The sequence below is a fragment of the Gymnoscopelus microlampas genome, assembly GCF_963454915.1.
Source record: "Gymnoscopelus microlampas genome assembly, chromosome: 10".
Taxonomy (NCBI): Eukaryota; Metazoa; Chordata; class Actinopteri; order Myctophiformes; family Myctophidae; genus Gymnoscopelus; species Gymnoscopelus microlampas.
Genome location: NC_139947.1, coordinates 21,640,791 through 21,712,879, shown reverse-complemented (window position 1 = coordinate 21,712,879; position 72,089 = coordinate 21,640,791). Strand labels below are relative to the sequence as shown.

Genomic DNA, 72,089 nt, shown 5'->3' with positions numbered 1-72,089 from the left:
TTGCTGAAAGGGTGGGATAGGAAACAGCATCCAAAAGCTGATAAGTGTTCACTGTGGCTGGGAAATGTGTCTAGTATACTAGCCAGTTGACTGGTGTTTGGGTGAAATGTTCTAAAATGTTTGTTGTCTCTGTACAACAACAACAACAACAACAACAACAACAACAACAACAACAACAACAACATTGTTTTGCAGTCAATCGTGGCAGCAACACACATACTCTGGAAGCTTAGATGTGTCTCTCTACTCCACATTGTGTCTGTCCTGTGTTTCATATTGCAGTGCTGCTATGACAACGTAATTTCCCTCGCAGGATCAATAAAGGTCTATCTATCCATCTACATTAGAGTTTGACAGACAAAAAATATCATTGCCTACGTTTTAGGCCAGGTTGCCAGACAAGATGTATTGCTCCTGTTGTGGGGGAAAAAGTAATTTTATTGGTTAAAGAGCACTGCAACCCATTCAAATCATTCTTTTCTTTTTTATGTTAAAAAGCAAGAATATCAATACATTCAGCATACATGTTGAAGTGTCCCTGAACAAGACACTTAACCCCTAACTGCTCCCCTATGAGCGCATCTGAGCAGCCATCAGCTAGGTAAAGCTTGGCACAAAGCAAGACCTGCAGCATGTTCTTGACAGTTAGCCACTTTCAATCTGGCATCCCTATTTTCAGCATGTCAGTATCTATTATAAGGGGAAAAGTTACAAAAACATACTCAAAATATCAAAACAATTACAAAGATGTTTAAATGGTGAAAATAGCAGATCTACAAGCTCACAAGTGTCCAATTTTTATGTGTTGTGAGCTTGTAGATCGGCTACTTTCGCCATTCTTCCTATGATGAGGTAAATCAAGGACTGTACATCCTAAATGGGCCATCCTTTCACGCAGGTAAGGCAAATCTAGGAAAGTTAAACTTCTCTGTTTTTTTTTTATCATCTCCTTGCAAGGCAGGTGACCATGGCAGTCTTGTGTAAATACATCAAATAGTGTAACCTCACAGGGCTCTGCTGTTAGCATAAGAACTTGTCCTGTCATCTCTGACTGGCTGGGCTGCCATAGAAACTGGCAATGGAATATGGTATGAGTCAGCGGGGGACTGTAGATTAACCTGGCCACCCTATGAGAGGGAACAACAAAGTGACAATAGTGATAATAGTAAATAAAAAATAACTAGAAACAAAAAACTGTAGTACACTTAAGTTGTGAGGTGCCTTTATTAGGAGCTAGATATAAATTCATGGAAATGCATTCATCATTAGCACTGCAGTAAGGATGGAAACAAAGACACAGGCAAGGGTAGAGAACAAGTACATAGAAGTAGTAACACTAGTAACAAAAAGAGCTGTGTGTGTGTGACTGTGTGTGTGTGTGTGTGTGTGTGTGTGTGTGTGTGTGTGTGTGTGTGTGTGTGTGTGTGTGTGTGTGTGTGTGTGTGTGTGTGTGTGTGTGTGTGTGCGCGCGCGCGCGCGCGTCTGTATACTTCTTTGTCTGAATTTTGAAACACATGTTTATCAACAAATCCTATTTTTGGGGAGGGACAGGAGAAAGAAAACATAGCCTAGAGCAGACCAATAATTGACTGACCATCATCCGGGGTTCAGATCTGACTGCAGTACGTGCTCTAAAACAATTCCATCGGTTTGAGTAGAAAGGTGGTAACAAATCTAAAACACTGTCTGACTTTCCACAAACCTCCAAAGCACCATCATGGCATATGATTTTAAATTGCAGACAGGGATAATCAAATCGCTGCCGCCAGCAATGCTGCGATCCGCCTGCCGTCATCTGAGAAATTACCCATAATACCCATCTGTGCAGATCATGGAGTATACTGAAGGCCTGATGTACATCCAGGATGTGGTATGTGAAAGGGTCCACAAAACAAAGGTAATTGGCTTTTGGAATGTGATCATTAGGACATGTTGGAAGGATAAATACATGGCAGCCCACACAGCACAGTAGTGTGGCCATTTAGTTATTTAACATGGCGTCATAACAACGACGATTTGTGTGGCTATATTTTGCCTAATAACGCTCACTTTCACAGGCGCCTTTTTAGTTCGTCCATGAGTGTCCTGAATTTGCCATTGTCTAAATGCCCAGGACTGGGCCAGTCAGTGCCGTGGGAAGAAGACTAAACGTGCCCATTGGGCTACAGCCTTTAATTCAACCCAATCATTCCTGGTGACTGATTTGCCTCCAAATTGTAAAGCTGAGAACCGTTTGTAGAGCTAGACTGACATACTTTATCTATGGGTTTTCTCTGCACTTACAATGTTCAAAGCAGCAGCCTTCATTCGAGGAATCTCTGCAAGATGCATCCCTCTTTGTTCCCTTCCACAAGCTGATCTTATTATCTCTCAGCATGTATTTTACACTTGTGGAGGCTCTATTTATCAGTGCGCTGCTAACAAACAATTATTAGCAGTCTTCTTGAACCAAAAGTGACACTAATATAGTGAAGGGTGTTATTACACAATGCCCCATTTCCCTTTTTGTTGGAGGAAGAAAAATGAACTTAACCACTTAAGATCATTTATAAAATATTATTTTTTAAACCCCTTCTTTTATTAATTTTTAATCAATTTAATTTGTGCTTATAATCACATGGCCAAAATAGGGATGGCAGGTTGAAAGTTGTTAAATACTAGAAACACAATTGGTTTGCTGTGGTGAGTGCCACGGCTGTTTGTGTTGTATTTACTGTAGCATCTCCTATTCATTTTGCTTTGTTTTGTGAAATATCTTATTTAGAGAAAGGACCTGGGTATAGCCTTCCCTGAAGGCAAATTACGGTGTTTTTCCACCACTGTGAACCAGAACCACATCTAATCAAAAAACCCTCCTGGCAAGCTGAGAAGACAGATCTTTGTTGGACAAGATGTGAAGACGCGTACACTTCAGCAAGAGTCCTTGGTTTACATTGTCCTTGAAGGGCGAATGAACCTTGAATGCACAGAACAGATGAGGGTTAAGGCAATTATTGTGCCGCAGAAGGACAGCTCCAGCAATCATTATCCCAAAGACAGCTTGGAATTGACCCATCTATTGTATACTCAGTCAAACGGGGTTAGATCTCAGCTGGATCTCAATCTATTTTTTCTGGGCTTTTTAATCAGATTGTGAATCCCAGGGAGGTGACACATTGTCTGAGGAACAGAATGACCTTTCCTAAGAGTGCAATACACTGGGATTTATAGCTCTTTCATCAGTCTTACTGTGTTTTCCTTTCTCTCAGCGTACAGGTCTCTCAAATCAGACTATCTATTCATATTTATCTATCTATCTGCCTGCCCTTGTGGTTCAATCAGCTTCCATGTGTACCTCAGTTAATCATGATGTACCGGGTTTGTCAGTGCCCACTCTGCCCTCTGTTTCTCTCTGTTTTTGATCTAATATCTAATGATCTACTAAAGCAGAAATACAAACAATGCCAATATTCGCAAGCCTATTTTAGATCATTCATTTGTTCTAGTTTTGTTCAAGTTTTTGTGACCTTTTCAGGTACACACTGTATGATTATGTTCTCTATAAAAAATATTAAAAAGGCCCTCAGATGTCTATAATGAGTTAACTTCCATGACAGCAGTTTCTTTATCGCACTAGCAGTCTCATTCCTTAGATGACTCTTATCTGACAGTGGAAAGAATGTAAAGAAAAAGCTGAAATTCAACAGAAAAGTTTTACTTTTAAGCAGCCTAAAAAGTAGCATATGCCTTGTTTTTTTCATAAATAAAGCACAGGCATTAACTTGGCACTAAATAACTAATGTGGGAAAGGACTTGAGAGCATTAAAACAAGAATCTCAGAGGAGTGATATCAGAACCAAATACTTTAGGAACCCAGGGGGCATTGAACAGGTCAAATTGCCCCCTAGAGGAGGTGACATTAACACACTACTTCTCAAGAGAGAGGCATTTGAAGCCCTCGATATCAGACCATTCTTGTAACCTGTCATTTTTGCTGTCTATTAATGGTTCCCCTTTTGCCTGTGTTTCAGATAGTCTCCACCTGCTTTTGTGACCGTATCACAGCCCAACATCCCAACATGTGGGTCATGGTTTTAGCCTACCTGAATTGACCACCATTTATGGTTCTAATTGCTCACTGTCTTATAATCTTCGTATTGATCTTTTGTATATCAAAATGCTTTTTGCATACAAATGTTGGTTTTGTATTTTGTACTTTGCTGATTTATGTTTCTTGATATTATAATATTGTAATCCTGTGATAGTTTGGTCCTAATATGGGCTGTTTTTTAATTGCACATTGATTGCACTTGTGTGATCATCTCAGCCCAGCACTGATTGGGGTGTTGCCACATAAGGAGTGTTGTGATTATCCTGTTCCTCATTCTGAAGAAGGCCTTGTGTCGAAACGTTAATAAAGCCTTGACTGGGAGCTTCTTTTAAATCTACACACATCTACTGTGCGGACTTCATTATTTCTCATTACCTTGGCGCTACCTGGATTCAGCTCGATTCAGACAATCATGGCCACTGAAACTTCTAGACATTTGCAGTCATTTTATGATTTCCCCAACACGCAGCTCGGCCTCGGTGGCACGAAAAGCCTGTTTATTTGGCTTGACCACAGCCCTGAAATTATTTGGCCATTATTACTTTTACGGCTCCTTTGAAAAGTTACACCAGTCTAGGTAAAACGGACGTTGTAGAAGCTACCTTATCCATTTTAATAGGTGTTTTCCCATCAGTACATACTACTGTATATAATGCAGACTACTCAGTAGATATAGTGGTACTACTGTATACCCCAGTGCACTTCCATGCAACAGGTCTTCTGACTCAGGAGTGCAACAGACAGAACCAGCATGACAACAACGAGACCAATGAATAATGATTTGACGGCCAACAACCCCCCGCTGACTGAAACTAAAGCAGCAGAAGAGCATGCTGTGGGGAGTCATTGGAGGTCGCCTGCAGAGGCAGCGCTCGGATCAAATGCACAGAGTGTGGACAGACTATGATAAACAGAATAACATCGACCTGGGTGTGTGGGAATGACTGCTGGGAATGGTTCACTACTTTGTTTATGCGTCTTCTCACAGTGTTAGTTCATGCTTAATTCTCACATCAGCCTGACATGATGAAGTGACAGTTCATCACGGTTAAACAACTGGTAAACAACCCCCTTCTCTTTTACGCTCGTTGTCTGGAACAACGATATCATTTGGCTTTCAACAAAGCAACACAATGGTGGGAATAGAAAGCCACGCCAGGTGCTACAAGCCACTCCAGACGAGAAACAAGATATTGTAACAGAGAAGGTTTGTATTTATTGGCACATAAAGTCTGATTTATACTTCGTTGTACGATGGTGCCGCGTGTCCCGTAAAATGGCAGATCTAAAAGCTCAAAGCGCATCACGGATGCCACACGTTGTGAGCTTGTAGAGCTGCTATTTTTTTACACTTGACACTATCGTAAAATGAATGATAAATAAGGCATTACCCTGAATGTGTAGGATCAAGGGACTGGGAGCAAACTATTTCTCTCTCTCCCTCTTTGTCTCTCCATACTGTATCTCTCTCTCTTCTCTAAATATCTCTATCTCACTCTCTCTTCCTGTCTCTATCCTCTCGATGCATCTATATGTTTGCATTTTGAGTGTCCTTCTCTCACTCTCTCAAAGAACAAATAACGCACATCCTCTGTTTTTTGGTGCTCAGCCAGACTGCAAAAACATAATCATGAAAAACAAGAGGTGGGCTCCTAACTCACTTTTGAATGCTCCAATTTTATTCACAGCAGCAAATACGACGTTTCGACCTTGCAGTCTTTTTCAAGTTCTCTCCCTTTACACACATCTAACAACACAAACAAGCATGTTTTACGTCAAACAACCCAAACACACATACACAAGAAATAAAGAGAACACACACAGACACAAGATACACATTTATCTGCCATTGAAAGAATCGTCTCCTTGCTGCTAAACACAAGACACTAGTCCAATATATGGATTAGTTTGAATGTTCCAACCTCCCACGAAATCATTGTTTCTTATGTCCAGAATGAAACACAAACAGGCATACAGATGCGCAAATGCTCGCACGTGAACATACACATACAAAACAATATGTACACAGAGACAGAAAATGCACACAGTGATTCAATCTCAGCTTGCCCTTCAGCCATAGTTATAATATATCTAGAGGGCGGACGGCCCCGCCCCCACTTAGTAATTTCAATGAAAGTTGCTCACAAGCGCATGAAGCACCGGGAAGTACCTCTACTTCCTGGATTGGCTCCAATTTTGGAGCCAGTAGAGCAGGCGCACTAGCGTTTCAGACGATAGAAGTATGTGCAGTAGTGTCCCAAATGCGGAAGTCCTGCAATACCAGATTTAGCCACCAGGCTTCAACCATTCTCCGCGGTTCTAGTGGCTTGCCTTCAGCATGATAAACCAAAATCACAGTTCTCTCACACACACACACACACACACACACACACACACACACACACACACACACACACACACACACACACACACACACACACACACACACACATGCACACGAATGCACACACACACACACACACACACAAGGAGGTCAGGTGTCGTGGATGATACCGCAGTTGGCAAGAAGTGGGGAAAACTTACCGACATTGATGACGTTGGACGACAGGAAGTGACAGCACGGGAGGCTGGCCGTGCTCACAAAGGAGTCGCCGTCCGTCGTCACGGTAACCCTTGACCTCAGCGACGGGTTAGGAGAGTCAGTAGCCATGGCAATCCTACTTGCCGCTGATTCCATATCCAGATGTGTGGCGCAACGGATAAAGCGTGATGGATGGGTGTGTCTAGGTGTGAAGTTTAAAGTTTAAGTAGAAGTCTTCTTGAGGACTTGCAGCTGCAGACCTCCACAATCCTTACAATCCAATGCAATTAATCAAAAGAAGAGAAAAACTGAGAAAAAAGACAGAAAATGTAGGCTTTCATTCAAAAGCATTTTCAGACAGTTCCCAAAAAAAACATTTCCTAGATGCTCTTCTGAGAACAGCACTGAACACAGATATCCAAATTCGAAATTGATAGTGGAAAAGTTCCTGGACTTAATGTCGAAAAGTGGTATTTAGCTGGAGGGCTCATGGGACTGGTCCTCTTGTCGTTGCTTCTGCTTAACTGATTAGGATGAATGACGTCTGTCTGGTGCCGTCACCCCATGCATGAGGCCAGTGGATCGCTAAGTGGCTCTGGGTCGCGTTCCAAGGAAAAGGATAAACATAAACATAAGGCAGGCAAGGAGCCAAGAGTGAAGGGGAGTCACAGCTGCAGTACAATCTCAACCTGTCACCTGGAGATAGATAGAAAGACAGGGGGACAGACAGAGAGACAGACAGACAGAGAGAGAGGGGGAGGGACAAGGGCAAAGCAATTTGGTCACATGTAAAGATAAACCATAAACCCTCACATGGTCAGTTAGTTTACCATCCTGTGGGAACTAATTATACAATACACATCATGCATGTTATAGTGGATCTTCAGATGAAAGCGGTTTGATAAAGTGCATAAATAACTTCCATATTCAGTCAAGTCGCTACTGTCTCACAACACGCCTACATAGATATCAAAGAGTGTTATATTTTTAATGCCCAGATCGTAGCTTTTTTGCATGATGAACCCGCTGAGCTTGTTTCAATCCGTTAACACTTGCCAAACTGAAATCATGTGCCACACCATAACCTAATTTAAATTCACGTTCTGCAACTGCCTGCCTGTCAACCCTTTCTAGATTCGAGAAATATCATGTGAGGAGACCACAAGGGCTGTAGACAGATGGAGTCATTCATTTTGATTTAACCACATTAACCCTGGTGTCCATATTTTGGGCAAACATCATAAATGTTCCTTTTTTCAATAATGAAAGTAGCAGATCTATATTGTAATGTGACATTGTTAGCTTCTGGATGGACTATTTTCATTATTTGTTGTAAGACAAAATATACAGGGCTTGGGTTAGCGGAACAAGGTTTCATAGTCTGATTAAGACCTGACTGTGAGGCACATTATGAAAGGAGACACATGCTTGTGCACAACCCCAGCCCTAAACCACAAATAAATATGCACATAAATGCATACATCATACATTATAAATGCAGCTGTGTATAATGTGCCTGTGTACACAAATATACTGTATCACACGCACGCGCACGCGCACGCACACGCACACACACACACACACACACACACACACACACACACACACACACACACACACACACACACACACACACACACACACACACACACACAGTGCCCCCAGAGTGCTCCATTGTGTGGGGCCTGAGGTTGTGTGCAAATCCCAAACCCATTGCTATGTTTGTGAATAACATTTATTGTTTTCTATTACAATGTAATCATTTAAACTGAAAAGTAGATTACAGTGATGTAAGAGATAAGAGAAATAAGATATCCCAACTCACCCCAACCCCAAAAGCCCTTATACCAAAAAGAGAAGAACAGAATCACACAAAACGACAAGGGTTACAGAGAGAGCGCGAGAGAGAGAGAGAGAGACAGACAGACAGACAGACAGACAGACAGACAGACAGACAGACAGACATTAAGCTGAATCATAACTAGGCACATTTACCTACTGAAATAATTGCATAAAGCCCTTTCATTAATCAAAGCTAAAATAGCCTAGGTATAAGAAAAAACTGCACTGAGAGAAAAATGACTTCAAAAATAATGTTTGCTTTGGTAAGAGAGAATAATTAACACATTTATGAAAACAAAAACAAGATAAGAAAGTAGGCAATATAACTCGGCCCACATTTATCAGTTAAATGAAATGATTAATTAATGTATTTATTTATTTATCCCAGCAATGTGGAAAAACATTGCCGGTTACAGCCAAAAGTAAATATACAAATATGCAAAACATTTCTGTGAAAATAAAAAAAATAAGATTATAGCAAACCATCTGAATAAATTAAACCTAACTGAAGTTGGAATATAAATAATATGACTCATTCTGGTTCAGATCCACAGAGTGTTTCAATTCACCACACTGACTAAATCATGAGAGAGAGGAGAGAGCAAAACAAATCTCATCTCTAAACACTCTGCGGTACAATAACTTTATTTTACGTCACAGAAGATTAAAAGTAGGTTCATTTTAAATCTTAGCAAGAGATGTGTTGAGGATGAGTGAGCTCCAGTATATGGCTTAAGGGCAGAGAGAGAGAAAGACATCTAAGATATCTAGCCACAATCAAATCGGGTTTACTGCAATTTTGTGGTTGACACACTTGACTAGATGGTAAGCAACCAGAAAAGTCAAAATCTTAAAGGCTCAATTCATAAGTCCTGTGGACATTTTCAAGTATTCAAATAGCATAGAATTTCACCCCTACGCTGGCAGACAATGCTAGCCTCTCTATTGGTCACGCCTCACGCTACTGAAATGCACAGCTCGCAACATTACTAGTGAGCAGAGTTTCGGTTTCACATAAACATAGAATGACGTTGATTTGCACTTGTGCATTGGGCCTTTAATCAGATATGGTCCGATAAGTGACCACATCAAAAGTGAGACTCTCAAAAAGTAACAGTTACTCAAAACGTATGCCAGCATAATCTCACAATTGTCTGTGTGGTTCAGAAACTACAGAAACTCCTGCTCTCTACAGTAACCTGTTCAGGAAGGCAACGTCAGAGAGAGGAAAGGAATGGAATGTGTGTGTGTGTGCATGCGTGTGTTGTGACCCTTAGGGCAGTGGTTTTCAAACTGGGGTCCAGGGGTCCTTAAAGCGATAGTTCACCCCAAAACTTTTTTTCCCCTATGGATTAGTCACCCCATGGAGACTTGAATTTTTTGTTTTTGTCGCATTCCTAAGACAATAATTTCATGACCGGCAGCGGTTCTGGTAGGAGACACAAAAGAGTCTCCTTTGTGTCTCCTACTGGAACCGCTGCCTACCGGTCCGCTGGTCATCAAATTATTGGCTTAGGAATGCGACAGAAACAAAAGAATATCCATGAAAAGTCATTTTGGGGGTGAACTATCCCTTTAAGGAACTTTCATACTCGATCATAAATGTAAATATGTCTGTTGTATTCCAATGTTTACAAAAATTAACTAGAGAATAAAAACATGCTATCTAGCCACTGCATATTTCTTTATTTTTGCTGTTGGGGCTACTCATTTCTTTGTATTACAGATTAAGGCCTTTAATTACTAAAGACCTAAAAGACTAATGAGAAATACTTCAGTAAGAAACACAAAACTTTGTCACTAGATTCTGCTATATTTTAGACAGAAATCTAGAATGAAAACATCTTGAAGTGCAGCCACTGTAACCATAAATAATCACATCCCTCAATATCAATATAAACTCTTTCACATAAACAGCAATTGTTTACATACCTTGCCACATTCCTCAGAGCAATCTAATCGTTGCAACATGTAGACTTTAGCTGTGTAGGGCTCTCAACTAGGCGGCGACCCCAACTCACCTTTTACAGTTGAGGACTTTTATGGTTGCGTGCATCATACAGTATATCCATATAGATTGTATCGCATATCCCCTACCTCTCTCTCCCTCTCTCCTCCTTCCCCAGATACTTTTCTGAACGCCTCAGAAATCTACCTTAACAAAAGGTTGTTTGAGATGTGCCGCCCTTCTACAAGGAGTGAACAATGAGCATGTTAGGAGGGGTGGGTGGGTGGGGGTGATGGGAGGTAAACCTCGGCTGGATGGTGGGCTGGGTTGTTGGACGTGTCGAGATCTGTTTCTGAAACACGGGCAGTCAGAGAGATTGCCTGCGCAGCAGGCCCAGACATGCACGTGAGGCCACATTCATACATACACTCCTGCAGGATAGTTGGAAAGGTGTGTTACCTCATTGAGAGACATAATAAAGCAGCCACCTCACCTCTTTCCAATAACTAGAATATGACTCAGTGTTCCTCTGGCTGTCAGCCTGAACCACCCCCAGATATATGTATTTTATTGTACTGTAGTCTGTGTGCCTCACACAACAGTTTATCACCCATACAGCCAACTGTATGAAAGCTCTCACAAGTCAACAATTGATTACAATAAAACCTAAACAGGGTGCAATAGAGGCACAATGCAGGCTCCAACATATTGTATTCTAACAAATCACTGAAGAAAATTGTTGAACAATGCTGAGAAACATCTGTTAGGCTGCATAAGAAATTGGACACCTTTAGCAATGAATGGATTGCTGCAATAAAAGTAAATCTCATGAATAAATTATATTGTAGCTATCTCAAGGTCTTTGTGAACAAACTTTCTGATGGTTGAGTAAAAGGAATTATGAAAAGCTGCACTTTTCGGATGAATACACTTCCCTAACGTGTAACCATTTGTCTTTAAACAGACGCCTGTACAAGTCTGCTTTTCCTTTATGGGTTTTTCTTCATTATCGATCCTACAAGCTTCGATCTGTATGGTGCACTGGGTGCTTTTGCTAACAACAACTGCGAGATGTTGAAAGGGCCGATGATCAAGTGTAATTATGTTGAAATAACGAAAAGATACCTGAAGGCACTCAAAGTTTAGGCTAACTTGTGTAATGTTGACGCCCACTTAGAGAGCTCAAGCACGATCATGTTCCTTACCTCTGTTTCACGTCATGTGACGCGTTCCTCAACTAAACTGTGAATGAGACCGGATAGGCAAGGTTTGCATTCATTAATTGCATCATGAATGAAATGAATGAAAAAAGGGTGTATACAGACAGGGTCACAGAAGTTTACCAAGCTGCTGTTAAACTGTCATTCTGTATGCTGAACACAGTACAGCACACTGTTACAGAGAAACGAACTGCAGCCAGGATGACAGCTGGGTTATGGATGATCAACGGTGAGGTCATTGTTAGGGCTCCGGGGTAAAGGTGCTGTATTTTAGATGGTGGTTTGCACTGGTGTGTGTTGTTGTGACTAGGTGGTGAACGAACACATGACCCATTGTGCACGCACCTGCCAGGGGTGCTAACCTGTGTGAGTGCTGGTACTACTATAGATTGTGGGATCCAAGTGTCCCCACAGGAATAGTAGAATCAGGTCCCTGACCAACCTTCTAGGGACTCAATTGTATGAGGGAAAAGATCCTTTGTATGGTTAAGAAACTTTTTGAGGTTGAAGAGTTGAGGTTCCTAATAGGAAAACATTTGGGGGGTTATGGTTAGATTGAATTAGGCATTTAGGAATTAGGGTTAAGAATGCAGAGGTTAAGGCTCGGGTTAGGCTGGGTCAGCAGGTAATTGCAATTTCTATGGAAAATTTGGTTTTGACATCATCACATGTACAACATAGTGATACTGTACGTGAGTGTGTGTGTGTGTGTGTGTGTGTGTGTGTGTGTGTGTGTGTGTGTGTGTGTGTGTGTGTGTGTGTGTGTGTGTGTGTGTGTGTGTGTGTGTGTGTGTCTAAGATAGACATACAGAAAGTCTTGTTTGTTCTCTTAGGTGATAGTGCTCTCATGTGCTTGTTCTTATGTACATGTTTGTTTAAGTTGTTATGAGCACGGATCTTGTTGCCCAGATGTTACAGGCCAACGCTCAAAGAACACCAAGACAATTGGTCCTTTCTTCCTGCCATCTCCACCTTCAATATGACGGTTCCCCTGACACACCACACACAATGGGCCTCATATAACACACACAGGCTTTTCACAAATGAATACACTGCATCCTGAAGAACCGCTGCTATTTAGGCAGATTTAACTGATTCAAAACCAAAAATATCAGATCTACAAGCTATACCGCGTCAAGACGTGACGCACTGTGAGCTTGTAGATCGGCTATTTTCGGCAAGTGACAAAGGCGCACAACTAAATTGTGCATTACAAGCTTCCACAAATCAACTAAATAAACAATAGCCTAAATATACATACATACCTTCTTCCTACTCCTTTTTGGACATGTTTATTTTGTTTATTCTGTGATTCCTGTTAAATTATTAGTTTTGTTGGGATGTTTAGTTTTCTAAATGCATTATCAGGTGTAGAATATGGTGTTGCCAGCATTTGACTTATTATTGAACCAAGTGTGATGACATACCGTTCAGTTGCGACCAGAAGAGCTTTTATTTCTATCACATTGTAATTTCAGTCAATTACATAAGGTATAATTACGCAACGACAACGGATATGGGGAGCTGTCTTTTTTTTAATCCCTCACGGTCTCACACCTTATCATAACCCCATAAAGGCTATGGATAACCAGTTTATCTAGCTTGCCATTTGACAACAGCCAGCTCAGTGACACATGCACTAGTGCATTACGTCCTTATCAACCATTGACTGTACACAAAACAAGCACTGAATCACAGTTTCCTGGCATCTACTCAGGAGGTATGCCTGGAGGCTGTTATCCCCGACTAAATACATGGCTTTGGATTTGATTTACAGCTTTTCGAGGGCCACCATAGCCAGCGGCACTAGAGCAGATAATGTGGAGCTAGCCACACATGCTAGCAGTTAACGCTACATGATACTAGCTATTATAGTGGACAACAATAACAGGGAGGAGAACTGTGTGTATACATGAGGAGAAAGCACTTCTCTACAGCTAAACACACAGGGTCTATATTATAGTAGTTGTTTACTCATTTTAAAGAATGTTTTGGAGAGAAATGGAAGCCTACTGTAACTCTTTAAACAGGGATTGGAAAAATTGCATTGCCTGGATTTCTTTGCTCAAACAAGGACACGTGCACACACAAACTGCGACTCTATGCGTTGTGAGTACCATATGCTTCCTAACATCCGCCTAACCCTTGAACCTCTCCGACACACAGCTTGGTCCTCGCAAGAATAGAAGCTCAAGAGCAGTCTGGCCCACTTTCACAGTGGGGTTAGCTTGTTTTCAATCTCACTGGTCCTTTTCCCAGGTATGGTGCTGGGTTTCACTGCACGAAAATCCCCCTTGACAGCGCTCTCAAAGAGGCTGAAAGCCTATACCTGCTCCACAAAAGCAAGGTTTCCCTATCAAACCAGGCTCCCATTCACTGCTGCAATGGCCAAGAGATACAGCTGGCCCGGCAGCAGTTTAGCGTTTGAAAGGCATCTTTGCCATAGTGGTATCATAAAGCCACAGTCTCATACACGATCACATGCACGCACGGTACGCACCCAAACACACGCCATAAACGTGTGTGTTTATGGCACACACCGCACACACCCACAGAAGTTGTACCAATAAGTGAAGTTTGTCTACAGCTAAGATCAAAACAGGATGAGGCATCATGAGATAACTGAGAATGAGTGAAGCTATCCTGCTGTTGTTCTAATGACATAAACATGGGGCAAGGAGATAAGACATATTAGCTCATTAGAAGGACAAAGATTGAGAGAGAGAGCGAGAGAGAGAGAGAGGGGGGGGGGGGGGGGGAGACAGAGACTTTTGACTAGTTTGAATCCATCCATAAACACCTAACTCCCATCACCTCCCCACAGCTTCACATCACATCACAAAAACCCTCACCTTGGCTTTGTAGACACTGCGCACAAGTTCATTTGAAAGAGCTTCCTCCAACCGTGGGTTTTTCCTGACAAGCATGTCGTCAATGAAAACACAGGACATGTGAGAGCAAAGCCCAAGGTAGGTCTGAGGAGACTGCATGGGGAGGGAGTGAGACTGTACCTGGAAGGGTGGGGTAGACTGGGCGCTGAGCCACTGTTGTGCAAGGCCGGCTTAGCTAAGGATGAATAAACTGCCTGCCAGAGAGTTGGGGGGCCATGCGTTTAATGTGGACAACACCATAAACTCCTGAGTGTACAAATCAATGTATTGAGGGCTTGAGCGTTAGCATTGTCGATTTGTACCGCCCCCTGTAGAACCACGCCAGGAACTTTAGTCAGCTCATTTGTTTTTATGGAACCATTAATTTATTCCTCTTTTATGTGTCCTATACAGACGTTTTATTTGTCCCAGACAGATTGGCTTAGAGATAAGAGACAGAATAGCGCTATCAGGCATGTCGTGCCATGTCTGTTGCTTGTTCGCTAATCACATTACTTGACAAGACCTAAGAGATCAACTGGAATCTCAGCCATGGCCAAACACACACAATTTGACAGTCAAAGGGGAAGTTTTCTTGGTGCTAATTTCCAAGTCAGATTGCATGCATCTTTCTACAGTATAGGTGAAAGAACCCATCTAGCAGATGGAATGGTCAACATAGCCCATCTGAAAAGGTCACACACACTCAGAAGCGGATGCACATAGAATATATATAATTGTTTGGAGAAAAAGAGAACATGAACTGCAACATTGGAAAGGTCAGGAAGCATATTCCAAAGTTATAAAGGCACTGAGTTTGGTATTTCTTTTTAGTTTTGCATAGGTTAATGATATTCCCTTGATGACATATTAAAATACTGACTAAATGGGGTCACCAGGTGGCTCCAGCAGCGAGTGTGCTTACTACAAACCTAACCAAGATGTTACCGATTGAAATTCAGCTCATGAACTGAGCCGAAATAGAAAAGAAAAGGCTTTAACATCATCTTCAAAGAGAGGGCATTATGTGGGCTCAAATGTTTTGGCATGTTCAAGCATGCCATTAATTTCATTCACATTATGAGAAGATATTGTAATATGTAATTATGCACCTCAATGGCTTTAATAATTGTTATTCTCCCTATTCATGACTTGGGTTACGTCATGGATGAGGAGTTGCACCTCTGCCAACTCATGTGGACACACATGAATACATACAGTATGTGTGTGTGTGTGTGTGTGTGTGTGTGTGTGTGTGTGTGTGTGTGTGTGTGTGTGTGTGTGTGTGTGTGTGTGTGTGTGTGTGTGTGTGTGTGTGTGTGTGTGTGTGTGTGTGTGTGTGTTTTCTGTCTGTGGCTAATCTCACATGCTACTATAGGCCGATCAACATCATATTTCTTGTGCACTCTACCAGCAGGCCAAGGCCCTCTGGCTCAATTCTCGAATATCTTTCAAATCATTCAACAACAACTATGTAATTTTGTCTAATGAAAATCACAAAGCAATTGCCCTTCCAGGCTATGGGATAAGCATCCTGATACTATCTAGCCAATTACAGTGCACCAGCATCTGTCCCTCGAGCTTATGAGATGTACTGGAATCTCACATGTACAAGTAGGCTGGAGCAATCCAATGCTAGATTAACACCAAAATATAACTTAATCATGGCGACAAAAAACTCCAAAACACCCAAATTATGAGTCTAATCCTTAATGTCTGCACACATTCAATTCAGTTCCTTTCCCAGAGTTTAGAGTGCCGATGATCGGCAAAGCAGAGAGAAAGATGGAGAGAGGTAGACAATTAATGTCTATGAGAGAGAGAGGGAGGAAGACAGTAGAGAGTGAAACTGTACAACTGGTAATCACTTGTTGCTCTAGGGAGACATTTATATGTATAATGAATTCAAGTCTCCATGGGGTGACTTAATCGATAGAAAATAAGTCATTTTGGTGGTGAACTATCCCTTTAACTTTTGTGCTTAATTCCTAACCATACCTACGTAAGCCTAGCCTGGTTCCAGACAAATCTGCCATTGCAAAACAAAATTGCCCTCGGCAGATTAGGTCTGGCCCCTCTCAATAGAGATTTTATTTATCTCCCTCCGAAGTTGTGAGGGACCAATCAGAGCCCAGTATGCAAATATTTGGCGGGTTTGCCCCTTTCCGAGGGGCACATTTTTGAATTTGCCCCTCGGAAATGCAGGTTCCACACAGAGATTCCAGACTAATATCTACACAGTGATATTAGTCTGACGTAAGCCCTATTTAAAAAATACAGAACACAGCTGATGCAACACTGATCTGCTATTGAGGACACACACACACACACACACACACACACACACACACACACACACACACACACACACACACACACACACACACACACACACACACACACACACACACACACACACACACACACACACACACACACACGATTGTACCGTCTCGTTATCATAGAAACCTAGCTTTTACCTAAGTAGGAATGACCACTTGGCTTCTAACCTGCACGTACACAGTCAAGCTGTGTGCACAGTTCTATCAGCCCCACACTGATGTTTGTTTTGCATGGTGGCGTCATAAAAAAGTCATACGACTGTAAGACCATGGTCTCTCTTAAAACGGTGGAACTTTGTACCTGACAGCAGGAAACATGTGGATTAGCACAGCCAATGCCATATATCTCTGCAGTGAATCCTTTTTGCAACAGAATTAGAGCAGTGGTTCTCAAAGTGGGGTCCAGGGACCCCCAGGGTTCCTTGAGGGGGTTCCAAATGGACACTTACAGCCGGTCTGCAACTCTGCGAGTGCACAAATGGAAGCACATTGATTGCTTGATTGAATACTTTATTAACACTTCGAAAAAAGTACAGAGGTACATTTATACAATAATGCTGAAAGGATAACACATAAAGCCCTGAGGGCTTGTTTCCATTGTGGTCCTATGTATTCAATTCATCAAGTTTGGTTCCATTTGTATACTCTCAGAGTTATAGGGATCCTTCAAATTAAAAAAGTTTGAGAACCACTGTGTTAGAGAAGTATCGAGAGAAAGGAGGGTAGTTTGGGGGGTGGGGGGGGGGTCTGTAAACACAAATGTGCCGGGGGGAGCTGAGTTTTTAGATCGAGTCCCAGACAGCGTCCTTCTGTTTCATGCTGTGAGTCACATCCTAAACAGAAGGTCATTATGGAAAACAACTCGCTGCTATCTCTTTAGCAGGTGTCCTACGGCTCCTACGCTTCCTTCCACAAGTGTGTGTGTGTGTGTGTGTGTGTGTGTGTGTGTGTGTGGGTGTGTGTGTGTGTGTGTGTGTGTGTGTGTGTGTGTGTGTGTGTGTGTGTGTGCCTGACTGCCTGTGGAGTGCTTTAAACTAAGGATGTCCCTCTACAAACATAGCCACACACCCACGTGCGGTCAACCCTTATTGGAACAAACATGTTTTCCTAGTCACATATTATGAAATATTATTAAAGTATAATTCCCACCTTAATGCTGTGCAGTAGTAGTGATATCAAAACTAACAAGTATTTCACAAAATCCAAAGTGTGTCAATTTATGTCAAATTGTGCTTTTCACACTCCCAGAGTTACATTGACTCTGAGTCTGTAATTGATTGTGTACAGGTAGAAGAGGAAGAGTTGGCTTACTTACCTCTGACACGCCCCAGCTCCCACCATCCCAGATTCTCCCCTCTGTGGTCCTTTAACCGTTCAGTCCGCTCTTAAAGGCATCACCACCACCGAGCGAGCACCAAGCCTCCAGTTCCATCTACCTTCCATCTGCAATAAGTCACAAGTAGCCTCCAAGTCAAAGAGTGGGGAAGAAAAACCCCTCCTTCTTCCAAACTGCAAACAAAGTTCACTTCCTTGTGTGTCAGTCAGCCGGCCCCTATGATTTTTTTCTCACAGGCCAAGGGTTGCTTACTTACTGCCGAGAATGAGAAAGGCACACTGAAAAGGGTGGATATCATCATTGCACTAGAGTAGAAAAGAGATGTTCATCCAAGCCGTTACAGCAGCACACCTAGCCTCAGAGATCAGCCTTGTGGGGACAAAGAAACTGGTTCTGCAACTTTTCAGGCAGACCACAGAGGCAATGAATGAATGCACTTAACCCACTTACGGAGATGGAAAGGAGCCCAGAATCGCTCTGAATCTAAGAGACACAAATTGCATACAATAATAGGATATGAAATTAATCCCTGATTGAACCCATGAACCGATACCCGCAGTCAAATTAATCCATTGTGTCAAAGTAAAACATATCCAAAAATGTGTTCATCACGACTGTGTGTGAAGACATGAGAGCTGGATAAACAGCTCCTTTATCACTGAGATGAGCTCCAGTATACATAAGTAACATCAGCGGTGTAAAGTAACTACAGTAAGTACATTTACTCAAGTACTGTACTTACGTACACTTTTTAGGTATTTTTTAGTTTACTGGAGTATTTCCAAATTTCAATACTTTTACTTCTACTCCACTACATCTCAGAGGCAAATATTGTACTTTTTACTCCACTACAATTATTTGAAAACTTGAGTTACTAGTTACTTTGCAGATTTTGATTCTTATTACAAAACATACATTAACCACTTCAGCTCTTGTATACTTCGGCTATTTGAAAATAGTGAATATATCGTAGATCGGCTATTTGAAAATAGCCGATCTACAAGCTCACAATGCGTCACGATGCGACTCATTGTGAGCTTGTAGATCTGCTATTTTCAAAAGATTGATATACATTTGAAAACTTGGGACAAATGGGACATTCTGCATAATGAGTACTTCCTACTTTTGTACTTTTGATACACTTTTGTACTTTTACTCAAGTCATTTTTGATTACTGGACTTTTTCTTGTAACATATTATGTCTACATTGCAGTATTGATACTTGAGTACTTTTTTCACCACTGAGTATACATACGTAACATGAATGTGACTCACTGTTTGGCACAGAGTTTGTCCCTTTCTAGAAGTCAAACATCAAAGTGAAGCGCTTGTAATGGCCGCATCCAGCCACGGAGTGGGGCTGTGACCCCTAAGAGTTCTGTAACCGTTCATTTTTGTTTTTCAGAGTAAGGATTGTTTTCCGGATTGCTAAAGTAGCCTAGATAGCACATGATTACCATTATCCTACTTTATTTCTTTAAGATTTAAGTTTAACACCTCTTATCCACTTGAGTCGTTCATACACTGCTTTGCACCTCATTCTTCTCTCATGCTGTCATTGTCATGCACGCTAAGGTAAGACAGCAGGAGAGCCGCTATAACGTTAGCCTGCTGCTGCAGTGATCATCATGTCTCTGGTGGATGCCAACCAGTCTCAGCTGATCAGGTCCAGCCAGAAGGATGAATACTATCAAACATATCTGAGGAACAACGCGAATGAGGCTTTTCACACCATCGCTGGCAAGTCTGCTTATGTTTAGCTTATCTTCAGAGGTTCTCTGTCTGTTTATTGTACTTAGGTACAAAAGCTGTTGCGTACACACCTGTTCCGACTTTACACAATCACCATTCACCGTCAGTTTGTGTGTGTTTTGATTACACTGGCTTGAAGCCATTGGCTTGCACTATTATTGCTCTACTTTGCGGGGATGTCTAATTTTCGATACTTTATACTATACTTTACCATCTCAGAGGCAAATATTGTATTTTTTACTCTACTCATTTGACAACTTACTTACTTGTCCCTTGTGAAATATTCGTGAACATCTTTATGCATTTTTGTATCGTCAGATGTGGACTATATATTGATACAAGACAATTAATTACTGCAGTCACGCTGGCCGCTCTTCAGAAAGAGTCAGTCGCACTAGCCGTGCTTCAAAAATGATTGCGCAGCTACGTGGCTTTTTACGGTTAGGCGAACTGATGGTGCGTTCAATGAAATCGTAAATCCCAGTTACTTCAATGTATACATGTAAAAATGTAATAAAACAATCTAAAAACATTGTTTGTGTCTAATGTTCTCGTCTGTAATTATTACCGAAATGTTTTACTGCACAAATTATTAATAATAAAATATTGAAATATTACAGAATCCAGTACAGTTCAATGTAATTTTTTGGAAAATCATAAAAAAATCTAGAAACAGAGTTATCACCCTGCAACTAAATGTTAGTCTGCCCATGTGTGTCCTTTACAATATGTGAATATTACCAATATATTTTACTGTACCGATTATTAATAATAAAATATTGAAATATTACAGAATTCCATCAAATTCAATGTAATATTTGGAAAATCATAGAAAATTGTAAAAACAGAGTTATCAACCAGCAACTAAATATTATTGTGCCCAAGTGTCTCCTTTACAATATGTAATTATTACCAATATGTTTTACTGCACCGATTATTAATAATAAAATATTTAAATATTGCAGAATCCCATCTATTTCAATGTACATTTTAGGAAATTCATTCAGAAAAACATAGTTATCACACAACGACTAAATGTTAATGTGCCCCATGGTCTCCTGCAAACCATGGATGATTATAAATATGTTTTACTGTAGCAATTATTACTAATAAAATATTGAAATATTACAGAATCCCATCCATTTCAATGTAATTTTTCAAAAAATCATTAAAAAAATCAAGAAACATAGTTATCACCTAACAACTATATATTAATGTGCCCCATGGTCTTCTGTACACCTGTGATGATTATCAATATGTTTTACAGCAGCAATTATGAATAATAAATTATTGAGATATTACAGAATCCCATCCATTTCAATGTCATTTTTCAAAAAATCATAAAAACTTCAAAGAACATAGTTATCACCCAACAACTATATATTAATGTGCCCCATGGTCTCTTGTACACCTGTGATGATTACCAATATGTTTTACAGTAGCAATTATTAATAATAAAATATTGAAATATTACAGAATCCCCATCCATTTCAATGTCATTTTTCAAAAAGACATAAAAACTTCAAAGAACATAGTTATCACCCAACAACTATATATTAATGTGCCCCATGGTCTCTTGTACACCTGTGATGATTATCAATATGTTTTACAGTAGCAATTATTAATAATAAATTATTGAAATATTACAGAATCCCATCCATTTCAATGTCATTTTTCAAAAAATCATAAAAACTTCAAAAAACATAGTTATCACCCAACAACTATATATTAATGTGCCCCATGGTCTCGTGTACACCTCTGATGATTATCAATATGTTTTACAGTAGCAATTATTAATAATACATTATTGAAATATTACAGAATCCCATCCATTTCAATATATATTTTTTTTTAAATCATAAAAACTTCAAAGAACATAGTTATCAGCCAACAACTATATATTAATGTGCCCCATGGTCTCGTGTACACCTGTGATGATTATCAATATGTTTTACAGTAGCAATTATTAATAATAAATTATTGAAATATTACAGAATCCCATCCATTTCAATGTCATTTTTCAAAAAACCATAAAAACTTCAAAGAACATAGTTATCACCCAACAACTATATATTAATGTGCCCCATGGTCTCGTGTACACCTGTGATGATTATCAATATGTTTTACAGTAGCAATTATTAATAATAAATTATTGAAATATTACAGAATCCCATCCATTTCAATGTCATTTTTCAAAAAATCATAAAAACTTCAAAGAACATAGTTATCACCCAACAACTATATATTAATGTTCCCCATGGTCTCTTGTACACCTGTGATGATTATCAATATGTTTTACAGCAGCAATTATTAATAATACATTATTGAAATATTACAGAATCCCATCTGTTTCAATGTAATCTTTAGAAAAATCATAACAAATCCAAAAAACATAGTTATCACCCAACAACTATATATTAATGTGCCCCTAGGTCTCTTGTACACCTGTGATGATTCTCAATATGTTTTACAGCAGCAATTATTAATAATAAATTATTGAAATATTACAGAATCCCATCCGTTTCAATGTAATCTTTAGAAAAATCATAACAAATCCAAAAAACATAGTTATCACCCAACAACTATATATTAATGTGCCCCTAGGTCTCTTGTACACCTGTGATGATTATCAATATGTTTTACAGCAGCAATTATTAATAATAAATTATTGAAATATTACAGAATCCCATCCGTTTCAATGTAATCTTTAGAAAAATCATAAGAAATCCAAAAAACATAGTTATCACCCAACAACTATATATTAATGTGCCCCATGGTCTCGTGTACACCTCTGATGATTATCAATATGTTTTACAGTAGCAATTATTAATAATAAATTATTGAAATATTACAGAATCCCATCCATTTCAATATAATTTTTCCAAAAAATCATAAAAACTTCAAAGAACAGTTATCACCCAACAACTATATATTAATGTGCCCCATGGTCTCGTGTACACCTGTGATGATTATCAATATGTTTTACAGTAGCAATTATTAATAATAAATTATTGAAATATTACAGAATCCCATCCATTTCAATGTAATCTTTAGAAAAGTCGGGGAAAAAATCCAAAAACATAGTTATCACCCAACAACTATATATTAATGTTCCCCATGGTCTCTTGTACACCTGTGATGATTATCAATATGTTTTACAGCAGCAATTATTAATAATAAATTATTGAAATATTACAGAATCCCATCCGTTTCAATGTAATCTTTAGAAAAATCATAAGAAATCCAAAAAACATAGTTATCACCCAACAACTATATATTAATGTTCCCCATGGTCTCTTGTACACCTGTGATGATTATCAATATGTTTTACAGCAGCAATTATTAATAATACATTATTGAAATATTACAGAATCCCATCCGTTTCAATGTAATCTTTAGAAAAATCATAACAAATCCAAAAAACATAGTTATCACCCAACAACTATATATTAATGTGCCCCATGGTCTCGTGTACACCTCTGATGATTATCAATATGTTTTACAGTAGCAATTATTAATAATAAATTATTGAAATATTACAGAATCCCATCCATTTCAATATAATTTTTCAAAAAAATCATAAAAACTTCAAAGAACATAGTTATCAGCCAACAACTATATATTAATGTGCCCCATGGTCTCGTGTACACCTGTGATGATTATCAATATGTTTTACAGTAGCAATTATTAATAATAAATTATTGAAATATTACAGAATCCCATCCATTTCAATGTCATTTTTAAAAAAAACATAAAAACTTCAAAGAACAGTTATCACCCAACAACTATATATTAATGTGCCCCATGGTCTCGTGTACACCTGTGATGATTATCAATATGTTTTACAGTAGCAATTATTAATAATAAATTATTGAAATATTACAGAATCCCATCCATTTCAATGTAATCTTTAGAAAAATTATAAGAAATCCAAAAAACATAGTTATCACCCAACAACTATATATTAATGTGTCCCTAGGTCTCTTGTACATCTATGATGATTATCAATATGTTTTACAGCAGCAATTATTAATAATAAATTATTGAAATATTACAGAATCCCATCCGTTTCAATGTAATCTTTAGAAAAATCATAAGAAATCAAAAAAAACATAGTTATCACCCAACAACTATATATTAATGTGTCCCTAGGTCTCTTGTACATCTATGATGATTATCAATATGTTTTACAGCAGCAATTATTAATAATACATTATTGAAATATTACAGAATCCCATCTGTTTCAATGTAATCTTTAGAAAAATCATAACAAATCCAAAAAACATAGTTATCACCCAACAACTATATATTAATGTGCCCCTAGGTCTCTTGTACACCTGTGATGATTATCAATATGTTTTACAGCAGCAATTATTAATAATAAATTATTGAAATATTACAGAATCCCATCCGTTTCAATGTAATCTTTAGAAAAATCATAACAAATCCAAAAAACATAGTTATCACCCAACAACTATATATTAATGTGCCCCTAGGTCTCTTGTAAACCTGTGATGATTATCAATATGTTTTACAGCAGCAATTATTAATAATAAATTATTGAAATATTACAGAATCCCATCCGTTTCAATGTAATCTTTAGAAAAATCATAAGAAATCCAAAAAACATAGTTATCACCCAACAACTATATATTAATGTGCCCCATGGTCTCGTGTACACCTCTGATGATTATCAATATGTTTTACAGTAGCAATTATTAATAATAAATTATTGAAATATTACAGAATCCCATCCATTTCAATATAATTTTTCAAAAAAATCATAAAAACTTCAAAGAACAGTTATCACCCAACAACTATATATTAATGTGCCCCATGGTCTCGTGTACACCTGTGATGATTATCAATATGTTTTACAGTAGCAATTATTAATAATAAATTATTGAAATATTACAGAATCCCATCCATTTCAATGTAATCTTTAGAAAAGTCGGGGAAAAAAATCCAAAAAACATAGTTATCACCCAACAACTATATATTAATGTTCCCCATGGTCTCTTGTACACCTGTGATGATTATCAATATGTTTTACAGCAGCAATTATTAATAATAAATTATTGAAATATTACAGAATCCCATCCGTTTCAATGTAATCTTTAGAAAAATCATAAGAAATCCAAAAAACATAGTTATCACCCAACAACTATATATTAATGTTCCCCATGGTCTCTTGTACACCTGTGATGATTATCAATATGTTTTACAGCAGCAATTATTAATAATACATTATTGAAATATTACAGAATCCCATCCGTTTCAATGTAATCTTTAGAAAAATAATAACAAATCCAAAAAACATAGTTATCACCCAACAACTATATATTAATGTGCCCCATGGTCTCGTGTACACCTCTGATGATTATCAATATGTTTTACAGTAGCAATTATTAATAATAAATTATTGAAATATTACAGAATCCCATCCATTTCAATATCATTTTTCAAAAAAAATCATAAAAACTTCAAAGAACATAGTTATCAGCCAACAACTATATATTAATGTGCCCCATGGTCTCGTGTACACCTGTGATGATTATCAATATGTTTTACAGTAGCAATTATTAATAATAAATTATTGAAATATTACAGAATCCCATCCATTTCAATGTCATTTTTCAAAAAAACATAAAAACGTCAAAGAACAGTTATCACCCAACAACTATATATTAATGTGCCCCATGGTCTCGTGTACACCTGTGATGATTATCAATATGTTTTACAGTAGCAATTATTAATAATAAATTATTGAAATATTACAGAATCCCATCCATTTCAATGTAATCTTTAGAAAAGTCGGGGGAAAAATCCAAAAAACATAGTTATCACCCAACAACTATATATTAATGTGTCCCTAGGTCTCTTGTACATCTATGATGATTATCAATATGTTTTACAGCAGCAATTATTAATAATAAATTATTGAAATATTACAGAATCCCATCCGTTTCAATGTAATCTTTAGAAAAATCATAAGAAATCAAAAAAACATAGTTATCACCCAACAACTATATATCAATGTTCCCCATGGTCTCTTGTACATCTATGATGATTATCAATATGTTTTACAGCAGCAATTATTAATAATACATTATTGAAATATTACAGAATCCCATCCGTTTCAATGTAATCTTTAGAAAAATCATAAGAAATCCAAAAAACATAGTTATCACCCAACAACTATATATTAATGTGCCCCTAGGTCTCTTGTACACCTGTGATGATTATCAATATGTTTTACAGCAGCAATTATTAATAATAAATTATTGAAATATTACAGAATCCCATCCATTTCAATGTAATCTTTAGAAAAATCATAAAAAATCCAAAAAACATAGCTATCGCCCAACAACTATATATTAATGTGCCCCTAGGTCTCTTGTACACCTGTGATGATTATCAATATGTTTTACAGCAGCAATTATTAATAATAAATTATTGAAATATTACAGAATCCAATCCATTTCAATGTAATCTTTAGAAAAATCGGGGGAAAAAATCCAAAAAACATAGTTATCACCCAACAACTATATATTAATGTTCCCCATGGTCTCTTGTACACCTGTGATGATTATCAATATGTTTTACAGCAGTAATTATTAATAATAAATTATTGAAATATTACAGAATCCCATCCGTTTCAATGTAATCTTTAGAAAAATCATAAGAAATCAAAAAAACATAGTTATCACCCAACAACTATATATTAATGTGCCCCTAGGTCTCTTGTACATCTGTGATGATTATCAATATGTTTTACAGCAGCAATTATTAATAATAAATTATTGAAATATTACAGAATCCCATCCGTTTCAATGTAATCTTTAGAAAAATCATAACAAATCCAAAAAACATAGTTATCACCCAACAATTATATATTAATGTGCCCTTAGGTCTCTTGTACACCTGTGATGATTATCAATATGTTTTACAGCAGCAATTATTAATAATAAATTATTGAAATATTACAGAATCCCATCCATTTCAATGTAATCTTTAGAAAAATTATAAGAAATCCAAAAAACATAGTTATCACCCAACAACTATATATTAATGTGCCCCTAGGTCTCTTGTACATCTGTGATGATTATCAATATGTTTTACAGCAGCAATTATTAATAATAAATTATTGAAATATTACAGAATCCCATCCGTTTCAATGTAATCTTTAGAAAAATCATAAGAAATCCAAAAAACATAGTTATCACCCAACAACTATATATTAATGTGCCCCTAGGTCTCTTGTACATCTGTGATGATTATCAATATGTTTTACAGCAGCAATTATTAATAATAAATTATTGAAATATTACAGAATCCCATCCATTTCAATGTAATCTTTAGAAAAATCGGGGAAAAAAATCCAAAAAACATAGTTATCACCCAACAACTATATATTAATGTTCCCCATGGTCTCTTGTACACCTGTGATGATTATCAATATGTTTTACAGCAGCAATTATTAATAATAAATTATTGAAATATTACAGAATCCCATCCATTTCAATGTAATTTTTAGAAAAATCATAACAAAAGCAAGAAACATAGTTATCACCCAACAACTATATATTAATGTGCCCCTAGGTCTCTTGTACACCTGTGATGATTATCAATATGTTTTACAGCAGCAATTATTAATAATAAATTATTGAAATATTACAGAATCCCATCCGTTTCAATGTAATCTTTAGAAAAATCATAAGAAATCCAAAAAACATAGTTATCACCCAACAACTATATATTAATGTGCCCCTAGGTCTCTTGTACACCTGTGATGATTATCAATATGTTTTACAGCAGCAATTATTAATAATAAATTATTGAAATATTACAGAATCCCATCCATTTCAATGTAATCTTTAGAAAAATCGGGGAAAAAAATCCAAAAAACATAGTTATCACCCAACAACTATATATTAATGTTCCCCATGGTCTCTTGTACACCTGTGATGATTATCAATATGTTTTACAGCAGCAATTATTAATAATCAATTATTGAAATATTACAGAATCCCATACGTTTCAATGTAATCTTTAGAAAAATCATAACAAATCCAAAAAACATAGTTATCACCCAACAACTATATATTAATGTGCCCTTAGGTCTCTTGTACACCTGTGATGATTATCAATATGTTTTACAGCAGCAATTATTAATAATAAATTATTGAAATATTACAGAATCCCATCCATTTCAATGTAATTTTTAGAAAAATCATAACAAATCCAAAAAACATAGTTATCACCCAACAACTATATATTAATGTGCCCCTAGGTCTCTTGTACACCTGTGATGATTATCAATATGTTTTACAGCAGCAATTATTAATAATAAATTATTGAAATATTACAGAATCCCATCCATTTCAATGTAATCTTTAGAAAAATCATAAAAAATCCAAAAAACATAGTTATCGCCCAACAACTATATATTAATGTGCCCCTAGGTCTCTTGTACACCTGTGATGATTATCAATATGTTTTACAGCAGCAATTATTAATAATAAATTATTGAAATATTACAGAATCCCATCCATTTCAATGTAATCTTTAGAAAAATCGGGGGAAAAATCCAAAAAACATAGTTATCACCCAACAACTATATATTAATGTTCCCCATGGTCTCTTGTACACCTGTGATGATTATCAATATGTTTTACAGCAGCAATTATTAATAATAAATGATTGAAATATTACAGAATCCCATCCGTTTCAATGTAATCTTTAGAAAAATCATAACAAATCCAAAAAACATAGTTATCACCCAACAACTATATATTAATGTGTCCCTAGGTCTCTTGTACATCTGTGATGATTATCAATATGTTTTACAGCAGCAATTATTAATAATCAATTATTGAAATATTACAGAATCCCATCCATTTCAATGTAATCTTTAGAAAAATCGAAAAAAATCCCCAAAACATAGTTATCGCCCAACAACTATATATTAATGTTCCCCATGGTCTCTCGTACACCTGTGATGATTATCAATATGTTTTACAGCAGCAATTATTAATAATAAATTATTGAAATATTACAGAATCCCATCCGTTTCAATGTAATCTTTAGAAAAATCGAAGAAAATCCAAAAAACATAGTTATCACCCAACAACTATATATTAATGTTCCCCATGGTCTCTTGTACACCTGTGATGATTATCAATATGTTTTACAGCAGCAATTATTAATAATAAATTATTGAAATATTACAGAATCCCATCCGTTTCAATGTCATTTTTAGAAAAATCATAACAAATCCAAAAAACATAGTTATCACCCAACAACTATATATTAATGTGCCCCTAGGTCTCTTGTACACCTGTGATGATTATCAATATGTTTTACAGCAGCAATTATTAATAATAAATTATTGAAATATTACAGAATCCCATCCGTTTCAATGTAATCTTTAGAAAAATTGAAAAAAATCCCCAAAACATAGTTATCGCCCAACAACTATATATTAATGTTCCCCATGGTCTCTCGTACACCTGTGATGATTATCAATATGTTTTACAGCAGCAATTATTAATAATAAATTATTGAAATATTACAGAATCCCATCCGTTTCAATGTAATCTTTAGAAAAATCGAAGAAAATCCAAAAAACATAGTTATCACCCAACAACTATATATTAATGTTCCCCATGGTCTCTTGTACACCTGTGATGATTATCAATATGTTTTACAGCAGCAATTATTAATAATAAATTATTGAAATATTACAGAATCCCATCCGTTTCAATGTAATCTTTAGAAAGATCATGACAAATCCAAAAAACATAGTTATCACCCAACAACTATATATTAATGTTCCCCATGGTCTCTTGTACACCTGTGATGATTATCAATATGTTTTACAGCAGCAATTATTAATAATAAATTATTGAAATATTACAGAATCCCATCCGTTTCAATGTCATTTTTAGAAAAATCATAACAAATCCAAAAAACATAGTTATCACCCAACAACTATATATTAATGTGCCCCTAGGTCTCTTGTACACCTGTGATGATTATCAATATGTTTTACAGCAGCAATTATTAATAATAAATTATTGAAATATTACAGAATCCCATCCGTTTCAATGTAATCTTTAGAAAAATCGGGGAAAAAAATCCAAAAAACATAGTTATCACCCAACAACTATATATTAATGTTCCCCATGGTCTCTTGTACACCTGTGATGATTATCAATATGTTTTACAGCAGCAATTATTAATAATAAATTATTGAAATATTACAGAATCCCATCCATTTCAATGTAATTTTTAGAAAAATCATAACAAATCCAAGAAACATAGTTATCACCCAACAACTATATATTAATGTGCCCCTAGGTCTCTTGTACACCTGTGATGATTATCAATATGTTTTACAGCAGCAATTATTAATAATAAATGATTGAAATATTACAGAATCCCATCCGTTTCAATGTAATCTTTAGAAAAATCATAAGAAATCCAAAAAACATAGTTATCACCCAACAACTATATATTAATGTGCCCCTAGGTCTCTTGTACATCTGTGATGATTATCAATATGTTTTACAGCAGCAATTATTAATAATAAATTATTGAAATATTACAGAATCCCATCCATTTCAATGTAATCTTTAGAAAAATCGGGGAAAAAAATCCAAAAAACATAGTTATCACCCAACAACTATATATTAATGTTCCCCATGGTCTCTTGTACACCTGTGATGATTATCAATATGTTTTACAGCAGCAATTATTAATAATAAATTATTGAAATATTACAGAATCCCATCCATTTCAATGTAATTTTTAGAAAAATCATAACAAATCCAAGAAACATAGTTATCACCCAACAACTATATATTAATGTGCCCCTAGGTCTCTTGTACACCTGTGATGATTATCAATATGTTTTACAGCAGCAATTATTAATAATAAATTATTGAAATATTACAGAATCCCATCCGTTTCAATGTAATCTTTAGAAAAATCATAAGAAATCCAAAAAACATAGTTATCACCCAACAACTATATATTAATGTGCCCCTAGGTCTCTTGTACACCTGTGATGATTATCAATATGTTTTACAGCAGCAATTATTAATAATAAATGATTGAAATATTACAGAATCCCATCCATTTCAATGTAATCTTTAGAAAAATCATAAAAAAATCCAAAAAACATAGTTATCACCCAACAACTATATATTAATGTGCCCCTAGGTCTCTTGTACATCTGTGATGATTATCAATATGTTTTACAGCAGCAATTATTAATAATAAATTATTGAAATATTACAGAATCCCATCCGTTTCAATGTAATCTTTAGAAAAATCATAAGAAATCCAAAAAACATAGTTATCACCCAACAACTATATATTAATGTGCCCCTAGGTCTCTTGTACATCTGTGATGATTATCAATATGTTTTACAGCAGCAATTATTAATAATAAATTATTGAAATATTACAGAATCCCATCCGTTTCAATGTAATCTTTAGAAAAATCGAAGAAAATCCAAAAAACATAGTTATCACCCAACAACTATATATTAATGTGCCCCTAGGTCTCTTGTACATCTGTGATGATTATCAATATGTTTTACAGCAGCAATTATTAATAATAAATTATTGAAATATTACAGAATCCCATCCGTTTCAATGTAATCTTTAGAAAAATCGAAGAAAATCCAAAAAACATAGTTATCACCCAACAACTATATATTAATGTTCCCCATGGTCTCTTGTACACCTGTGATGATTATCAATATGTTTTACAGCAGCAATTATTAATAATAAATTATTGAAATATTACAGAATCCCATCCGTTTCAATGTCATTTTTAGAAAAATCATAACAAATCCAAAAAACATAGTTATCACCCAACAACTATATATTAATGTGCCCCTAGGTCTCTTTTACACCTGTGATGATTATCAATATGTTTTACAGCAGCAATTATTAATAATCAATTATTGAAATATTACAGAATCCCATCCGTTTCAATGTAATCTTTAGAAAAATCATAACAAATCCAAAAAACATAGTTATCACCCAACAACTATATATTAATGTGCCCTTAGGTCTCTTGTACACCTGTGATGATTATCAATATGTTTTACAGCAGCAATTATTAATAATAAATTATTGAAATATTACAGAATCCCATCCATTTCAATGTAATTTTTAGAAAAATCATAACAAATCCAAAAAACATAGTTATCACCCAACAACTATATATTAATGTTCCCCATGGTCTCTTGTACACCTGTGATGATTATCAATATGTTTTACAGCAGCAATTATTAATAATAAATTATTGAAATATTACAGAATCCCATCCGTTTCAATGTCATTTTTAGAAAAATCATAACAAATCCAAAAAACATAGTTATCACCCAACAACTATATATTAATGTGCCCCTAGGTCTCTTTTACACCTGTGATGATTATCAATATGTTTTACAGCAGCAATTATTAATAATAAATTATTGAAATATTACAGAATCCCATCCGTTTCAATGTAATCTTTAGAAAAATCGAAAAAAATCCCCAAAACATAGTTATCGCCCAACAACTATATATTAATGTTCCCCATGGTCTCTCGTACACCTGTGATGATTATCAATATGTTTTACAGCAGCAATTATTAATAATCAATTATTGAAATATTACAGAATCCCATACGTTTCAATGTAATCTTTAGAAAAATCATAACAAATCCAAAAAACATAGTTATCACCCAACAACTATATATTAATGTGCCCTTAGGTCTCTTGTACACCTGTGATGATTATCAATATGTTTTACAGCAGCAATTATTAATAATAAATTATTGAAATATTACAGAATCCCATCCATTTCAATGTAATTTTTAGAAAAATCATAACAAATCCAAAAAACATAGTTATCACCCAACAACTATATATTAATGTGCCCCTAGGTCTCTTGTACACCTGTGATGATTATCAATATGTTTTACAGCAGCAATTATTAATAATAAATTATTGAAATATTACAGAATCCCATCCATTTCAAGGTAATCTTTAGAAAAATCATAAAAAATCCAAAAAACATAGTTATCGCCCAACAACTATATATTAATGTGCCCCTAGGTCTCTTGTACACCTGTGATGATTATCAATATGTTTTACAGCAGCAATTATTAATAATAAATTATTGAAATATTACAGAATCCCATCCATTTCAATGTAATCTTTAGAAAAATCGGGGGAAAAATCCAAAAAACATAGTTATCGCCCAACAACTATATATTAATGTTCCCCATGGTCTCTCGTACACCTGTGATGATTATCAATATGTTTTACAGCAGCAATTATTAATAATAAATTATTGAAATATTACAGAATCCCATCCGTTTCAATGTAATCTTTAGAAAAATCGAAGAAAATCCAAAAAACATAGTTATCACCCAACAACTATATATTAATGTTCCCCATGGTCTCTTGTACACCTGTGATGATTATCAATATGTTTTACAGCAGCAATTATTAATAATAAATTATTGAAATATTACAGAATCCCATCCGTTTCAATGTAATCTTTAGAAAGATCATGACAAATCCAAAAAACATAGTTATCACCCAACAACTATATATTAATGTTCCCCATGGTCTCTTGTACACCTGTGATGATTATCAATATGTTTTACAGCAGCAATTATTAATAATAAATTATTGAAATATTACAGAATCCCATCCGTTTCAATGTCATTTTTAGAAAAATCATAACAAATCCAAAAAACATAGTTATCACCCAACAACTATATATTAATGTGCCCCTAGGTCTCTTGTACACCTGTGATGATTATCAATATGTTTTACAGCAGCAATTATTAATAATAAATTATTGAAATATTACAGAATCCCATCCGTTTCAATGTAATCTTTAGAAAAATCGGGGAAAAAAATCCAAAAAACATAGTTATCACCCAACAACTATATATTAATGTTCCCCATGGTCTCTTGTACACCTGTGATGATTATCAATATGTTTTACAGCAGCAATTATTAATAATAAATTATTGAAATATTACAGAATCCCATCCATTTCAATGTAATTTTTAGAAAAATCATAACAAATCCAAGAAACATAGTTATCACCCAACAACTATATATTAATGTGCCCCTAGGTCTCTTGTACACCTGTGATGATTATCAATATGTTTTACAGCAGCAATTATTAATAATAAATTATTGAAATATTACAGAATCCCATCCGTTTCAATGTAATCTTTAGAAAAATCATAAGAAATCCAAAAAACATAGTTATCACCCAACAACTATATATTAATGTGCCCCTAGGTCTCTTGTACACCTGTGATGATTATCAATATGTTTTACAGCAGCAATTATTAATAATAAATTATTGAAATATTACAGAATCCCATCCATTTCAATGTAATCTTTAGAAAAATCGGGGAAAAAAATCCAAAAAACATAGTTATCACCCAACAACTATATATTAATGTTCCCCATGGTCTCTTGTACACCTGTGATGATTATCAATATGTTTTACAGCAGCAATTATTAATAATAAATTATTGAAATATTACAGAATCCCATCCATTTCAATGTAATTTTTAGAAAAATCATAACAAATCCAAGAAACATAGTTATCACCCAACAACTATATATTAATGTGCCCCTAGGTCTCTTGTACACCTGTGATGATTATCAATATGTTTTACAGCAGCAATTATTAATAATAAATTATTGAAATATTACAGAATCCCATCCGTTTCAATGTAATCTTTAGAAAAATCATAAGAAATCCAAAAAACATAGTTATCACCCAACAACTATATATTAATGTGCCCCTAGGTCTCTTGTACACCTGTGATGATTATCAATATGTTTTACAGCAGCAATTATTAATAATAAATGATTGAAATATTACAGAATCCCATCCATTTCAATGTAATCTTTAGAAAAATCATAAAAAATCCAAAAAACATAGTTATCACCCAACAACTATATATTAATGTGCCCCTAGGTCTCTTGTACATCTGTGATGATTATCAATATGTTTTACAGCAGCAATTATTAATAATAAATTATTGAAATATTACAGAATCCCATCCGTTTCAATGTAATCTTTAGAAAAATCATAAGAAATCCAAAAAACATAGTTATCACCCAACAACTATATATTAATGTGCCCCTAGGTCTCTTGTACATCTGTGATGATTATCAATATGTTTTACAGCAGCAATTATTAATAATAAATTATTGAAATATTACAGAATCCCATCCGTTTCAATGTAATCTTTAGAAAAATCATAACAAATCCAAAAAACATAGTTATCACCCAACAACTATATATTAATGTGCCCCTAGGTCTCTTGTACACCTGTGATGATTATCAATATGTTTTACAGCAGCAATTATTAATAATAAATTATTGAAATATTACAGAATCCCATCCATTTCAATGTAATCTTTAGAAAAATCGAAAAAAATCCAAAAAACATAGTTATCGCCCAACAACTATATATTAATGTTCCCCATGGTCTCTCGTACACCTGTGATGATTATCAATATGTTTTACAGCAGCAATTATTAATAATAAATTATTGAGATATTACAGAATCCCATCCATTTCAATGTAATCTTTAGAAAAATCATAACAAATCCAAAAAATATAGTTATCACCCAACAACTATATATTAATGTGCCCCATGGTCTCTTGTACACCTGTGATGATTACCAATATGTTTTACAGTAGCAAGTATTAATAATAATTATTGAAATATTACAGAATCCCATCCATTTCAATGTAATTTTTCAAAAAAATCATAAAAGATTAAAAAAACATAGTTATTATAGCGTAGCTTTAAGCAACTGCTTACTATGGGACACATACACGTCCCCCAGGGGAGCCCCCAGTTGTGACAACCCTTACCCACACGCTTGCCCAAGGCCTCAGGACCTGCCCCCGGCAGGACCCTGACCTACAGGCACCCCAGACCCATCGGGTCGGGACGCGCAGGACTGAAAAGGCAAAACCTTGACGGACATAAATCCTGTCCGTCACCAATACAGGATAAAACCTAGATTATCCAACCAGTGACAGAGAAACCAAGGCCTCCTCCTCCCTGGACCATGCTTAGCCGGTCCCAGGAGGGCAAGGAAGGCCAGCCAGGTAGGAAGAGAAGCATGCCCCCGGGCACCCCTCGCATTCCCTACCATGAAACTGGCCACTGCAAACTTACAGGGAGAAGAAACATGCCCCAAGGCAAGTTTACACTCCCCCACCAGTAAGAAAGGTGCAAAAAGGTTGAGAAACGACCAATTAAACCGTGACGGGGAGAGAGAGAGCACGCCTCGCAGACCCCGTCGGAACCCGGCTGCTGCACTCACACAAGGAGAAAAGACATGCCCTAAGGCATGTCCAGACTCTTCTACCCGGAGTCAGCTCCCACACCCAAGACTGTACGCGCCATCGTAGATGCCGCCACGTCAAGGCTGTAAGAAGATGCAAAGGTCGAGGGAGATGACCAGTCAGCCGCGGAGCAGATCACCTGCATCGACACCCCTTTGTAAAGGGCCCAAGATGCAGCTACGCTCCGAGCAGAGAGGGCCCTCAGTCCCAGTGGACCCCTCTACTCTCGTACGCCAACCGAATCCTCCTCGCCTCCACAATCCATCTGGACAGGGTCGGTTTAGCCATCGCCTACCTCTGACCTCGGCCAAAGGCGACGAAAGGCTGAGACGACCTACGGCCCATAGCTGTCCTCTAACAGTAGAGCTTCAGAGCCCTCACTGGACAGAGACAAAGTAACCGTTCATCCTTTGCCGAAAAGAACGGCGGAGGATGAAAAGCCCCCAGTCCCCGCAACTGCGCCGGTGTGGGACACAAAGGCCAAGTTGGGTTTCAACAAAACCCTCCTGCCGTCGTCCGAAAGCAACATGCAGCCCCACTCACCGAGAGCGCCTGCATGTCACAGACGCGTCATGCCGTAAAAAGGGCCACCAGGAGCACCGTTTTGAGGCTTCAAGGTGGAGAAGGCCAAGTCGTGGTCCAGCCTGCCCAGCAGGTAGATCAGAACGCTTCTCCCGGGTGCCTGAAAAGCAATCACCGGAGGTGACTACTCCAGGCACCATGTTTCGAACATATTCCACCAGATATCGTACCGACCTCCGGTGGATTCTGCTCTCGCCCCCTGAAAGGTGGCCACCACGTCAGGGGGGCAGCCCTTGCGGGCCCAGACTCGACTCTTCACGGGGTAAACCCACAGGTCTAGTCCATGGGGGTCCTCGTGGAACACCTCGTCCCCACCCTGTCTCAGGAGGTTCCTGAACCGGGGGAGAGGCCATGGCTCATCACAGAGGAGGGGAGTGATCTCCGACCTCCAAGAGCCCCACGCTGGTACCACCAGCAGGACCACTCCGCCCTGGATCCTGATCCTTTCCAGTGTTGGACGAATCAGGTCTAGGGGTGGAGACACATTTTGCAGAGTAGCATGCCCGGCCAACCCGTGTGCCAAGGCGTCTACTCCCAAGGTGATCGATCGAGAATAACCGCGAGCACCGGCCGAACCGGGCCCAGATCAGGCCCAACGTCCTCGGGCATAGTGGCCAGTCCCCGTACCGGAGCCCTGGTTTTGGACAACCGGTCTGCACCGCTGTCTCAGGAGGCCCGGTACATGAGTGGCGCGTAGTGAAGCCGAATGTTGTACGCTCCAAGGCGTCAGCACGCGCGCTAATCTGACCAAAACAAGAGACCCCAAGCCTCCTTGTTTGTAGGCAGAACATATCGTTGTGACATTCTCCGTTCTGACCAGGACATGGCACCCCACGATGTGGCTCTTGAAACCCTCGAGAGCGAGGAAGACTCCCAGCAACTCCAGGTATCCTCACCTGAGAAGCTGGCGTCCATGGTAATCACCTTCCAGGACACTACTGTGCCTACCCGTATCCTGACCCCTCTGCATAGGAAGGCCGTGTGTGTTCATGGTTCGAGTGACGACACAAACTGTGATGTCACTACCACTTTCCGTGAGCCCATGGTCTGCGGTATCCTCAGAGACCGCATCCATTGCTGGAAAGGTCTCTCGTGGAATCTGCCCAACCGGGTCAGGCGTATGGCCGAAGCCATGAGACCCGCGGCTTGCATGCATGTCCTGCACATGACCCGGCGCAGGGAGCGCACACATGTCAAAGAGCTCGCCGTCCTGTCCTGAGACAGGCGCGCAACCATCGTGGTGGAATCCAAAATTCCCACGAAGGTGGCTAGCTGGGAAGAATCAGAGCGCACTCCTGAGCGTCGATTGTGAAGCCCAGGGACTGCAGGTGCGTAATGGCCACCTCCGTGTGCCGTGCCACCTCCACCCTGGAGTCCGCTGCCAGCAGCCAGTTGTCTACATATGTCGCCAGACGCAGACCCTGCTGCCGCAGCGGGGCTATCGCCGCCTCCGTGCACAGTCACGAAAAAAACCCTGTGGCTTAGTGACATGCCGGACGGGAGTACCGCATGCTCGCACGTCTCGCCTTCGTAACCGAAGCGCAGGGACTTTGCGGTGCGGCGGTTAGATTGGGACGTAAAGATAGGTATCCTTGATATCTATACCCGTCCACCAATTGCTTTTTCATATCGTCTTCAACAGCGTCGCTGTTGTGAGCATACGAAGTTTAATATAAAAAGCTTCAGAATTCTGTTCAAACCCTTCAGGTTCAGAATAGGTCTTACGCCCCCCCCCCCCCCCCCCCCTCTTCTTTTCACCAGGAAAAACTCCGAATAATAACCCAGTCGGTTCTGATCCGGAGATAAATCACTGATTGCACCCTTGCTCAGGAGAGCTGAAACCTCTTCCCTCAGCGTTATGGCCGCTTGGCCCGACGCGTGGGAGAACACTATCTTAACCGATAGTGGAGGTTTGCTCGAAAATTGCAACCTGTATCCTGTTAACATGGTGCGCAGCACCCAAGGATTCGGTTTGCATGCTTTCCATTCGGAAAAGCATCGAGCGAGAGGGTTCGTGGGGATGGTGGGGGCTGCTGACGTCACCTGCCACGTCGGGCTCTGACCGATCGACGGTGGGGAAAGCCCGTGACGTAGACGGGGAATCCCACACACCGTAGACATCCACCCTGTAGCATTGCTCGGTAGCGCTAGCTGGGCTAATGTCGGTCTCGTCACAGAGCGCGCGCCCGTTCCCATGGGGATACGAGACGCTGTCGGCTCTCCAGACGTAGTCTCGGAACCTTGCCCCGGTGTAGTACTTACCCAGCTTTCTTGTCGTCCTTACGCCTTACGTCCTGGAAACCAAGAGAGCTATCGGGTCGCTCCCAGGAACTAGCTCTGGTGGAGGACGCCCTGGATGTACCACGCTGACGTCCAGAGGTGCGTCTGCCGCCTGCAGCCCCTTGCTGTTGAGGCCTGGCCACAGCGGGGGTTACGGGGGTTGAGAGGAGGCCTGTGGTTGTCTCCTCGAGCTGCTTCTCCGCCGCCTTGGTCTTGATGATCCAGTCGGCAGCGGTGTCGAAGAGGTTGTCCGGTTTGAGCGAGAGGCTTTTCAGACCCGAGGTCAAGATGGCCTTGCAACCAGAGGCGAGCTCGAGCCACTGTAGTCTCTCTAAGTCGGCTGTGAGAGCCATGTTGGGCCTATATCCTCCTCCTCGTCCACCACCACGATGAATTCCTCATCCTCGCCGTCTGAGTCGCTGCATTCCGTGGCAGTGTCTCCCCATGCGGATATGGAGGTGGTGGGGGAGAAGGATGGGAGGCCCGACAGCCTCGGCAGCGACCTCTCGGTCGGGGGATGAGGGAGCGGCCCTCGAGGCCTGCTCATCCCGGACCTTGCTGATGGCTCCACTGGCGCGTGGGGCCGAGTGGAGCGGAGGGCCCAAGGCCCCCGGGCTAGTGCAAGCTTCCTCGGTGCCTTTGCTGGGGGAGCTTCTGGGGGAGGCATGCGTTAATCCGACAGACCTTTTCTCCGACTATGTGGCATCCGCGTGCGGTTAGGGTTAGGGTGCGGGTTTGGTTCAGGTTTAGTATTGGAAACGTCGGAGCGCTGCGCTGTCAGAGGAATGCGCTGTCGGACTAACGTACTGCACCCCTTCGGGGCTAGCACCGCCGCTTGTCGAGGCCGCTAGGTCCATAACCCTTTGCAGGCGCCGGTCTAGCTGGGCCTCGGAGAACATCCCACATGGCCCGCAGCCGCCTTTGTCCTGACCCCGCTCGCAAGCGAGCCAGTCATGGCTCGGGCCAAGGCAGGAGATGCAGAGGCAGTGGTCGTCGTCCGCAGCGACCAGGAAACCGCATCCTCGGAACGCGCAGTGACGAGGTGCCTCCATCTTTTCCCTCTTCCGTCGAGACACGAGACGAACAAAAGGCTAGGCTGCTAGCCTTCGTTGGCTCTGTGTGCTTCGCGTAGGCAGAGTGGTAGAAGAGCTCATGTGACACAGTGGTATTTATACCACTACCGGTTTCCGGTTTGCGTCATACGGCCCTTATCCAATGGACATTGGAGTTCAGTGAGTCCTGTTGTTGCTCTGTGCGATCGCCAGGGGGCGATGATATCCCATAGTAAGCAGTGCTTAAAGCTACGCTATAATTTTTTTTAAATGACATTGAAATGGATGGGATTCTGTAATGTTTCAATAATTTATTATTAATAATTGCTGCTGTAAAACATATTGATAATCATCACAGGTGTTCAGGAGACCATGGGGCACATTAATATATAGTTGTTGGGTGATAACTATGTTTTTTGAAATGTTTATGATTTTTCTAAAGATTACATTGAAATGGAAGGGATTCTGTAATATTTCAATAATTTATTATTAATAATTGCTGCTGTAAAACATATTGATAATCATCACAGGTGTACGAGAGACCATGGGGAACATTAATATATAGTTGTTGGGCGATAACTATGTTTTTTGGATTTTTTTGGATTTTTCTAAAGATTACATTGAAATGGATGGGATTCTGTAATATTTCAATAATTTATTATTAATAATTGCAGCTGTAAAACATATTGATAATCATCACATGTGTACAAGAGACCATGGGGCACATTAATATATAGTTGTTGGGTTATAACTATGTTCTTTGAAGTTTTTATGATTTTTTTGAAAAATTACATTGAAATGGATGGGATTCTGTAATATTTCAATAATTTATTATTAATAATTGCTACTGTAAAACATATTGATAATCATCACAGGTGTACAAGAGACCATGGGGCACATTAATATATAGTTGTTGGGCGATAACTATGTTTTTTGGATTTTTTTCGATTTTTCTAAAGATTACATTGAAATGGATGGGATTCTGTAATATTTCAATAATTTATTATTAATAATTACTGCTGTAAAACATATTGATAATCATCACAGATGTACGAGAGACCATGGGGAACATTAATATATAGTTGTTGGGCGATAACTATGTTTTTTGGATTTTTTATGATTTTTCTAAAGATTACATTGAAATGGATGGGATTCTGTAATATTTCAATAATTTATTATTAATAATTGCTGCTGTAAAACATATTGATAATCATCACAGGTGTACAAGACACCTAGGGGCACATTAATATATAGTTGTTGGGTGATAACTATGTTTTTTGGATTTGTTATGATTTTTCTAAAGATTACATTGAAACGGATGGGATTCTGTAATATTTCAATAATTTATTATTAATAATTGCTGCTGTAAAACATATTGATAATCATCACAGGTGTACAAGAGACCATGGGGAACATTAATATATAGTTGTTGGGTGATAACTATGTTTTTTGGATTTTTCCCCCCGATTTTTCTAAAGATTACATTGAAATGGATGGGATTCTGTAATATTTCAATAATTTATTATTAATAATTGCTGCTGTAAAACATATTGATAATCATCACAGATGTACAAGAGACCTAGGGGCACATTAATATATAGTTGTTGGGTGATAACTATGTTTTTTGGATTTCTTATGAGTTTTCTAAAGATTACATTGAAACGGATGGGATTCTGTAATATTTCAATAATTTATTATTAATAATTGCTGCTGTAAAACATATTGATAATCATCACAGATGTACAAGAGACCTAGGGGCACATTAATATATAGTTGTTGGGTGATAACTATGTTTTTTGGATTTTTTATGATTTTTCTAAAGATTACATTGAAATGGATGGGATTCTGTAATATTTCAATCATTTATTATTAATAATTGCTGCTGTAAAACATATTGATAATCATCACAGGTGTACAAGAGACCTAGGGGCACATTAATATATAGTTGTTGGGTGATAACTATGTTTTTTGGATTTCTTATGATTTTTCTAAAGATTACATTGAAACGGATGGGATTCTGTAATATTTCAATAATTTATTATTAATAATTGCTGCTGTAAAACATATTGATAATCATCACAGGTGTACAAGAGACCTAGGGGCACATTAATATATAGTTGTTGGGTGATAACTATGTTTTTTGGATTTGTTATGATTTTTCTAAAGATTACATTGAAACGGATGGGATTCTGTAATATTTCAATAATTTATTATTAATAATTGCTGCTGTAAAATATATTGATAATCATCACAGGTGTACAAGAGACCATGGGGAACATTAATATATAGTTGTTGGGTGATAACTATGTTTTTTGGATTTTTTCCCCCGATTTTTCTAAAGATTACATTGAAATGGATGGGATTCTGTAATATTTCAATAATTTATTATTAATAATTGCTGCTGTAAAACATATTGATAATCATCACAGATGTACAAGAGACCTAGGGGCACATTAATATATAGTTGTTGGGTGATAACTATGTTTTTTGGATTTCTTATGATTTTTCTAAAGATTACATTGAAACGGATGGGATTCTGTAATATTTCAATAATTTATTATTAATAATTGCTGCTTTAAAACATATTGATAATCATCACAGATGTACAAGAGACCTAGGGGCACATTAATATATAGTTGTTGGGTGATAACTATGTTTTTTGGATTTCTTATAATTTTTCTAAAGATTACATTGAAATGGATGGGATTCTGTAATATTTCAATAATTTATTATTAATAATTGCTGCTGTAAAACATATTGATAATCATCACAGGTGTACAAGAGACCATGGGGAACATTAATATATAGTTGTTGGGTGATAACTATGTTTTTTGGATTTCTTATGATTTTTCTAAAGATTACATTGAAACGGATGGGATTCTGTAATATTTCAATAATTTATTATTAATAATTGCTGCTGTAAAACATATTGATAATCATCACAGGTGTACAAGAGACCATGGGGAACATTAATATATAGTTGTTGGGTGATAACTATGTTTTTTGGATTTCTTATGATTTTTCTAAAGATTACATTGAAACGGATGGGATTCTGTAATATTTCAATAATTTATTATTAATAATTGCTGCTGTAAAACATATTGATAATCATCACAGGTGTACAAGAGACCTAGGGGCACATTAATATATAGTTGTTGGGTGATAACTATGTTTTTTGGATTTGTTATGATTTTTCTAAAGATTACATTGAAACGGATGGGATTCTGTAATATTTCAATAATTTATTATTAATAATTGCTGCTGTAAAATATATTGATAATCATCACAGGTGTACAAGAGACCATGGGGAACATTAATATATAGTTGTTGGGTGATAACTATGTTTTTTGGATTTTTTCCCCCGATTTTTCTAAAGATTACATTGAAATGGATGGGATTCTGTAATATTTCAATAATTTATTATTAATAATTGCTGCTGTAAAACATATTGATAATCATCACAGATGTACAAGAGACCTAGGGGCACATTAATATATAGTTGTTGGGTGATAACTATGTTTTTTGGATTTCTTATGATTTTTCTAAAGATTACATTGAAACGGATGGGATTCTGTAATATTTCAATAATTTATTATTAATAATTGCTGCTGTAAAACATATTGATAATCATCACAGGTGTACAAGAGACCATGGGGAACATTAATATATAGTTGTTGGGTGATAACTATGTTTTTTGGATTTCTTATGATTTTTCTAAAGATTACATTGAAACGGATGGGATTCTGTAATATTTCAATAATTTATTATTAATAATTGCTGCTGTAAAACATATTGATAATCATCAAAGGTGTACAAGAGACCATGGGGAACATTAATATATAGTTGTTGGGTGATAACTATGTTTTTTGGATTTCTTATGATTTTTCTAAAGATTACATTGAAACGGATGGGATTCTGTAATATTTCAATAATTTATTATTAATAATTGCTGCTGTAAAACATATTGATAATCATCACAGGTGTACAAGAGACCTAGGGGCACATTAATATATAGTTGTTGGGTGATAACTATGTTTTTTGGATTTGTTATGATTTTTCTAAAGATTACATTGAAACGGATGGGATTCTGTAATATTTCAATAATTTATTATTAATAATTGCTGCTGTAAAATATATTGATAATCATCACAGGTGTACAAGAGACCATGGGGAACATTAATATATAGTTGTTGGGTGATAACTATGTTTTTTGGATTTTTTCCCCCGATTTTTCTAAAGATTACATTGAAATGGATGGGATTCTGTAATATTTCAATAATTTATTATTAATAATTGCTGCTGTAAAACATATTGATAATCATCACAGATGTACAAGAGACCTAGGGGCACATTAATATATAGTTGTTGGGTGATAACTATGTTTTTTGGATTTCTTATGATTTTTCTAAAGATTACATTGAAACGGATGGGATTCTGTAATATTTCAATAATTTATTATTAATAATTGCTGCTGTAAAACATATTGATAATCATCACAGATGTACAAGAGACCTAGGGGCACATTAATATATAGTTGTTGGGTGATAACTATGTTTTTTGGATTTCTTATAATTTTTCTAAAGATTACATTGAAACGGATGGGATTCTGTAATATTTCAATAATTTATTATTAATAATTGCTGCTGTAAAACATATTGATAATCATCACAGATGTACAAGAGACCTAGGGGCCCATTAATATATAGTTGTTGGGTGATAACTATGTTTTTTGGATTTGTTATGATTTTTCTAAAGATTACATTGAAACGGATGGGATTCTGTAATATTTCAATAATTTATTATTAATAATTGCTGCTGTAAAATATATTGATAATCATCACAGGTGTACAAGAGACCATGGGGAACATTAATATATAGTTGTTGGGTGATAACTATGTTTTTTGGATTTTTTCCCCCGATTTTTCTAAAGATTACATTGAAATGGATGGGATTCTGTAATATTTCAATAATTTATTATTAATAATTGCTGCTGTAAAACATATTGATAATCATCACAGATGTACAAGAGACCTAGGGGCACATTAATATATAGTTGTTGGGTGATAACTATGTTTTTTGGATTTCTTATGATTTTTCTAAAGATTACATTGAAACGGATGGGATTCTGTAATATTTCAATAATTTATTATTAATAATTGCTGCTGTAAAACATATTGATAATCATCACAGATGTACAAGAGACCTAGGGGCACATTAATATATAGTTGTTGGGTGATAACTATGTTTTTTGGATTTCTTATAATTTTTCTAAAGATTACATTGAAACGGATGGGATTCTGTAATATTTCAATAATTTATTATTAATAATTGCTGCTGTAAAACATATTGATAATCATCACAGGTGTACAAGAGACCTAGGGGCACATTAATATATAGTTGTTGGGTGATAACTATGTTTTTTGGATTTCTTATGATTTTTCTAAAGATTACATTGAAACGGATGGGATTCTGTAATATTTCAATAATTTATTATTAATAATTGCTGCTGTAAAACATATTGATAATCATCACAGGTGTACAAGAGACCATGGGGAACATTAATATATAGTTGTTGGGTGATAACTATGTTTGTTGGATTTTTCCCCCGATTTTTCTAAAGATTACATTGAAATGGATGGGATTCTGTAATATTTCAATAATTTATTATTAATAATTGCTGCTGTAAAACATATTGATAATCATCACAGATGTACAAGAGACCTAGGGGCCCATTAATATATAGTTGTTGGGTGATAACTATGTTTTTTGGATTTGTTATGATTTTTCTAAAGATTACATTGAAATGGATGGGATTCTGTAATATTTCAATAATTTATTATTAATAATTGCTGCTGTAAAACATATTGATAATCATCACAGGTGTACAAGAGACCTAAGGGCACATTAATATATAGTTGTTGGGTGATAACTATGTTTTTTGGATTTGTTATGATTTTTCTAAAGATTACATTGAAACGGATGGGATTCTGTAATATTTCAATAATTTATTATTAATAATTGCTGCTGTAAAACATATTGATAATCATCACAGGTGTACAAGAGACCATGGGGAACATTAATATATAGTTGTTGGGTGATAACTATGTTTTTTGGATTTCTTATGATTTTTCTAAAGATTACATTGAAACGGATGGGATTCTGTAATATTTCAATAATTTATTATTAATAATTGCTGCTGTAAAACATATTGATAATCATCACAGGTGTACAAGAGACCATGGGGAACATTAATATATAGTTGTTGGGTGATAACTATGTTTTTTGGATTTCTTATGATTTTTCTAAAGATTACATTGAAACGGATGGGATTCTGTAATATTTCAATAATTTATTATTAATAATTGCTGCTGTAAAACATATTGATAATCATCACAGGTGTACAAGAGACCTAGGGGCACATTAATATATAGTTGTTGGGCGATAACTATGTTTTTTGGATTTTTTTATGATTTTTCTAAAGATTACATTGAAATGGATGGGATTCTGTAATATTTCAATAATTTATTATTAATAATTGCTGCTGTAAAACATATTGATAATCATCACAGGTGTACAAGACACCTAGGGGCACATTAATATATAGTTGTTGGGTGATAACTATGTTTTTTGGATTTGTTATGATTTTTCTAAAGATTACATTGAAACGGATGGGATTCTGTAATATTTCAATAATTTATTATTAATAATTGCTGCTGTAAAACATATTGATAATCATCACAGGTGTACAAGAGACCATGGGGAACATTAATATATAGTTGTTGGGTGATAACTATGTTTTTTGGATTTTTTTCCCCGATTTTTCTAAAGATTACATTGAAATGGATGGGATTCTGTAATATTTCAATAATTTATTATTAATAATTGCTGCTGTAAAACATATTGATAATCATCACAGATGTACAAGAGACCTAGGGGCACATTAATATATAGTTGTTGGGTGATAACTATGTTTTTTGGATTTCTTATGATTTTTCTAAAGATTACATTGAAACGGATGGGATTCTGTAATATTTCAATAATTTATTATTAATAATTGCTGCTGTAAAACATATTGATAATCATCACAGATGTACAAGAGACCTAGGGGCACATTAATATATAGTTGTTGGGTGATAACTATGTTTTTTGGATTTCTTATAATTTTTCTAAAGATTACATTGAAATGGATGGGATTCTGTAATATTTCAATAATTTATTATTAATAATTGCTGCTGTAAAACATATTGATAATCATCACAGGTGTACAAGAGACCTAAGGGCACATTAATATATAATTGTTGGGTGATAACTATGTTTTTTGGATTTGTTATGATTTTTCTAAAGATTACATTGAAACGGATGGGATTCTGTAATATTTCAATAATTTATTATTAATAATTGCTGCTGTAAAACATATTGATAATCATCACAGGTGTACGAGAGACCATGGGGAACATTAATATATAGTTGTTGGGCGATAACTATGCTTTGGGGATTTTTTTCGATTTTTCTAAAGATTACATTGAAACGGATGGGATTCTGTAATATTTCAATAATTTATTATTAATAATTGCTGCTGTAAAACATATTGATAATCATCACAGGTGTAAAAGAGATGTAGGGGCACATTAATATATAGTTGTTGGGTGATAACTATGTTTTTTGGATTTGTTATGATTTTTCTAAAAATGACATTGAAACGGATGGGATTCTGTAATATTTCAATAATTTATTATTAATAATTGCTGCTGTAAAACATATTGATAATCATCACAGGTGTACAAGAGACCATGGGGAACATTAATATATAGTTGTTGGGTGATAACTATGTTTTTTGGATTTTCTTCGATTTTTCTAAAGATTACATTGAAACGGATGGGATTCTGTAATATTTCAATAATTTATTATTAATAATTGCTGCTGTAAAACATATTGATAATCATCACAGGTGTACGAGAGACCATGGGGAACATTAATATATAGTTGTTGGGCGATAACTATGTTTTGGGGATTTTTTTCGATTTTTCTAAAGATTACATTGAAATGGATGGGATTCTGTAATATTTCAATAATTGATTATTAATAATTGCTGCTGTAAAACATATTGATAATCATCACAGATGTACAAGAGACCTAGGGACACATTAATATATAGATGTTGGGTGATAACTATGTTTTTTGGATTTGTTATGATTTTTCTAAAGATTACATTGAAACGGATGGGATTCTGTAATATTTCAATAATTTATTATTAATAATTGCTGCTGTAAAACATATTGATAATCATCACAGGTGTACAAGAGACCATGGGGCACATTAATATATAGTTGTTGGGTGATAACTATGTTTTTTGGATTTTTTTATGATTTTTCTAAAGATTACATTGAAATGGATGGGATTCTGTAATATTTCAATCATTTATTATTAATAATTGCTGCTGTAAAACATATTGATAATCATCACAGGTGTACAAGAGACCTAGGGGCACATTAATATATAGTTGTTGGGCGATAACTATGTTTTTTGGATTTTTTATGATTTTTCTAAAGATTACATTGAAATGGATGGGATTCTGTAATATTTCAATAATTTATTATTAATAATTGCTGCTGTAAAACATATTGATAAACATCACAGGTGTACAAGAGACCATGGGGAACATTAATATATAGTTGTTGGGTGATAACTATGTTTTTTGGATTTTCTTCGATTTTTCTAAAGATTACATTGAAACGGATGGGATTCTGTAATATTTCAATAATTTATTATTAATAATTGCTGCTGTAAAACATATTGATAATCATCACAGGTGTACAAGAGACCATGGGGAACATTAATATATAGTTGTTGGGTGATAACTATGTTTTTTGGATTTTCTTCGATTTTTCTAAAGATTACATTGAAACGGATGGGATTCTGTAATATTTCAATAATTTATTATTAATAATTGCTGCTGTAAAACATATTGATAATCATCACAGATGTACAAGAGACCTAGGGGCACATTAATATATAGTTGTTGGGTGATAACTATGTTTTTTGGATTTCTTATGATTTTTCTAAAGATTACATTGAAACGGATGGGATTCTGTAATATTTCAATAATTTATTATTAATAATTGCTGCTGTAAAACATATTGATAATCATCACAGATGTACAAGAGACCTAGGGGCACATTAATATATAGTTGTTGGGTGATAACTATGTTTTTTGGATTTCTTATAATTTTTCTAAAGATTACATTGAAACGGATGGGATTCTGTAATATTTCAATAATTTATTATTAATAATTGCTGCTGTAAAACATATTGATAATCATCACAGGTGTACAAGAGACCTAGGGGCACATTAATATATAGTTGTTGGGTGATAACTATGTTTTTTGGATTTCTTATGATTTTTCTAAAGATTACATTGAAACGGATGGGATTCTGTAATATTTCAATAATTTATTATTAATAATTGCTGCTGTAAAACATATTGATAATCATCACAGGTGTACAAGAGACCATGGGGAACATTAATATATAGTTGTTGGGTGATAACTATGTTTGTTGGATTTTTCCCCCGATTTTTCTAAAGATTACATTGAAATGGATGGGATTCTGTAATATTTCAATAATTTATTATTAATAATTGCTGCTGTAAAACATATTGATAATCATCACAGATGTACAAGAGACCTAGGGGCCCATTAATATATAGTTGTTGGGTGATAACTATGTTTTTTGGATTTGTTATGATTTTTCTAAAGATTACATTGAAATGGATGGGATTCTGTAATATTTCAATAATTTATTATTAATAATTGCTGCTGTAAAACATATTGATAATCATCACAGGTGTACAAGAGACCTAAGGGCACATTAATATATAGTTGTTGGGTGATAACTATGTTTTTTGGATTTGTTATGATTTTTCTAAAGATTACATTGAAACGGATGGGATTCTGTAATATTTCAATAATTTATTATTAATAATTGCTGCTGTAAAACATATTGATAATCATCACAGGTGTACAAGAGACCATGGGGAACATTAATATATAGTTGTTGGGTGATAACTATGTTTTTTGGATTTCTTATGATTTTTCTAAAGATTACATTGAAACGGATGGGATTCTGTAATATTTCAATAATTTATTATTAATAATTGCTGCTGTAAAACATATTGATAATCATCACAGGTGTACAAGAGACCATGGGGAACATTAATATATAGTTGTTGGGTGATAACTATGTTTTTTGGATTTCTTATGATTTTTCTAAAGATTACATTGAAACGGATGGGATTCTGTAATATTTCAATAATTTATTATTAATAATTGCTGCTGTAAAACATATTGATAATCATCACAGGTGTACAAGAGACCTAGGGGCACATTAATATATAGTTGTTGGGCGATAACTATGTTTTTTGGATTTTTTTATGATTTTTCTAAAGATTACATTGAAATGGATGGGATTCTGTAATATTTCAATAATTTATTATTAATAATTGCTGCTGTAAAACATATTGATAATCATCACAGGTGTACAAGACACCTAGGGGCACATTAATATATAGTTGTTGGGTGATAACTATGTTTTTTGGATTTGTTATGATTTTTCTAAAGATTACATTGAAACGGATGGGATTCTGTAATATTTCAATAATTTATTATTAATAATTGCTGCTGTAAAACATATTGATAATCATCACAGGTGTACAAGAGACCATGGGGAACATTAATATATAGTTGTTGGGTGATAACTATGTTTTTTGGATTTTTTTCCCCGATTTTTCTAAAGATTACATTGAAATGGATGGGATTCTGTAATATTTCAATAATTTATTATTAATAATTGCTGCTGTAAAACATATTGATAATTATCACAGATGTACAAGAGACCTAGGGGCACATTAATATATAGTTGTTGGGTGATAACTATGTTTTTTGGATTTCTTATGATTTTTCTAAAGATTACATTGAAACGGATGGGATTCTGTAATATTTCAATAATTTATTATTAATAATTGCTGCTGTAAAACATATTGATAATCATCACAGATGTACAAGAGACCTAGGGGCACATTAATATATAGTTGTTGGGTGATAACTATGTTTTTTGGATTTCTTATAATTTTTCTAAAGATTACATTGAAATGGATGGGATTCTGTAATATTTCAATAATTTATTATTAATAATTGCTGCTGTAAAACATATTGATAATCATCACAGGTGTACAAGAGACCTAAGGGCACATTAATATATAATTGTTGGGTGATAACTATGTTTTTTGGATTTGTTATGATTTTTCTAAAGATTACATTGAAACGGATGGGATTCTGTAATATTTCAATAATTTATTATTAATAATTGCTGCTGTAAAACATATTGATAATCATCACAGGTGTACGAGAGACCATGGGGAACATTAATATATAGTTGTTGGGCGATAACTATGCTTTTGGGATTTTTTTCGATTTTTCTAAAGATTACATTGAAACGGATGGGATTCTGTAATATTTCAATAATTTATTATTAATAATTGCTGCTGTAAAACATATTGATAATCATCACAGGTGTAAAAGAGATGTAGGGGCACATTAATATATAGTTGTTGGGTGATAACTATGTTTTTTGGATTTGTTATGATTTTTCTAAAAATGACATTGAAACGGATGGGATTCTGTAATATTTCAATAATTTATTATTAATAATTGCTGCTGTAAAACATATTGATAATCATCACAGGTGTACAAGAGACCATGGGGAACATTAATATATAGTTGTTGGGTGATAACTATGTTTTTTGGATTTTCCTCGATTTTTCTAAAGATTACATTGAAACGGATGGGATTCTGTAATATTTCAATAATTTATTATTAATAATTGCTGCTGTAAAACATATTGATAATCATCACAGGTGTACGAGAGACCATGGGGAACATTAATATATAGTTGTTGGGCGATAACTATGTTTTGGGGATTTTTTTCGATTTTTCTAAAGATTACATTGAAATGGATGGGATTCTGTAATATTTCAATAATTGATTATTAATAATTGCTGCTGTAAAACATATTGATAATCATCACAGATGTACAAGAGACCTAGGGACACATTAATATATAGATGTTGGGTGATAACTATGTTTTTTGGATTTGTTATGATTTTTCTAAAGATTACATTGAAACGGATGGGATTCTGTAATATTTCAATAATTTATTATTAATAATTGCTGCTGTAAAACATATTGATAATCATCACAGGTGTACAAGAGACCATGGGGCACATTAATATATAGTTGTTGGGTGATAACTATGTTTTTTGGATTTTTTTATGATTTTTCTAAAGATTACATTGAAATGGATGGGATTCTGTAATATTTCAATAATTTATTATTAATAATTGCTGCTGTAAAACATATTGATAATCATCACAGGTGTACAAGAGACCATGGGGAACATTAATATATAGTTGTTGGGTGATAACTATGTTTTTTGGATTTTCTTCGATTTTTCTAAAGATTACATTGAAACGGATGGGATTCTGTAATATTTCAATAATTTATTATTAATAATTGCTGCTGTAAAACATATTGATAATCATCACAGGTGTACAAGAGACCATGGGGAACATTAATATATAGTTGTTGGGTGATAACTATGTTTTTTGGATTTTTTTCCCCGATTTTTCTAAAGATTACATTGAAATGGATGGGATTCTGTAATATTTCAATAATTTATTATTAATAATTGCTGCTGTAAAACATATTGATAATCATCACAGATGTACAAGAGACCTAGGGGCACATTAATATATAGTTGTTGGGTGATAACTATGTTTTTTGGATTTCTTATGAGTTTTCTAAAGATTACATTGAAACGGATGGGATTCTGTAATATTTCAATAATTTATTATTAATAATTGCTGCTGTAAAACATATTGATAATCATCACAGATGTACAAGAGACCTAGGGGCACATTAATATATAGTTGTTGGGTGATAACTATGTTTTTTGGATTTCTTATGATTTTTCTAAAGATTACATTGAAACGGATGGGATTCTGTAATATTTCAATAATTTATTATTAATAATTGCTGCTGTAAAACATATTGATAATCATCACAGGTGTACAAGAGACCTAAGGGCACATTAATATATAATTGTTGGGTGATAACTATGTTTTTTGGATTTGTTATGATTTTTCTAAAGATTACATTGAAACGGATGGGATTCTGTAATATTTCAATAATTTATTATTAATAATTGCTGCTGTAAAACATATTGATAATCATCACAGGTGTACAAGAGACCATGGGGAACATTAATATATAGTTGTTGGGTGATAACTATGTTTTTTGGATTTCTTATGATTTTTCTAAAGATTACATTGAAACGGATGGGATTCTGTAATATTTCAATAATTTATTATTAATAATTGCTGCTGTAAAACATATTGATAATCATCACAGGTGTACAAGAGACCTAGGGGCACATTAATATATAGTTGTTGGGTGATAACTATGTTTTTTGGATTTGTTATGATTTTTCTAAAGATTACATTGAAACGGATGGGATTCTGTAATATTTCAATAATTTATTATTAATAATTGCTGCTGTAAAATATATTGATAATCATCACAAGTGAACAAGAGACCATGGGGAACATTAATATATAGTTGTTGGGTGATAACTATGTTTTTTGGATTTTTTCCCCCCGATTTTTCTAAAGATTACATTGAAATGGATGGGATTCTGTAATATTTCAATAATTTATTATTAATAATTGCTGCTGTAAAACATATTGATAATCATCACAGATGTACAAGAGACCTAGGGGCACATTAATATATAGTTGTTGGGTGATAACTATGTTTTTTGGATTTCTTATGATTTTTCTAAAGATTACATTGAAACGGATGGGATTCTGTAATATTTCAATAATTTATTATTAATAATTGCTGCTGTAAAACATATTGATAATCATCACAGATGTACAAGAGACCTAGGGGCACATTAATATATAGTTGTTGGGTGATAACTATGTTTTTTGGATTTCTTATAATTTTTCTAAAGATTACATTGAAACGGATGGGATTCTGTAATATTTCAATAATTTATTATTAATAATTGCTGCTGTAAAACATATTGATAATCATCACAGGTGTACAAGAGACCATGGGGAACATTAATATATAGTTGTTGGGTGATAACTATGTTTTTTGGATTTTTTTCCCCGATTTTTCTAAAGATTACATTGAAATGGATGGGATTCTGTAATATTTCAATAATTTATTATTAATAATTGCTGCTGTAAAACATATTGATAATCATCACAGATGTACAAGAGACCTAGGGGCACATTAATATATAGTTGTTGGGTGATAACTATGTTTTTTGGATTTCTTATGATTTTTCTAAAGATTACATTGAAACGGATGGGATTCTGTAATATTTCAATAATTTATTATTAATAATTGCTGCTGTAAAACATATTGATAATCATCACAGATGTACAAGAGACCTAGGGGCACATTAATATATAGTTGTTGGGTGATAACTATGTTTTTTGGATTTCTTATAATTTTTCTAAAGATTACATTGAAACGGATGGGATTCTGTAATATTTCAATAATTTATTATTAATAATTGCTGCTGTAAAACATATTGATAATCATCACAGGTGTACAAGAGACCATGGGGAACATTAATATATAGTTGTTGGGTGATAACTATGTTTTTTGGATTTTTTTCCCCGATTTTTCTAAAGATTACATTGAAATGGATGGGATTCTGTAATATTTCAATAATTTATTATTAATAATTGCTGCTGTAAAACATATTGATAATCATCACAGATGTACAAGAGACCTAGGGGCACATTAATATATAGTTGTTGGGTGATAACTATGTTTTTTGGATTTCTTATGATTTTTCTAAAGATTACATTGAAACGGATGGGATTCTGTAATATTTCAATAATTTATTATTAATAATTGCTGCTGTAAAACATATTGATAATCATCACAGATGTACAAGAGACCTAGGGGCACATTAATATATAGTTGTTGGGTGATAACTATGTTTTTTGGATTTCTTATAATTTTTCTAAAGATTACATTGAAACGGATGGGATTCTGTAATATTTCAATAATTTATTATTAATAATTGCTGCTGTAAAACATATTGATAATCATCACAGGTGTACAAGAGACCATGGGGAACATTAATATATAGTTGTTGGGTGATAACTATGTTTTTTGGATTTTTTTCCCCGATTTTTCTAAAGATTACATTGAAATGGATGGGATTCTGTAATATTTCAATAATTTATTATTAATAATTGCTGCTGTAAAACATATTGATAATCATCACAGATGTACAAGAGACCTAGGGGCACATTAATATATAGTTGTTGGGTGATAACTATGTTTTTTGGATTTCTTATGAGTTTTCTAAAGATTACATTGAAACGGATGGGATTCTGTAATATTTCAATAATTTATTATTAATAATTGCTGCTGTAAAACATATTGATAATCATCACAGATGTACAAGAGACCTAGGGGCACATTAATATATAGTTGTTGGGTGATAACTATGTTTTTTGGATTTCTTATGATTTTTCTAAAGATTACATTGAAACGGATGGGATTCTGTAATATTTCAATAATTTATTATTAATAATTGCTGCTGTAAAACATATTGATAATCATCACAGGTGTACAAGAGACCTAAGGGCACATTAATATATAATTGTTGGGTGATAACTATGTTTTTTGGATTTGTTATGATTTTTCTAAAGATTACATTGAAACGGATGGGATTCTGTAATATTTCAATAATTTATTATTAATAATTGCTGCTGTAAAACATATTGATAATCATCACAGGTGTACAAGAGACCATGGGGAACATTAATATATAGTTGTTGGGTGATAACTATGTTTTTTGGATTTCTTATGATTTTTCTAAAGATTACATTGAAACGGATGGGATTCTGTAATATTTCAATAATTTATTATTAATAATTGCTGCTGTAAAACATATTGATAATCATCACAGGTGTACAAGAGACCTAGGGGCACATTAATATATAGTTGTTGGGTGATAACTATGTTTTTTGGATTTGTTATGATTTTTCTAAAGATTACATTGAAACGGATGGGATTCTGTAATATTTCAATAATTTATTATTAATAATTGCTGCTGTAAAATATATTGATAATCATCACAAGTGAACAAGAGACCATGGGGAACATTAATATATAGTTGTTGGGTGATAACTATGTTTTTTGGATTTTTTCCCCCCGATTTTTCTAAAGATTACATTGAAATGGATGGGATTCTGTAATATTTCAATATTTTATTATTAATAATTGCTGCTGTAAAACATATTGATAATCATCACAGATGTACAAGAGACCTAGGGGCACATTAATATATAGTTGTTGGGTGATAACTATGTTTTTTGGATTTCTTATGATTTTTCTAAAGATTACATTGAAACGGATGGGATTCTGTAATATTTCAATAATTTATTATTAATAATTGCTGCTGTAAAACATATTGATAATCATCACAGATGTACAAGAGACCTAGGGGCACATTAATATATAGTTGTTGGGTGATAACTATGTTTTTTGGATTTCTTATAATTTTTCTAAAGATTACATTGAAACGGATGGGATTCTGTAATATTTCAATAATTTATTATTAATAATTGCTGCTGTAAAACATATTGATAATCATCACAGGTGTACAAGAGACCTAGGGGCACATTAATATATAGTTGTTGGGTGATAACTATGTTTTTTGGATTTCTTATGATTTTTCTAAAGATTACATTGAAACGGATGGGATTCTGTAATATTTCAATAATTTATTATTAATAATTGCTGCTGTAAAACATATTGATAATCATCACAGGTGTACAAGAGACCATGGGGAACATTAATATATAGTTGTTGGGTGATAACTATGTTTGTTGGATTTTTCCCCCGATTTTTCTAAAGATTACATTGAAATGGATGGGATTCTGTAATATTTCAATAATTTATTATTAATAATTGCTGCTGTAAAACATATTGATAATCATCACAGATGTACAAGAGACCTAGGGGCCCATTAATATATAGTTGTTGGGTGATAACTATGTTTTTTGGATTTGTTATGATTTTTCTAAAGATTACATTGAAATGGATGGGATTCTGTAATATTTCAATAATTTATTATTAATAATTGCTGCTGTAAAACATATTGATAATCATCACAGGTGTACAAGAGACCTAAGGGCACATTAATATATAGTTGTTGGGTGATAACTATGTTTTTTGGATTTGTTATGATTTTTCTAAAGATTACATTGAAACGGATGGGATTCTGTAATATTTCAATAATTTATTATTAATAATTGCTGCTGTAAAACATATTGATAATCATCACAGGTGTACAAGAGACCATGGGGAACATTAATATATAGTTGTTGGGTGATAACTATGTTTTTTGGATTTCTTATGATTTTTCTAAAGATTACATTGAAACGGATGGGATTCTGTAATATTTCAATAATTTATTATTCATAATTGCTGCTGTAAAACATATTGATAATCATCACAGGTGTACAAGAGACCTAGGGGCACATTAATATATAGTTGTTGGGTGATAACTATGTTTTTTGGATTTGTTATGATTTTTCTAAAGATTACATTGAAACGGATGGGATTCTGTAATATTTCAATAATTTATTATTAATAATTGCTGCTGTAAAACATATTGATAATCATCACAGGTGTACAAGAGACCATGGGGAACATTAATATATAGTTGTTGGGTGATAACTATGTTTTTTGGATTTGTTATGATTTTTCTAAAGATTACATTGAAACGGATGGGATTCTGTAATATTTCAATAATTTATTATTAATAATTGCTGCTGTAAAACATATTGATAATCATCACAGGTGTACAAGAGACCATGGGGAACATTAATATATAGTTGTTGGGTGATAACTATGTTTTTTGGATTTTTTCCCCGATTTTTCTAAAGATTACATTGAAATGGATGGGATTCTGTAATATTTCAATAATGTATTATTAATAATTGCTGCTGTAAAACATATTGATAATCATCACAGGTGTACAAGAGACCTAGGGGCACATTAATATATAGTTGTTGGTTGATAACTATATTTTTTGGATTTGTTATGATTTTTCTAAAGATTACATTGAAACGGATGGGATTCTGTAATATTTCAATAATTTATTATTAATAATTGCTGCTGTAAAACATATTGATAATCATCACAGGTGTACAAGAGACCATGGGGAACATTAATATATAGTTGTTGGGTGATAACTATGTTTTTTGGATTTGTTATGATTTTTCTAAAGGTTACATTGAAACCGATGGGATTCTGTAATATTTCAATAATGTATTATTAATACTTGCTGCTGTAAAACATATTGATAATCATCACAGCTTTACAAGAGACCATGGGGCACATTAATATATAGTTGTTGGGTGATAACTATGTTTTTTGAATTTTTTATGATTTTTTGAAAGATTACATTGAAATCGATGGGGATTCTGTAATATTTCAATATTTTATTATTAATAATTGCTACTGTAAAACATATTGGTAATGATCACAGGTGTACAAGAGACCATGGGGCACATTAATATATAGTTGTTGGGTGATAACTATGTTTTTTGGATTTTTTATGATTTTTCTAAAGATTACATTGAAATGGATGGGATTCTGTAATATTTCAATCATTTATTATTCATAATTGCTGCTGTAAAACATATTGATAATCATCACAGGTGTACAAGAGACCATGGGGAACATTAATATATAGTTGTTGGGTGATAACTATGTTTTTTGGATTTGTTATGATTTTTCTAAAGATTACATTGAAACGGATGGGATTCTGTAATATTTCAATAATTTATTATTAATAATTGCTGCTGTAAAACATATTGATAATCATCACAGGTGTACAAGAGACCATGGGGAACATTAATATATAGTTGTTGGGTGATAACTATGTTTTTTGGATTTGTTATGATTTTTCTAAAGATTACATTGAAACGGATGGGATTCTGTAATATTTCAATAATTTATTATTAATAATTGCTGCTGTAAAACATATTGATAATCATCACAGGTGTACAAGAGACCATGGGGAACATTAATATATAGTTGTTGGGTGATAACTATGTTTTTTGGATTTTTTCCCCGATTTTTCTAAAGATTACATTGAAACGGATGGGATTCTGTAATATTTCAATAATGTATTATTAATAATTGCTGCTGTAAAACATATTGATAATCATCACAGGTGTACAAGAGACCTAGGGGCACATTAATATATAGTTGTTGGTTGATAACTATATTTTTTGGATTTGTTATGATTTTTCTAAAGATTACATTGAAACGGATGGGATTCTGTAATATTTCAATAATTTATTATTAATAATTGCTGCTGTAAAACATATTGATAATCATCACAGGTGTACAAGAGACCATGGGGAACATTAATATATAGTTGTTGGGTGATAACTATGTTTTTTGGATTTGTTATGATTTTTCTAAAGGTTACATTGAAACCGATGGGATTCTGTAATATTTCAATAATGTATTATTAATACTTGCTGCTGTAAAACATATTGATAATCATCACAGCTTTACAAGAGACCATGGGGCACATTAATATATAGTTGTTGGGTGATAACTATGTTTTTTGAATTTTTTATGATTTTTTGAAAGATTACATTGAAATCGATGGGGATTCTGTAATATTTCAATATTTTATTATTAATAATTGCTACTGTAAAACATATTGGTAATGATCACAGGTGTACAAGAGACCATGGGGCACATTAATATATAGTTGTTGGGTGATAACTATGTTTTTTGGATTTTTTATGATTTTTCTAAAGATTACATTGAAATGGATGGGATTCTGTAATATTTCAATCATTTATTATTCATAATTGCTGCTGTAAAACATATTGATAATCATCACAGGTGTACAAGAGACCATGGGACACATTAATATATAGTTGTTGGGTGATAACTATGTTTTTTGAATTTTTTATGATTTTCTGATACATTACATTGAAATGGATGGGATTCTGTAATATTTCAATATTTTATTATTAATAATCGGTACAGTAAAATATATTGGTAATAATCACATATTGTAAAGGACACACATGGGCACAATAACATTTAGTTGCTGGGTGATAACTATGTTTTTAGATTTTTTTATGATTTCCCAAAACATACATTAAACTGTATGGGATTCTGTAATATTACAATATTTTATTATTAATAATTTGTGCAGTAAAACATTTCGGTAATAATCACAGACGAGAACATTAGACACAAACAATGTTTTTAGTTTGTTTTATTACATTTTTACATGTATATATTGAAGTAACTGGGATTTACGATTTCATTGAACGCACCATCAGTTCGCCTAATCGTAAAAAGCCACGTAGCTGCGCAATCATTTTTGAAGCACGGCTGGTGCGACCGACTCTATCTGAAGAGCGGCCAGCGTGACCGCAGTAATTAATTCAGTATAAAATTCAAATTGTGATATCGCGCCGCTGGTGTAGTGGTATCATGCAAGATTCCCATTCTTGCGACCCGGGTTCGATTCCCGGGCGGCGCACTGATTTTTGAGTACAAAGGAACCGAATGGAAACAAGCCATAAGTGCTTTCTTGGGTTTCAAATCCTCTTAACAGACCTTGTATTGAACTGTACTTCCCTGTGCTTGTCTTTGCAAACTGTTATAAAGTATTCAATCAATCAATCAATCAATCAATGATATATATCATTATAAGTTTAAAGCTACCCAGAAACGCAAAACAATTAATCAGCCCCCACCTTTATATCAGCTGCCACATAAAAGTGATGAACACATTAATGCATTGCTAATTACAATAATGTGAGTGTGAAATTACATTTGTTACTTTTACTTCACAATCTAAGTTTACACCACTGTCTCTGCACAGCACTTAGTCGCCCTGCTCTTGTTTCTTGTGCAGCCATGTGTGTTGTTGCTGCACACTATTGTCACGTTCACATTAATGTGCCTTATCATACTTAGTTACTACAAGTTGTTCTGATTCCACATTAATAATGGGAAGGATCTAATGCCATGCTTTGTTGTGGAATTACATTACTTCTACAGTATATTGTTTGCTTATTTGAAAGTTTTAACATTTTCTTCTATTCTGTAGGGTCCAAAAGATGGCTAGACTGGAGGAAAGAGATCGAGCTATTTTCAGACCTGGCATACTATGGTTTGACTACATTTTCAGGTAGTTGCAATATTGAATATTCAATACTAATAATAATAATCACTCTTCATACAAATGCAAATCAATGATTACATCATTGGTATAAGGGAGCTAAAACAGGAGAGGCCTGTCACACATCATTTATTTGAAACAAATTGTTTTAGTCTTATTAAGTATTAGAAAGATTATGTTGATATCTTCATGCGATTACCCCTAACATTTGCATTCCCAGGTTACCAAACCCTGGGTGAGGAGTATGTCAACATCATCCAAGTGGACCCCAGCAAACGTCGTGTCCCCTCCCGCACCAGACGAGGACTCCTGGTTCTCTTCCACACCTTTGTGCCTTACCTCCTGGACAAGGTTCTGGTATGCCTGGAGAATGAGCTGGAGGCTGGGGGGGAGAGACGCGGCAGAGTGTCTAACCTTTGGGGTCCCGGAGCCTGGCTGAGGACGTGGGTTCAAAGAGCTGTGGGGCTGCTGTCGGAGCCCCAGAGGAAGGCGTGCGTGCCTGCTGTGCTGGCTGTCCAGCAGGGCCTGAGCCTCCTCCACAGGGTCCACGTGGCTTTGTTCTACCTCAGCGGGGCCTTCTATCACCTGTCCAAGAGAACATCCGGTGTCGGCTACGTAGGTTTCCTATTTCAGCTCATTACACAGTCAAATTCTAGATGTTTATTTAACTCTGAGAGTGTGCAAATGGAACCAAATTTGGTCACATTTGCACACTCTCTGAGTTAAAATTGGATACATTATATTCACAGCTTTGGCCATATTATCATAATGGAGTAATAGCCCATTAATCGTGTGTGTGTGTGTGTGTGTGTGTGTGTGTGTGTGTGCGTGTGCGTGTGCGTGTGCGTGTGCGTGTGCGGTGTGAGAGAGAAAGGTGCCCAGAAACACTCAGTCTGAATCTAAGAGACACAAATTGCATACAATAATAGGATATTAAATGAATCCCTGATTGAGCCCATGAACCATTAGCTGCAGTCAAAGTAAAACATATCCAAAAATGTTTTCATCACACCTGGATGTGAAGACATAAGAGCTGGATAAACAGTCCCTTTATCACTGAGAATAGCTCCAGTATGAAGTTGACTCACTGTCTGGCACAGAGTTTGTCCCTTTCTGGAAGTCAGACATTACACAGTACAATTCTTGGTATTCATTAAACTCACTCTCTGAGTTACAAATGCATAAATCATATTCACAGCTTTGGACGTATTTATCTTCTCTACTATAATTGAAGCCTGGCCCCAGCCAGAGTCTGTATGAATGCCGAATACAAACTCATAGAACAGCAGTTGTCCAATTCTCTTCAAACTTGCCACAAAAATCGCTCATGGCTCTGGCATGACAACCATTTACTTTTCTGCATGTGTCTCCACTTCTAATAATCAATACATTTTGCCATTTTCTCCCACTTTTTGCCCTGTAGGCGGCCTAAGTGCACTGACGCGATATGCGTCACGTTTCGAGTTGAACGTCATGATTGTTATAAATAAAAATGTGTGAATAAAAAAAAAAACAGCGCATGCGTGGACACAGACACGCTGTTCCAACAAAAAAATAATCACAACACCCGCTGCTTATTTGATTATTTCAGCATCTCTGTGTGTGTGTGTGTGTGTGTGTGTGTGTGTGTGTGTGTGTGTGTGTGTGTGTGTGTGTGTGTGTGTAGGGCAACTGTGGGACAGAAACATGAGGAATTTGTTAAAAGCCCACAACAAGCGTGTTGCGTGTTACAGCACATTTGGTTACCTATTTAATTCTATTTATGTCCGTTGTGTCCTGCCATCACTGCAATAACGGCAGGTCACAGGATCAGACGTCTAACGTGTGTGTGTAACACCGAACCATCTCCGCGCCAGTGACAAAATAAAGTAGACTGGACTGCATGTTCTTGCTATACCAGGACCTGGACATACATGAAAATAACAGTCCCCCGCCCCCATGGCTTCGTTCCTAATTGTCTGACTGGCCGCGCACATGAACATTTTGTTTGGCGGTGGCCATAAAAAAAGGTTTAGCGAGAACGTGTGTGCAAAGTAAACGCTTATTTTGTGAGTTTGAAGCGAGACACACACGCACACAACAGTGAAGTAATCAAATAAGCAGCGCAATAAAGAAAGTAAGCCAACCAAATGAAATAATGAGCTGTTGCTGCTTCTGAAAGTGCAGTGGCAGTGATGTATTTTTTGTTGTGACAGGAAAACAACGTCCAATAGAATATACAACCACCATAAAGACTGTCAGTCATAGTCTACTCACTAGTGGCACTGTAGTGATCTCAGGATAGACTGTTGATATAGAGCAGATACCTTTTTATTTGAAGATTTAAAAAAACAAAAACTTGATTTCTTGTATTGCGACAGACAGATAAACAGATAGATTTATTTTAAAACAGAATAAGGAAGCGCTGCCTAGGTTCAGTCACAGTGGCTTTTGACATTTCTTTATTTAAATAGGCGATGTGTTTCTATGTTTAATTTTAAACTATGTTTGATTTTACATACATTGGTTGCTTTTTGGCGACGTAATCGTACGTATGCCATGCATATAAAGCCCCTTAGAATTGAATTCAAAGAGAGAGAGAGTGGGGTAAGTATGTGGGCAGTCGTTAGAATAAAGGGACAACGCCATTGGCTGAGGGAACCAGGAAGCTCCGGTCGCTTCACTCTGTTGTTATTATCTGACTGTGGCGCAGGCGCTTTCGCTTCCCCAACGATCATCAAAGAGCCTCGTCGGTATAGGACGGTAACAACATGGCGCCCAAACTTGAACTTTCAAACGTTGCAGCGGCGGTGACATTTCTGTTGTCCTTCCTCTCTCTGATCCCCCCCGCGGAGGCATGGGACGCTGGGGACGCCGTGGCGCTGCTGGCGGGGACCGTCATATCGGTGGTGGGTGTGTGCGTCGGCCTCGGTTGGTACGCACGGAGACGCAACGGACAGTTTTAATAAAAGGCTCCAGTGCTCCGAGTCCTTGTATCCCCGATCATTCCTTCTGCCCCCCCCGTAGTCACCAGTGGCGGTGGTGTGGAACTGTTAACACATGGCTATGTGATGGCTTGTTGCGTCTGAGTGCCTGATAACAACCGTGCCTTATTGGACAACCCGACAAAACCAACGTGACGGGACTCGGGAGCAATGGTGGAACTAGCGCAGCGACCGAGGAAGTGTCGAAAAACAAGGAACTGTTCTACTTTTGCACTGCTGGGGTTTTTCAAGGACCAAAACATCCGTCTAGTACTGCCCTTCTAGGGCTCCATGGGAGCTTTAATGCTGTTGTTACGTTTGGGATGATGGCCACTGTGACTTTATTTTGTAATTTCTAGTTCAAATGACAAGCTTACTGTAGCTCATCAACATCTTATTGTCACAAGCACAATGTCGCCGGTGTGATCACGTGATAACCAAGGACTGAGCTATTTTGCTATATCTGCTTAGAAAAGAGATAATGGCTTTATGAATAATAAATGGCCTTTTCCTGATGGAGCTCATTGTTGCAATGTCTTTCTTGATGTGAATTATTTGTAATTGTGTTGAATGGTTTACTTGACACTTAATATCAGTTTCTCAATTCAACAATGGGCTGTAACATGGTGTATACTACAATATTAGGCTATTTACCCTGTAAATTATTGTGGTGCGACATTGTATCAGATCAAGGCACCGTGGCTATTCTATGTGCTTCTGCTGTTCAGGGTCACCAGGATAAGAGATACAAAATTACTAATTGCATTGATCCCCTCCTATTTTTGACAATATTTATTGAAATATTCAAGAGAAACCACCCCATACAGACGTTGACTAATCATCATAAAGAGTAATAGACCATTAATGGCTATATTCTTTACCGCGTATCTCTGCGAGATGCTAGCCGGCTATGACGGGGTCTATGTGTGTGTTTTTTAAAAGGTATACAACTGGCAGTGTGCAACTGTGCATACAACGTTTGCCACTGATCGGCCCCGTGGTTTTCAAGATTAGCTCAAGACAGACCGACACACACACGTCACACCACGCACGCATGTTGAAAAAGTATTAAACATGTGAAAATCAAAGCCTCCTCCAGATCCACGCTGTAAAAAACAAAGCCATTAACGGTCTATAATGATAATACGGCCAAAGCTGTGAATATATGTTTTTCCATTTGTAACTCAGAGTGTACAAATGTAAACAAATTGACCCATAAGGGCTCATCTTCAATTTGATAATGTGTTTTAAGAATGACTTAGACTGGAGGTCACACAGCTCGTAGACACGATGCAGTAACTTATTTTTTATTTTACAGGTAAAATTATTTAAAAAAGAAAATTGCATAGTGGCTACGAGCTGTGCGACCTCCTTTCTTTGAAACAGTTATCTCCTGTGGTCAGCACCTCCTCACTACTGGTGTGCGCTCCTGTTCCATTGTTTGCCTTATAAAAATTACATAACAGAACTCATTCTTATGGTATTTTGGTATTTTAAAATAAGTGGTGTAGTGATGGGGATATGGCTTATATTACTGTCATTTCAGTTTAACAGGTTCTTAATGACCTTTGTACATAATGGTGTAAATGAGTTAACTTTTAAATATGACTGTATAAGCCTCTATTTTTACCACTGCTGTAAGCCAAGGTCCTCAACGACATTGTCGTCTCTTCGCAGCTGCGTGTCTTGGGGGTGAAGGGAGATGACCTGGTCATCAGGAACAGCTACCGGCTGCTCGGGGCTGTGTCTCTCCTCCAACTGGCCCTCACTGTGGCCCTGCAGCTCAACAGCTTCAGGCAGAGACAGAGAGCCAGACAGGAATGGAAGCTCTACAGAAACCTGTCCCCCAGGTACAATGCCATTGTATTCAATGTTGTACAAAAGTATAACCGAGAGTGTACAAATGTAACCAAATGGACCCTTACGGGTACATTTGTACACTGTCAGATTTCAACCCCTTCTTTATAATGGACTATTCACTGTAAAAAAAAATCTGTTGGTATCAAAGTGAACGAAATGTTATTGACACACCACACAGTTCATCCAGGCACTACGGAGCCTCAATAAATGGTTCAAGACCTTGAGCTATTACTGAAAGGTTTCGAGAGGTGTGAAACCCTTTCATGGGGAGTATTGAATGAAACAGGCCTGCACGATTAACCTTGTAATATGACTCTAATTTGAACTTCTCGCTTTGTGTCCAACATGAAGTCCTGAGCATAAAGAGACCTCATCATCCTCCTCCTCTCCGAGTGCCTCCCGCTGCATCTTGTGTCTGGAGGAGAGAAGGCACTCCACCTGCACCCCCTGTGGCCACCTCTTCTGCTGGGAGTGCATCACAGAGTGGTGTAACACCAAGGTTAGTCTCTTCTGCTACACAGCAGGGTTCTAATAGTTAAAAGGTGCTATAAGTGATATGTTTTGGTCAAAACAAAAAGGCTTTTCTTCACAAAGTTAAAGCGTTATGTTCTGATAGTAGTCATTGCTATAGAGAGTGTTTGTTCAGTAACAGGGCTCTCTTCGTCTCTCCAGCTCTTTAGTAAACATAAAATACATTTTCAGGTGGGTTAGAAATTTCCTCCAGTCAGGATAGAGAACCCCAAAAAGGTCATTTATCAGCTTGTGTTCCAGTTCTAAATGTGTCTGCAAATCTATTTGTTTCATCAACATAAAAATATATTTTATGTTACTAAATAGCTTTCATATCCTAGGCAGGGCCTCAGCTCAAAGCTTTATTTTGCACATACTGATACTCTATGCTATTATATCCACTGCAATAGTTTCATTATATGCCAATTAATTTGGTTTTAGTTTAGCACTGTATTGAAATGTAAATGTAACTGACCTATATGTGTTTTGTTTATTTTCTTTATTACAGACTGAGTGCCCCTTGTGTCGGGAGAAATTCCAGCCTCACAGACTTATATACCTGAGAAACTACAATTAGACAGAGCAAAATAACATGTGACTGTATTCACCGGCACTGAATCATATTTGATTACCACTGGAATCCATCTCAAGGTGAACAAGGACATTTTCCAGCTGTTACTCATCACAGAGCGCTTTGTAAAAATTACTGCAGAATTTAGAGGAGTAAAACTATTCTTTACTTGTGTAAGGTACTGGCACAATTTTACTGTATTTTGAGGGAACATGTTAATTTTGAATGGTATTGTATCAGTCTGATACTGCCTGTATATAGCATAGTGGAACTGCCAGAACGTATTCTTCCTGGATTTGGATTATCAACGACTACCAGAATGCAGTTCCAAATGATTCTGTCTAGCCTAAGGTTACCCATGTAGGATGCTCGTCTCCACCTGGGGTAGCACTGAGACGCAGGGTGTTGCTGACAATATTTTCAAGTATGTGGACATTTCCCTGCACCTCCCGCAGACACACCAGCTGGGTCGCCCCAGGATGTCAAATAGCAGGCTGGGGTTCCGTGTGTGAGACACCTTTGTAAAATGTCGCAGCACAGGGGGTGGGGGGGAGTGCTTATTGTGCTCATATCTCCACAATTGTTCTGGATGGAAAGCTAGCATATTATTAGAACCAAAAAGTGATCATAATTCAATGAAAAAGAAAATTCTAAAATTAAAATGCGATTACTCAAATCCTTTAGAATTTTCCCAATATGGCCACATTATTTGGCAAATTTGCATTCTAATTTTCATCTCCAAGTGTGCATACTCTTTTTAAGTGATGTGATGTGGTGCAATAAAATGTTACCATATTTTTTTTTTACCAGTGATAGAATATGACCTTCTCACATGGTTTGAAAAGTAAAAGTGAACTGAGGAATGTGTTTGGAGAAATGTTCATGTGTTAAGTTGTGTAGGTGATTATGAAGTGAGATTTCCCCAATTTGGTGCAGTAAAATGTTACCATAATGTATTGAACTGTATGTGTTGATAATATGTTATAATTATAACATCAGCACCACCATTAATGTCACGCACCCCGTAGAGGCAGCTTGTGCACCCCAGGGGGTGCATGCACCACAGTTTGGGTTACACCATTAATGTCACACACCCCCTAGAGGCAGCTGGTGCACCCCAGGGGGTGCATGCACCACAGTTTGGGAATCCTTGTTCTATTATATTAAAACAAAAATGGACTTTTTCTTTTTTATTTGAAAAAAGAAATGCCCCACTAAAGAGTTGACATAATTCAAAATTAATGAATTAACTAATTCTAAAATCATTAAGTATGCACAAAACATAACATACTTAAAAAGAAAAATATGTCCTGCAGGTGTTTACTGTGCAAACTGCAGTGGGGTTGCAGTGAGGTTGTTAACCTGCTGTTTGTAGCCATTTATGATATTTGTGTCCTTTATATGTTTTCCTTTAATGGCCAAGCTTTATTTCCCTGGGCTTTTGTTTAAATGAATACTGTATCAATATGCAAATCTGTATATATTCATGCTGATCTTATTAACAACTAGAAGGGCTACTGTGCGTTTATCTTATCTACAGTATCTAGTATATTTTGCTGTGTTGGTGCGTGATGGAATCGGGTCAAGTCTGTGAGTCTCTTTGATTGGCTGAAATGTATCTTAAGTTTTTTTGTGGCTCAGCATTTTTCTTTCTGGACATCTTTCTATTGGTTTGGTTTGGATGTGCAGGTGAGGCAACCTCCTTAGTGTGTCTTCGTCCTCACAGCTCAACCTGACACACATCTGACATCTGCAGCATCCAGCATGACCGCAACGAGAAACGAGGCTGGTGCCATGGATAAGAGCATTAGCAGTGAGTGAATGCATGATCTCAGATGATATTTTACTGTGTGAATGATACCTGCCTTGATGTGCCGTTAGCTGTTAGGATGTACCCATGGCCCCTATGCATGTAAACCCAGACATCATAAGGTTTACAATTTAGGCATTTAGAACTTGCCTCGGTAGAACACCTGCCCTCAAAACATAAACTGTGATCCTGTGACATTAACAATGATCTCTTGCCACACAAAGTCCACAGACCACAAAGTACATCATTCTATGCATCTAAGGATATGTATTCACATAGATTTTCCTTTTTATACACTCTGGGCTTCTCTGAGATGTAGTGGGCCATGTGATTATTACTGAGCACTTAGTTGGACGTATATAAAATTCCTTCTGTCTGGAATATTGTTGGGATCTGGTCATTTCTCACTATGACTAAAAACAAATGTATTGATATAATCTCAGTCTGAGCTACAGCTTCCAGTGTAATCAGTGGCCAAAACTCTTCCTCACTGTCCCAGTACTAGCTGTCAAACTTGTCACACGTCTTGGAATAGCACCTGTCACATTCGCTGTAGCTGTGTTAATTGTGTTACTGTGTTACTTTGACTGACTAAACTAACTTGAAGTCAGATTAGTGACACTGTTATATTTATTCATAAGGAGAGGATGAACAGGCTGAACAACCAACACGTAAGTTGAGCAAAATGTATACGGACAAGTCAGCAACATTTTCTTTTCTTTGCTAAGCATTTATTTGAAAAGAACCTTCAATTTCATCTGTGCACATATGACATAAAACTGTTAACTTTGACTTCTTAACCTGCGTATTCAGCTAAATCAGGTGAAATGTACACCTACAGTAGCTATATACCCTTAGAAACTTGGAAAATTCTCATTATTATCGAAACCAGCAGATGTTGGTCTTGCCCACTACACCACTAATGAGCAGTCATCTAAATCCACTCTGATCCTCTTATCGAGGCTGTCTGGACCATATGGACAGAACATTCATTCAGCCACTACACACAGCACAGTGGATGCTCTTTAATGTTGCATAATGAATGGTAATGTGGCATGTTTCACTTATTCTCTGTATGTTTGTAGTCTCTATTTAGCAGCCTTATTGATATTCAGTCTCCTGGGTTTTTGCACTGACAACTTGTTTTCTCAGGTTCAGGACGTGAAGTGCATCTGCAACTGTTGTTTGAACAAATCCTCTGAACTGTGCCTCTTTGCAGAATGACAGGAGATCCTGACAAAGACCAGGGGAGGCAGCCTTCACACGTGTGTGCAGAAAAGGCAAAGAGAAAAAGAGTTTCTACAAAGCTGAAGCTCTTCTTTCTACTCTTGATTAGATCCCATAATCTCAGAAGAGCCGTGCTCAAGGTAGTGAACCGGAATATGCTAAGATTTGAGTCTGTGCGATAATAACAGAACAATGGAAATACATACCACCCTAGAAGAACAATGAACCAAAACTACAATTCAACAAGTGAAGACTAGGGTCTCTACACTGGAGGCTGCAGAGTGCCTAACCGTAGGGACATTCTAATGGCAGATGGACGTATGAAGGGGGATCACCAGAGAGGGGGAAGATGGCATTCCACTTCCCGGAGGGCACACATCAAGGCTTCACTGCTCTCCCTGAAAACGGCACTTCTCTTTACCCCCATCTCACCGCATTGCTCAACAGACATGAAATGGAGCCTGCCCAGGGCTCTACAAGCACAGCCTTCCCACTGCAAAAGGAACACGTGTCGTCCACCTTTCATGATCTCCTGGCTTCCTCCCGGACGTCTGCACGCCTGCATGGGTCCATGCTGGATGTCGAGATAGACTTTTCATTTGTGGATCTGGCACTGCCTCGGGCTCCGCTCTCCTCCAGAGACCTCGTCTCATCTTCCTCCCTGAAACCTTTATTACATCAGGATGAGCCCTCTCGCCCTGTACTTTCTTGCCGTGCCAAAATGTCATGCTCTGTCATTTGCGGTTGCCGTGGAGATGGGGGATGCTCCGCTGACAATCCTTCGGAGCATTCCCCAACGATGGGCCAGAATCTTCTGTCTTCACGTCAGAGAACAGCAGAGATGGCAGCCTCCCAACAGGGTGAAAAAACACCTTACAGTTTACCAGGCCGTTCGACCCCCAAGTCAAGCCCATTGTGTGGTGCAGATAGCCTTTACCTCCATCCAGGAGATATTAAGAACACAGAGATGCTGACAGTTACAGAAGCTACAGGGAACCCATTTAAGTCATTGTCCATGTGCCCCTTGGGAGAAAAACATCTAACAAAGAGTGATTTGTGTCACACCAACAATACTGCGTATAAACCACACAGAGCACCACATCTATTAAGGCAACATACCCACAATGCAACAGGCCGCGACAACAAAGGGGACTGTCCAAGAGGTTTAGGAAGACAAATACCTGTGTCAACATCACCTAAAGGAACCTGTTACCTGTCAAATGAAACCCATACATCGACGGGGCCAGCCATTCATACGCTGAAAGGAAGTGTCAGCAGTGGATTTTCTCTTGAAAGAAGACAGTCAGGGAGGAAAGGAACATTCCTGTCTACATTTCATCAGACCCCTCCTATAGTAGGTTGACCCCACTGCATCTTTCGTAGGTTAACATGGGAAGAGAGAGAAAGAGTGTGTGTGTGTGTGTGTGTGTGTGTGTGTGTGTGTGTGTGTGTGTGTGTGTGTGTGTGTGTGTGTGTGTGTGTGTGTGTGTGTGTGTGTGTGTGTGTGTGTGTAACCTATATGTATGGTGTATGTTAATACAATGTAACTAGTACACCTGCAGTG

At 36.2% G+C, this 72,089-nt stretch overlaps 2 protein-coding genes across 2 annotated transcripts in view; one reads left to right on the top strand and one right to left on the bottom strand.

Moving 5' to 3' along the window:
- The window catches only part of plch2a (phospholipase C, eta 2a), a 167,744-nt gene extending 157,158 nt beyond the window's left edge, over positions 1 to 10,586 (bottom strand). Inside the window, exons 1-2 of the mRNA XM_084068137.1 lie at positions 10,407 to 10,586; positions 6,635 to 7,328 (exon numbers count right to left, since the gene is read on the bottom strand). Of these exons, the coding sequence (XP_083924263.1) occupies positions 6,635 to 6,788 (154 nt within the window). The 5' untranslated portion in view covers positions 6,789 to 7,328; positions 10,407 to 10,586. The remainder of the gene's footprint in view (positions 1 to 6,634; positions 7,329 to 10,406) is intronic.
- A 9,029-nt stretch (positions 10,587 to 19,615) lies between these two features.
- Positions 19,616 to 68,444, top strand: pex10 (peroxisomal biogenesis factor 10). The gene is made up of 6 exons (XM_084069262.1): positions 19,616 to 19,930; positions 61,513 to 61,593; positions 61,805 to 62,199; positions 66,225 to 66,397; positions 66,759 to 66,906; positions 67,426 to 68,444. Exons 1-6 carry the CDS (start codon positions 19,819 to 19,821, stop codon positions 67,492 to 67,494), a joined length of 978 nt encoding a protein of 325 aa, XP_083925388.1. The 5' UTR covers positions 19,616 to 19,818; the 3' UTR covers positions 67,495 to 68,444.
- The last annotated feature ends 3,645 nt before the right edge of the window (positions 68,445 to 72,089 follow it).

What these genes read in the sequence shown, in the direction of transcription:
- pex10 (XM_084069262.1), top strand. Translation starts at nt 19,819, where the DNA reads ATGTCTCTGGTGGATGCCAACCAGTCTCAGCTGATCAGGTCCAGCCAG. An exon ending in GGCTTTTCACACCATCGCTG is followed by an intron (nt 19,931 to 61,512) that starts GCAAGTCTGCTT and finishes TCTATTCTGTAG; the next exon opens with GGTCCAAAAGATGGCTAGAC. An exon ending in CAGAGTGGTGTAACACCAAG is followed by an intron (nt 66,907 to 67,425) that starts GTTAGTCTCTTC and finishes TCTTTATTACAG; the next exon opens with ACTGAGTGCCCCTTGTGTCG.